This window comes from Nicotiana tomentosiformis, chromosome 7 (assembly GCF_000390325.3).
Source record: "Nicotiana tomentosiformis chromosome 7, ASM39032v3, whole genome shotgun sequence".
Classification (NCBI taxonomy): domain Eukaryota; kingdom Viridiplantae; phylum Streptophyta; class Magnoliopsida; order Solanales; family Solanaceae; genus Nicotiana; species Nicotiana tomentosiformis.
The window spans coordinates 113,462,170-113,534,258 of NC_090818.1; the positions used below are offsets into that span (position 1 = coordinate 113,462,170).

The following is a 72,089-nucleotide window of genomic DNA, read 5'->3' on the forward strand; positions in this document are numbered from 1 at the left end:
AACAAGAAGTATTTGCGTCAACGACAAGTGCAAAAAAGGACGCGTGTACAGAACCAAATGGATGTTGGTGATACCGTTTATGCCCGTAAATGTGGCATATGTTCGCAAACAGGACACGACCATCACAAATGTCCTTTAGCTGGTTTGTGTAGCGGTGGTAATACAACTCCTGGTGGAAGTTCATCCAATGTGCCAAATTATCAAGGGTATACGTAGTATTTTATTTCTGTAATTTGTTATTATAATGTATGTACATGTTCATCTTGCAGAATGTATGAAATAAAATTATGTTTCTATTGCTGTTAAGTCTTATTGATATTTAGCATTAATACTTCAGTATAACAATTTAACATACACCCCAAGAAAGAAAAAACAATTGTCATTCACCATTATCGTCGCTGTCTGGCACTATTTCATTGTCACTGTCTTCATCTTCTTCGTCAACATCGTGTACACACCCTTCAGGACCGAGGGCATCGTAATTTAGACCCTAATTGACACATATTTTTCATATTTCATCGCTATCATCAATAAGAACACTTGCTTGATTTCTACAACAATATGGGACTCCAATGTCTAACGTCTGTGGTAGAAACTTAGATAGTCCCTCCCAGTCGACAACTGTTGGGAAAATAGGATAATCATCGTCTCTATGCAATTTTTTATTTTTTAATAAATCCTAGTACTGATCCTCCATTCCTCCTAGTAAGTTAAGATCATCCATTACATGATGAACAGGTAGTGCATTTTCCATCTCTAGAATCTCCTTCATCAAATGCCGAATCACTTCTAGTTCATCTTTGTGTGTGTTTGTTAGGAAAGTTGCAGACAGTGCTTGTGGCACAACAAGCCCATGCCAGCGACATAGTACTTCATAATCACATCGTTTTGAATAAAAGGGAACCCACTGTAGTTTTTTTCCCCAAATTCGCATATCTTCAGGCTTTGTAGAATGCGCTTCGCCCTCAATAATAGGCCCCACAACTTTGAGATCAGTGTGTATATTAATAGGCTTATTTTCCAAGGGATGCAGAACACCATACCACTTGTCATCAACCAAGTCAGTATAGCAACCTAGCATATTTTTTTTAAGTTAGGGATCGATAGTGTTAAGACATGTGGATGTATTGAACTACCTTCACCCTTCTGCCTTTTTTTGAACCACTTATTAAATGTTAGTAGCATTTTTAAATGGATGTTGTAATGTTTCTTCAAATGGTCTTTGAATACAGATGTCTTGGTCCAGTTTAATAAGATTTCTTATACCCTAAAGAATTATTATCACGTGCAGCATAGCGCGACACCACTATGCGTTATGTGTATTGTCTTGTCGAGCTAAAAAATATGTCGCTCTAGAAAAGCTGTCTTGTACCCTAAAGAATCATTATCATGCGTACCATAGTGCGGTACCAATATGCGTTATGTGTATTGTCTTTTCAAGCTGAAAAAGCTGTTGTTCTGGAAAAACTGTCTTATACCCTAAAGAATCATTATCACGCGCAGCATAGCGCGACACCATTATGCGTTATGTGTTTTATATTGCCTATAAAAACCTAGGGCATTTTAGTTATTATTTGCGCTTAACCAAAACAAATAGAAAAACTTTCCATAAATTTTTCATTTTTCTTGCATTAAGAAATGTTTGGACGCAATGACGTATCAAGGTATTATTGTGGCAAACATGCGATTTTGAAGCCATGTTGGTCAAATAGTAATGTGGGCTGCATACGCTGGATATGTCAACAACTTGTAAGTTATTATTTTGGAAAAAATATTTGTTAATATTTTTTATATAAAATGTTAACTAATAGTGTTGTGTTATAATCCCCATTGGTAGGACGAAAATCAATGTAGATTTGAAGAATGGTATGATGAACCCATTAACCAGGAATACTACATATCATGCTTGCAGTATGTTTGGAATATGACCGGTGAATACGAACTCCAGATCTTTAAACTACAACGACAACTTGCGGCAGTGCAAGAGAAACTAAAAGAGGCGGAAGAAGAAAAAAAATAGGTTGGAAGAGAAATTTAAGTAGTTGAAGCAGAGAATAATGGGAAATAGTGACTAATCAAACACATGGATGTGTTGAGTGTAGTATTTTATCTTTATGTTTTCCGTGTTATGTATTTTCATTAGTTATACCGAATTTAAATTATGTTAAGTTGCTATATTTGTTTTTGTGTTGTAGTATTAAACTAATAAATAACCCGAGAAATAAGAACACATGCGCATATAATATAAACCATAAATAATGTTGCTATTACACACTGAATGTCATATGTACAGATAATAAAAAATGTCAATGTGTCCCACAGCATGTATGCTTTAAAGCATTGGTTGGCCTGAGGCACATCCCATCCTACCCGACTACACTATCAGGATCATCCTCATCACGTCGCCTCTTTATCGGAGGATGCGCTGCAGCATGATCGTCAGTAAGGCTGGCAGGCTCGGTAGAAGGGGGTCATCGGTCCAGCAGTAACCTGCAGAATAATAAGATATTTTAGTATATGAAATATATATTAGTAATATACGTGTTAGCTAAAAAAATTTAAATTATCTTACCATGGTTTCGGCGGGAGCCTGAATATAATCATCAGTCTCAAGCATGTCAGTATTGCACAAAGTGGCCTCCATGACGGGCGAGGATGATGCCTTAAAAAAATGCTTTAGATATTTATGACTAATCAATGAGATAAAAACAAATATAAATAATAGTAATACAAACTAACCAAATCCTGTGAAAGATCCGCAGCATCCATCGATGATGAGCCATAACTCAGTCGGCGCCTACTATCCACATCTCGGGTCGGACGATCATCAACAACTGTCGATGGCTCTGGAGGACCAGAAAAATACTGATCCCATTCTTGTCGCGTAATGGCCGTGCCTACAATCAACAATGGAGATGACAGGGTCACCTGCGAAGTCCCTGGAGTAAGCTGAAGACTGAATGACGGCATATCTCTTGGAGCATGGTCTGGCTCATGGTGGTCACCCGGCTGATCAACTCCAACATCCTCAACAGGTGCCTCAACGCCCCCTTGCTGGGGACTACGTCCTCGCCGACCCCCATGACCTCATGGGACACCCCTACCTCTCTGTGCACGTCGACCACGTTCAGGTTCCACTGGTGGCCCACAATGGTACTGCTCTGGCGGAACATAATCAGACTCGTATCCTAAGTGCTCATCATCTTGGGCTCGCCACAATGTCCGGGAAACCAGATCTGTAACATGTCGGCCATACTCGTGCAAAACGGCCACTCCTTCGCCGGTATGTTATTGCATATGCAGTCCCAACTGGTAGAACAGATGTAGGCCAATAGCATGCACAACATGTAAAATATTAATTATGGAATGCTAGGTTAACGTTATAAGTAAGTATACCAAATAACATTCCAGTGCCTCCCGGTGTATGGAACGTACCGATCGCCAATGCGATGAACGGGATTCCCGATGTAAAGTTGGGTAATGCTGCGGTACCAGCCCATATACTCATGCTCACCATCCGTATGGTCAGGTGGAGGTGGTGGCAGAATCAGGTCATGCTGCTGGTCCCAAATATCGATCTGCGCCTCTATCCATGCCACATATATCTGGTCAACCCTGGAACGATCATCCCACTGGTAATGTGTCCTATGCCAAGCGGGCGGTGGAGGTACAAGCTGCGGTCGACCAAACTGGCGAAAGACTCGCTCGGTGGTAGGATGCTCGATAATATCGAGATACATCAACAGGACGAAAGAGCTCCACATAATTCGGCTGGTCGAGCAATAATCAGGCAAACCAACTATTAGCTCGTTGCTGTATGGCCTCCAAATGAACTATTAAGTAAAAAGAGGAACCATGAGTATACGCAACACATATAAAGCGAGGCCATGTAAACTTAAGTATACATTTACCCGCGCCCTCCATCAAATCCAACAAATCCCTGTAATAGGGGAGATTATGTCGAGCCTCGTACTCGCGTTCGTATCCCCGCCTATCAACCCAGTTCCTAGCTAAAGAGAGAAATGGTAGAGGTGGTGCATACAGAGCGAAGGGTGGTAAAGGTGGCTGCAACTGCAGGAACCACTCCCAGGCCCAAACCTAATATACAATGTGGACATAAAATTTAAGGTATATTTTTACTATGTATGTTATAGTCATGAAAATAATTGACTATGTTTTCACCTGAAGTAGCGGCAAAAATCCGGCAACGTCTCGCTGGGTGCCCATGCTCACCCGACACATCTGCCTATACAAGTAACCAAGAACAGCTGCACCCCAGTTGTAATCATGTAAATCATCTAGTCGCTCAAGATGATGAAGAAATCTCAAGCTGACTAGGTTTTCCGAAGTGTTCGGGAACAATACCCCTCCAAACATAAGCAGCATTGTAACACCCCAAATTTTTACTAAAATTTGCATTTTCGATTGAGCATATTTATAATAAGGAGATATTTTTACTTCGCACTTCCTAAACGTGAAATTGACAATACATGAAAATTCCTTACTCTAGGTTGTGTTAATATTGACAAAGAAGTTCCATGGTGTTGCTATGTGTAACACCTAATATTATTTTGATGAATTATTGTTAAATACATTATAATTAAGTTTTTGGGCTGCCACCCTTTTGTATTTATTTAAGGATATATAGTAGTTGGGCAGCCATTTTTATTTCATATTTATCCAAAATTCTTAAAGATAACTTTGATTGACTTAGTCTTCCATAAACTCCCCCATTTTCATTCTTTCAAGAAAAAGAAAACCCCTGCCATCTATCCTTCTTATCACCTGAAAACTTCATGAAAATCACCATAAATTTTCACTAAACCAACCAGCAAAATTCGTTCTCGGTGAAGCTCAAGTTGCTCCTCTCTTTTGTGGTAAGTTACTAAACTTGTTTTACACTAGATATCTATTAGTGTTTTCTTCATATCTTTTTTATAGAGCTCCGTTTTAAGTGATATAAGACTTTATGGAAAGCTATTTCATAGATCTATAACTCTTATAAAGGAACTAAAACCTGGTTAGTCTTTTATTTACCCGAAAATAGGTAATGAAGTACAGGGCAGGTGTTGCCCAGATTTTCTATTTTACAAACCCTCCTTGTACTACTGTCAGTAAGTTTAGCATAAAGTTTTGTAAAAATTTGATATGGGGGTGATTCAAGATGTTCTGAAATGCTAAGACACATATCTACAACTGTAAAGAAGACCACACAGTGTAGTTTATCCTTTTTCATCTTCAAATCTGAGTCATAACACGAGACAGTGATACTGTCCAGAATTTCCGTTTCAAATATTTTGGGTAATTTTCACCAATATTATGTTTAGTTTGACATGTTAAATCATTGAACTTATATAGATATTTTATTATGTATTTAAGGTATATATATCCTTGTAAAAGCTAAGGGGAAGTGTTTGAGGAAGTGGACGGATTTGGTTTGTCTAGGGCGTAGACGATTCGAATGTCCTCAAGTTGTGGTTTAACTATTTTGTAGTAAAACACCAAGGTTTGTGTATAAACTTTGTACTCTTTTTACTTGCTGGAATATTTTGAAATAACCTGATATTTTATTTTTCTTCTCTTCAATTAATAGCATTGTATTCGTGTTATATCAAGTATTGCAAGATATTTACTAAATCGCCCACTCGTATGGATTGTTGATCATTTTGCATTCTTATTGGGACTTTGTCCTTCTTGTGGCAGTGACTTTGTCACTCATCTTGGCATGCCTCATGATTTGGATATTTTTTCATCTTGACTTTGGATTTGTAGTTCGTCTTAAATTATGGAACTTGTCCGTGTTAAGTACGAACTAGGAAGCCATTTTTAATATGGTTCTTGATTCTCTTGACTATTGGGTTTTGACCCTACTTGATTTTGGGCTTTGGTCTATCTTGATATTTGATTTTTCTTAGTGTGATGGCATGACGTACATATTGGGCGAAAAATGGATATTTGACAAGCTTTCTTGGATTGATAGTATACGCTTTCTCAACTCTTGAATCTTGAACATTATTATTGATAATTGGAAATACTTCAAGGGTTGATATTTGATACTTTAGATATATTTGTTCACTTGTTTGAAATTATGTTTCATTTGAGCTACCTATGACTAAAAATGGGAATTGAAAAATTTAATGGCTCCAAGCCTAAAGTTTATACGCCACTAAGCTTTGTTGTTTTCTATTGTAGGTAATGTATAGGATGAAATTTGAAGATGGCCTTATGGAGTAGTCTTTTTGGGAGAACTTATGGAGATCACATTTGCATATGCACCATGGTTTTGTATAGTTTTGGGACTTGTACATGATATATATATCACACTAATGTATGTTATTTGGAGGCTTGGATATTAAGACCAAAATCTTGTAACTTGAATTTGGTAACTTATTTTGCTATTTTAAGGTATGTTAATAACTCAAGTCTTGTAATATGTTGAATTTACACTTTGTCTTATATATATGTACAAAGGAAAAAACTAATTTTCCTTTTTATACCCGATAGTTTGAAATTTATGTACAATACAAACTTGCAGTGATGTTGATTATTCAAGATGGGTTATATCACCTTATGTTGATATTTTGACATTGTATTTCATTTTTAAAAATAAAATAAAATTATGAAGTGTATTTTCAAAAAATAAAAATAAAAAAATATTGCACTTTGGACCTCATCGCATGGGCCTATTTCCACTACTAAATTATTCTGAATGTTTTTTTTAATTAATGTCTTCTTAATGTTGTAAGTAGTAAATTAGATTTATTTCGTAAGTAGCACCCTCCCAAAGGGGTTTCTACAAGTTTTGGTATCAGAGCCTAGGTTTTTTATTTTAGGGTTTTTGTTGTGATCGTACCTAGTATTTTTCCTTATTTTCTTTCTTGAAAATGACTTGGAGATTATAAATTTTTGCATACTTGTTTAATGTAATTTGATGTATTACTTGTGCATATGCAACATGTACATGTCCCTAATGCAGTGTGATCTTATCTTTTATAGGAATTTAATATGGCCTCTTCTTCGAATAGAGTTATTGAATCCGTTGATGAAAGTCAGGCCCATTATAGTATTTCACCTCACCTCCAAGAAGGATATGAGGTACCCTTACCTAACCTAAATCATCATCGTGTTAGTGAAAATGAAGTGGACAATAATCCAAAAGCAATGGGTCATAGTATTCCTATTATGACTCCTCTATTTCAGCAGATGGTTGAGTTCTTTCGTCACTTGGCTGGGACAATGTCAGAACCTAGTGAAATAAATTTTGAGAAGATGAGGAAAATGGGTGGAGTTGAATTTGAAGGCACTACTGATCCCATGGTAGCTGAATAATGGCTCGAGCGCATGGAGAGGGTCTTTGAACAACTAGAGTGTACTAATGCTGCCAAATTTAAGTATGTTATCTCTCTTTTACAAAAAGATGTCTATGATTGGTGGGTAAGTGTACCAAATGCAAAAGCAAAACCTCTGGTGCTTACTTGGGATGACTTTGTGAAAGCATTTCGTGCGAAATATGTCCCCCCTGTCTACTGTGATGCAAAGAAAAAAGAGTTTCTGAATTTAAGACAAGGGAGTATGTCTATTGCAGAGTATCAACAAGCATTTCTCAGCTTTCTCGCTATGTTGGAAGTATTATTGATGGTGAAAGAGACAAGTGCATAAGATTTGAAGAAGGTTTAAATGGTTGCATTCGAAAATATGTGGCAATCTTGCAACTTGAGTATTTTTTCCAGCTAATTTCAGCTGCTCTTACTTGGGAAAGAATTGACAAGGAAGAAGCTAGTAGGAGAGAAAACAAGTTTAGGAAGGGTAATTCAGATTATGGCGGTCCATCCAAGAAGGGAAAGTTTGACTATTCCAAGACTGAAAGTGCACAGAAGTCATCATATCATAATTAGAATAAGCCAAATTTATCTACTGCTAGTACTCCAAGATATGGCCAAGGCAAAACTTATACACCTACTTGTGCACAATGCAGAAAGAATCACTATGGTGCCTGCAGAAGAGCTTCCGGTGCTTGTTTTAATTGTGGAAGTATGGATCAAAAAGTGAAGGATTGTCCTAATCCTAATCCTCTTTCTTATACGCATACATAGGGTTCAGTTCAAAAGCCTATCACTACTCATTCACAAGCTAATAGCGGTGCAAGACCTAGAAATATGCAAACGGCAGATTTGGGTAGAGAAAATCAGGCTAGTGGGTCGAGATATACTGCACGAGTCTATGCTATGAGACAGAAGAATGACCAAGATGCCTCGGACATGGTTGTTGGTAAATTTTACTTATTTGGCATATCTGTTGTTACATTATTTGATCCTGGATCTTCGCACTCTTATGTTTGCTCATCACTTGCATTTCCTGATGCTGTTAAATCTGTGAGACTTGACTTTGATGTGCTGGTCACGAGTCCATTAGGTCATCAGGCTGTTGTTAACAGGATTTACCGAGATTGTCCATTCGTGATTCAAAATCTGGTCTTCCCTGCAGACTTGCTTGAAATGCCCTTCCAAGACAATGATGTTATTGTTGGTATAGATTGGATCCATAGGCACCATGCATTGGTTGATTATCGGTTGAAGCAAGTGACTTTTAGAACTCCTGCATACTCACACATAGTAGTTCAAGGAGAAAGATCATTGACAACTAATATTATTTTTGCGGTCTTGGCAAGGAAGATGATTTGTCAAGGTTGTGATGCCTATCTTGCTCATATAGTCGATACACGATTGGGAAGTCCAAGTCTTAAGGACATACCAACTGTGTGCGACTTTCCTGTTGTATTTCCTGATGATCTTCCCGGGTTGCCTCCAGAAAGGGAGATTGAATTTCCTATAGAGCTTGTCCCTGGAACTACTCCTATTTCTATCGCTCCTTATAGAATGGCTCCAGCTGAATTAAAAGAGTTGAAGGCTCAATTGCAAGAACTTCTTGAAAAAGGTTTTATCCGTACCAGTATTTTGCCTTGGGGAGCTCCTGTTTTATTTGTGAAAAAGAAAGATGTCACTCTTAGGCTTTGCATTGATTACCGACAACTGAACAAGGTAACAATCAAGAACAAATACCCACTACCTAGAATCGATGACTTGTTTGACCAACTGAAGGGTACCAGCTTGTTCTTAAAAATTGACTTGAGGTCTGGATATTATCAGTTGTGCGTGAGAGAGCAAGATGTTCCTAAAATTGCTTTTAGGACCAGGTATGGCCATTATGAATTTTTGGTAATGCCATTTGGTTTGACAAATGCTCCTGCTGCATTTATGGATCTAATGAACCGTGTATTCAAGCCTTATCTTGATCAATTTGTGGTGGTATTTATTGATGACATTTTAGTCTATTCCAAGAATAGAGAAGATCATGATAAGCATCTCCGTATTGTCATGCAAATTCTAAAAGAGATGCAACTCTACGCAAAGCTTTCCAAATGTGAATTTTGGCTGAGTGAAGTGGCATTTTTGGGGCATATTGTATCAACTGAAGGTGTGAAGGTTGATCCTAGTAAGATTCAAGCTATTGTTGATTGGAAACCTCCTAAAACTCCAACTGAGATCAGAAGTTTCTTGGGTTTAGCAGGATATTATAGGAGGTTCGTGAAAGGCTTCTCTATTATAGCTTCTCCTTTGACCAAACTTTTGGGGAAAGACGCCAAATTTGTGTGGGATGACAAGTGTCAAGAGAGTTTTGAAAAGCTCAAATCCTTGTTGAAACAAGCTCCAATACTTTCTTTGCCAACTAAAGGGAAAGATTATGTGGTATACAATGATGCATCTCACCGTGGCTTGGTTTGTGTTTTGATGCAAGAAGGGAAAGTAATTGCTTATGCCTCTCGAAAATTGAAATCGCATGAGTTGAATTATCCCGCTCACGATCATGAACTTGCTGCCATTGTTTTTGCCTTAAAATTTTGGAGGCATTACTTGTACGGGGAGAAATGTCACATATTTACTGATCACAAGAGTTTGAAGTACTTGGGTACACAAAAAGAGTTAAACTTGAGACAACGTAGATGGCTTGAACTCATCAAAGATTATGATAGCACGATTGATTATCATCATGGTAAAGCTAATGTGGTTGCAAATGCGTTGAGTCGCAATTCCCTTGCAAGTTTAACTCTAAGTCCTTTGCCCTTGCTTCTTGAATTAAGAGCCATGAATGCTTGTCTTTTATTTAATTCTAATGGTTCTATCATTGCTAATTTGAAAGTCAAGCCAGTCTTACTTGAGCAGGTCCAAGAAGCGCAGAAGTTAGATGAGAAGCTTGTGAAACGGGTTGAAGAAGTCCAAAATGGAAAAGAATCAGATTTTACATTGAAGAAAGATGATACCTTATTTTATAAAAATAGGTTGTGTATTCCTAATGATGATGAATTGAGGAAGCAAATCTTGATTGAAGCACATAGTTTGCCTTATGCAATCCATCCTGGAGGTACTAAAATGTACCGGACCATCAAGGAGCACTACTGGTGGAGTGGTATGAAGAAAGACATTGCAAAGTTCATTTATAAATGCTTGGTATGTCAACAAATAAAAGCTGAACATCAAATCCCAACTGATCTACTACAACCATTGTCAATACCTGAGTGGAAATGGGAAAGGATAACGATGGACTTTGTTTCTAGACTTCCACGCACTCAAAGGAATCATGATGAAATTTGGGTCATTGTAGATAGACTAACTAAGAGTGCTCATTTCTTGGAAATCAGAATGGACTACTCACAGGAACATTTGGCAGAATTATACATTAATGAGATTGTGAGGTTGCATGGAATCCCTGTTTCTATTGTGTCTGATAGAGATCCAAGGTTTACATCCAGATTTTGGTCTAGCTTGCAAGAAGCTTTAAGTTCTAGGTTGAATTTTAGTACTGCTTTCCATCCACAAACAGATGGCCAGTCTGAGAGGGTAATACAAATCTTGGAGGATATGCTTCGAGCTTGCATTATTGAGTTTGAGGGTAGTTGGGACAAACACTTATCCCTGATAGAATTTGCTTACAATAATAGCTACCAATCAAGTATAGGCATGCCTCCTTATGAAGCTTTGTATGGGAGAAAATGAAAAACGCTTCTTTGTTGGAACGAGGTTGGTGAAAGAAAATTGGTGGGTGTTGAGTTTGTTCAACAAACTGAAGATAAGGTAAAAATCATCAACGATCGCTTAAAAATTGCCTCAGACAGACAAAAGTCTTATGCTGACGTGAAATTGAGTATAAAGTGGGTGATAAGGTATTTTTAAAGGTTTCTCCATGGAAGAAGATTATGAGATTTGGCCAAAAAAGTTAAACTTAGTCCACGATTTATTGGACCTTATGAAGTGCTTGAGAGAGTTGGCCCAGTTGCTTATAAACTAGCTCTTCCACTAGAGTTAGACAAGATCCACAACGTCTTCCATGTTTCTATGCTTAGAAGATACTGCTCAGATCCATCTCATGTTCTTTCTATTGAATCTATTGAGGTCAATCCTGATTTGACGCATGGAGAAGAACCAATCCAAATCTTAGCGCGTGACTTAAAGAAGCTTAGAAACAAGAGCATCCCCTTAGTGAAAGTTCTTTGGAAAAATCATTCTGGTGAAGAAGTTGCCTGGGAGCGAGAAAAGGATATGCGAGTTCAATATACACATTTGTTTAGGGACTAGTACCAGGTAAATTTCGGGACAAAATTTATTTAAGGGGGAGAGAGTTGTAACACCCCAAATTTTACTAATATTTGCATTTCCGATTGAGCATATTTATAATGAGGAGATATTTTTACTTCGCACTTTCTAAACGTGAAATTGACAATACATGAAAATTCCTTACTCTAGGTTGTGTTAATATTGACAAAGAAGTTATATGGTATTGCTATGTGTAACACTTAATATTATTTTGATGAATTGTTGTTAAATACATTATAATTAAGTTTTTGGGTTGCCACCCTTTTGTATTTATCTAAGGATATTTAGTAGTTTGGCAACCATTTTTATTTCATATTTATCCAAAATTCTTAAAGATAACTTTAATTGACTTAGTCTTCCATAAACTCTCCATTTTCATTCTTTCAAGAAAAAGAAAACCCCTACCCTCTCTACTTCTTATCACCTGAAAACTTCATGAAAATCACCATAAATTTCCACTAAACCAACCAGCAAAATTCGTTCTTGGTGAAGCTCAAGTTGCTCCTCTCTTTTGTGGTAAATTACTAAACGCATTTTTACACTAGACAACTATTAGTGTTTTCTTCATATCGTTTTGTATAGATCTCTGTTTTAAGTGATCTAAAACTTTTTGTTTGTCTTTTATTTACCCGAAAATAGGTGATGAAGTACAGGGCAGGTATTGCCCAGATTTTCTATTTTACAAACCCTCCTTGTACTACTGTTAGTAAGTTTAGCATAACGTTTTGTACAAAATTGATATGGGGTGATTCAAGATGTTCTGAAATTCTAAGACACATATCTATAACTGTAAAGAAGACCACACAGTGTAGTTTTTCCTTTTTCATCTTCAAATCCGAGTCATAACACGAGACAATGATACTGTCCAGAATTTTTGTTTCAAACATTTTTGGGTAATTTTCACCAATATCATGTTTAGTTTGACATGTTAAATCATTAAACTTGTATAGATATTTTATTATGTATTTAAGGTATATATATCCTTGTAAAAGCTAAGGGGAAGTGTTTGAGGAAGTGGACGAATTTGGTTTGTCTAGGGCGTAGACGATTCGAACGTCCTCAAGTTGTGGTTTAACTATTTTATGGTAAAACACCAAGGTTTGTGTATAAACTTTGTACTCTTTTTACTTGCTGGAATATTTTGAAATAACCTGATATTTTATTTTTCTTCTCTTCAATTAATAGCATTGTATTCGTGTTATATCAAGTATTGCAAGATATTTACTAAATCACCCACTCGTACGGATTGTTTGATTATTTTGCATTCTTGTTGGGACTTTGTCCTTCTTTTGGCAATGACTTTGTCGCTCATCTTGGCATGCCTCATGATTTGGATCTTTTGCCATCTTGACTTTGGATTTGTAGTTCGTCTTAAATTATGGAACTTGTCCGTGTTAAGTACGAACTAGGAAGCCATTTTTAATATGGTTCTTGATTCTCTCGACTATTGGGTTTTGATCCTACTTGATTTTGGGCTTTGGTCCATCTTGATATTTGATTTTGCTTAGTGTGATGGCATGACGTACATATTGGGCAAAAAATGGATATTTGACAAGCTTTCTTGGATTGATAGTATACGCTTTCTCAACTCTTGAATCTTGAACATTGTTATTAATAATTGGAAACACTTCAAGGGTTGATATTTGATACTTTTGATATATTTGTTCACTTGTTTTAAATTATATTTCATTTGAGCTACCTATGACTGAAAATGGGAATTGGAGAAGTTAATGATTCCAAGCCCAAAGTTTATACGCCACTAAGTTTTGTTGTTTTCTATTGTAGGTAATGTACAAGATGAAATTTGAAGACGGCCTTATGAAGTAGTCTTTTTGGGAGCACTTATGGAGATCACATTTGCATATGCACCATGATTTTGTATAGTTTTGGGACTTGTACATGATATATATGACACACTTATGTATTTTATTTGGAGGCTTGGATATTAAGACCAAAATCTTGTAACTTGAATTTGGTAACTTATTTTGCTATTTTAAGGTGTGGTAATAACTCAAGTCTTGTAATATGTTAAATTTACACTTTATCTTATATATATGTACTAAGGGGAAAACTAGTTTTCCTTTTTATACCCGATAGTTTAAAATTTATGTACAATATAAACTTGCAGTGATGTTGAATATTCAAGAAGGGTTATATCACCTTATGTTGATATTTTGACATTGTATTTGATTTTTAAAAATAAAATAAAATTATGAAGAGTATTTTCAAAAAAAAATAAAAAAATATTACACTTTGGATCTCATCACATGGGCTTATTTCCGGTACTAAATTATTCTGAATATTTTTTTTAAATTAATGTCTTCTTAATGTTAGTAAATTAGATTTGTTTCGTACGTAGCACCCTCCCAAAGGGGTTGCTACAAGCATCAATAACCTCGTGTACTGGTTAATATGAAGATCCAGTGTATTTTTCGTAATGTCCGCATGCATCGCCTCCAGATGCATTCGGACGGGCGTCAACTGCAGACGACTAGCCCCAACCAATGCAGCCTCATCCACTTGCTGGAAACCGGTGAGTCGCTGCAACATCTCTAGGTACTGCAATCCCGTATAATATCTAATAGCATGCGGTAAAGCTACAGGATGTCCATCAACCGGCAACCCATACAGAACCTCCACGTCCTGAAGCGTGATAGTAGCCTCGCAAATGGGTAAATGAAATGTGTGCGTCTCCGGTCGCCACCGCTCTATCAAAGCCGTGATTAACGATCAATCCAGCTGCAACCGGACGATATCAATAATCCTATAGAAACCCGTATCCTGAAGGCTTCTGACTATACAGGGATGGAGATGGTGGGCCCTAAGAAAGTCCCACATATCGTCTACTCTTCTAGCACGGAACGTCTAGGCCAATAACTGCCCCTCCCATATGTACGAAGAACTATGCTTGGCCTATAGCAACAGTAGCTCTAGCGAGGCAGGTCCGGGATGCACAGGCGGAACCTCCATGACGACTACTGTAAATTGAACAATATTAATTAAAGTATTTTTCTTTTTCATTGCTTAACATCTTTAAATATATTGCAATACCTTTAATATTAAAATTTATTCGATATTTTTACTATATTGTTAATTAGGTTGATACATTTTTTATATTATAATTTTATATTTTATATGTTACTTTAATATTTTATATGTAATTTACTATTTTATATGTTTGTTTATTATTTAATATGTTTGTTTCTTATTTTATATGTTAGTTTATTATTTTATATGTTAGTTTTATTATTTTATATGTTTGTTTGTTACTCGCCTATTTTTGACTATAATAAAATTAAATAATTAATTTTCATAACTATACAAGATTTAATTATTAAATATTCATATAACAATACTTAGTTTGAGTCCAAATGAACTACATTTTGGTTCGGGCTCGATATTTGAGGCCCAGTAGTACCAAGGTATCCAATGTTCTTGTGTTCATGATGAGAAAATTTTTCCGATTTATCACTCAACAGGTCTGTTATTTTATATGTTAGTTTATTATTGTATATGTTAGTTTATTATTTTATATGTTAGTTTTATTATTTTATATGTTTGTTTGTTACTCACCTATTTTTTACTATAATAAAATTAAATAATTAATTTTCATAACTATATATGATTTAATTATTAAATATTCATATAACAATACTTAGTTTGACAAATATTGTTGTTTTCTCATGTTAGTTTCTTACGTTTGTTGACTAGAATTAGAGAGAGTTTGTGTTTGAACTATCAGTTTTTTTGAGATATTTTTGGGTTTAACAGATACTTAAATGATTAATTTCAATAACTACAAAGATACTACGCTAAAGGGCACTATATTTTACTACGTTAAAAGGGCACTACATTATAAATACGAGCACTACATTAGGGCATAAGATACCACTACAGGGAACTAAAGTAATAATTTATCTATTTTACTAGTCTTTTAGCAAATAAATAATCTAAACCGGATAAAAATAATAAATTAATTTAATCAAAAAATAATCACGAAAAAATATATACCACAGTAAAAAGTAACTAATTAATATTTTTTAACTACTAATAACAATTTCTCTATTTTACTAATTGTTTTAGCACACTAATAATATAGTCCGGATAAAAAATAATAATTTAATTAAATCGCAAAATAATCACGAAATAACATAGAGCACATTAAAAATAACTAATAGGCATTTTTTATACATGAGTTTTAACAAAAACTAAGTCGGAATACCTCGATTTAAAGATTTTGGAAAGTTGAAGATTTGGTGATTTGGAGCCGAAACAAGCAACTCACTACGAGATAACGCCTTAAATACGATGTGGGACCGAGAATCGATACTTTTTGTGGGACCGGTGGGCTCCACTCGAGTTTTTTGGGTTAAAAATTGGGAGGACCGTTGTTTGGTGTATTTTGGGGGGGGGGGGGGGGGGGGGACGTTTCTGGTTTGGTGGGGAAGGAGATTGGACGCGTTTTTATGTAGGTATAGCGCATTATATTAAGACGCTATACTATAGCATCTTAATATAAGGAGTTATACCTTCCCGTTCATTTTACGTTCAAATATAGCGTCTTATATTAGGGCGCTATACTTAACTAGGCAAACGGCCGTTAAGGTATAGCGCCTTAAGCTTGGGCGTTATATATATTTTTTGGTTTCTAGATTTGTTTTTCCACACATTTTGGTTCTTTGAGTCCGAAAGAACCCCATTTTGATTCCGGGCTCCCTCCAATATAGCTATATTTCAGTAGGTAATTCTGACACATAAGATAACTTGCCTTAGTCACTATGTCCAAATCCAAAAAGAGTAAAAATTGGAAACACTTTCTTTTCCTACCATCTTTTATTTTCTTAAAAAAGAACTAGGATATATCAGAAGAAGAAATGAATCTCAATTTAGTAGTGTAATAAGTACCAATACTAAATCTGGCTTAGGAATTAAGAACTTGGTGCACTCAAAGCGGTTTTACTTTCTTATGCAGCAGAAAAAAAGTGTATTTAATTATTTCTTGCTTGGTTTAAATGCAAAATGATGGAGGATCCATTAACTTCGAATATAAATTAACAAAGACCATATATATATATATATATATATGTTCGCTCCTTTTGGCTTATGTTAAGTGCATTAATGGCGGATAAAATAAAGCAATTTTCATAATATAAGGACGAATTTGAACATTATTCCTTTTTAAAAATAGTGTTTTGCATGAGGGGACAAAAACAGTGCCAATCTCCGAACTTCACGTGCTGCAAATTTGCTCCCATGCAATAGAAAAAGTATAAAAGGACTTTTACTTGCAGTACTAAAATGCAAAAGCAAGTCAAAATTTTAAATTTATGAGTTTTAAATGCTAAGACATATAATGAGTTCGAGGTAAATTATTTATACATATTAAATAAAACGATGAATAAAATTAAGTGATTTCCGTAGTAGGGGGATAAATTTGGTTTTTTCTATATCTATGAACTTACATGCTGCAAAATTCGGTCACATGAAATAGAAATGGATTTCTACTTGCAGTAAGAAACATGGATTGAGGTAAAGTATGAACTATGAAGAATGGATTCGAATGAAATAACTTTTGCTTATACTTTATATTTGGATTAGAAATTAATTAAATAAATAAAAATATTTAATTACGAGCCCACTAAAAACAACGAGCTATTAATTCACAATAAATTTAGAATTTATAAACTTCAAATAATGATGCCGCAGAGAATAAAAAAATGCCAGACCCAGTGTGAAATATTCTTAGATCTGATTATTTCAACGAAATAGCTTCAAATTTGATTAAATTGTATGTACGTCATCTGTTAAGAGAATATATTTTCCGTTTATTTATTCTAAGTCAGAAACACACCTCAGCACGTGTCGGACTGATTTTTTCTTTTAATAAACCAAATGTCTGAAAATATTTTGTTCATGAAAGTTGGATTCAAAAGTTTTTCCTACTTACCAATTAAATTATATGAAGCTTCTCATATAAAATGTATAAACCATTACAAACGAACATTTCATATTAATTATTTTAATCAACAACATCATTATATTAAGCGCAGAAAACATGTAGAAAATGGATGATATATTCTAGAACAATGAATATGCATGAAAACCAAGAAGTTACACCCCGGGATCTAACCTAACGATATAGGCCAATGAGCTGGTGAAAACTATGAACAACCAATGTTCAAATAGAATTATCTCCATAATTTATGCTAGTAAAAGATAAAAAAACTGACTTATACCATTGTTATACTAAAATATACCAACTGTTGTGGATCTAAAATATTACGCACCGTTCACAAAAATTCAGTAACTTTTACCAAATTATTAGACTATAAATTCAGTTATTATTGTACATTAATTTGAGATTGCAAAAAAAAAAATCCATTTACTTCAAATTTTAAATTCGCTTATGAATTAATGTATTGGTCGAGTTAGTGGCATACTAAAGAATGACGTCGTAGACAATAAAATATTGTAAAATGTTAGTTGGTGCTAAGGCAATAATTGTAGCCCTATCTTTTACTTCATATCTTCTTCCCTTTGTGGAAAACACCACGACCATATTGGCAACAATTGCAGTCAGACGCTACTTCCACTCCCTCGTTTCCTTTTCCTTTTTTTCTCTTCTTTCTACTTTACCTCAAGACCTAAGCTTTTATCCTGAAAACCACGTCTTTCTTTTGCCCTTTAATAAACAATTGCTTTGTATTGTATAACTCAAAGTCCCAAAGCTACCACATAGTTTTACAATAATTCTATCTTTGTGTATGTGGAGATTGGAGAATCATCAAAAGAAGCCTCTACTTTCTTTCAAGTTTGACCATCTTTTCAGCATAACAGTAGTATATATATATATATATATAAACTTTCAACGATTAGCTCATAGCCCAAATTCTTGTGCTCCAATCCATGTCAATCAATATAAAGTTCACAATAATGTCAAAAACAGATTTAAGTGGTTAATTTTAATGAACATATCTTAGTCGATGTTAGGAACTCACATTTTTCAAGTGGGACGTAAGAGAGCACTTTGGTACATATTCTTTTCATAAAGAAGATTCTCCTAGGTACCCCTACATTCTATACATAAATATAATTTTACAATTCTATATTCCTAATTCCACAATTCTCCCCCCACCCCCAACAAACCAAAAGGAGACGTTACCAACACAACATGTAACATGCAATATGGAAAAGGTTGGCAATTTGGCACGTAAACACTTAGCCTTTTTTTACTTTTTGATGCATAAGATTTTTTAATGCAAAAGATGTTGGCAATGTGGTTAATCATACCATATTGATATTTATTTATGATGTAAAATCATTGGTTAGATCAAGCAGAATACTAAATTAAAAAGACTAATGACCTGTGAAAATTCAATTGAACCACTGGTAGCTTTAAGTACACAATATGTTGATATTTTTGTACAACATCAATACGATCAAGATTTAACCACATTGCTAATTTAAAAAGACTAATAACATGTGAACATTTAATGGAATCAGTTCTAACTTTATGTACACTATGCTTTACGAAATCAATATGGTCTGATCAATCACATCACTAATTTAAAAAGACTAATGGTCTGTGAACATCTAATGGAACCATTTGTAACTTCAAGTACACAATATGTTAATATATTTTTAAATAAAATCAACACCGTCAAGAATCAGGATCAATCGCATTACTATTTTGGAAAGACTAATGGCTAGTGAATATTTTGATGGAATCAATTGCAACTTCAAGTACACAATTGTGTTGATATTTTTTTATATGAAATCAAAACGGTATGATCAATCACATTACTAATCTAGAAGACTAATGACATGTGAACATTTAATGGAACAATTGTAGCTTTAACTACACAAGGATGACGTACCTCATAATATTCGTGTGCCTAAACTAAGCACTACAAAGTTTTTGCCCTGAGCTAGCTATCAAACTTTAAAATGCTTAAAATCCACAAGATAGAGGAATTTTTGACAAGTTTGGTGCACTACCAATGGGAGAGCACCTAAAGAACAGAATAACAGAAAAATGTAAAAAAGAAATGTAGGATACTCCACTGCATATCCGATGGTCAGGCACAAAACTACGATACCTACATACATCACTCAGGGAAATTTCTAAAACATAGATTCTCATTGAATTAACCAGCGCGCAAAAACTTATGTACTTCTAATTTACATACATCTGTTAACAAAATGTACAACCAAACGAAAGATATAATATACAGCCATAATTTCTCTGCCAAGAATTATTACCAAGGATCACGGCGATAACAGAGTCATCAACTATAAGAGGCGAATAGCAAAAGGAGAAATACAGTCTCTTTGAACCGGCCAAGTGTTCACTTTGGTTGTCAATCTGTCATATGCATAAACATAGATGTTTTTGCAAGGAATTAGTATCCATGAATATGAGCATTGATGGGGAACAAGTATTATCTCAAAGAATAACGATACATTTTTTGAATATTCCAAAATATTAAGATATATCAGATTATATTAAACCAATTCAAGAACATTTGAGCTCATCAAAAGCAGACAACTAACAGAAAGTAGCAACAAATAAAAGGGGACTCAGTCCTGGTTTACTTTTCCTAGAAGCAAGTGATGAGTAGGTCCAGGTGACTAGGCCATTTCATCTAAAAAGTGGAAGGCTTTATGAGTAATTAATTAACAAATTCTGCACACAGATGAAATCCAACAGATTTTGTCCCCATCTGCTGATCAGAAAATGGGTAGAGAACGAAAATTGTGTGAAAGGATTTGTCTATATATACAGAAAAGCAGCAGTTACTTGTGCACACTTGTGACCTTACAATAGTAGTGCTCTCAAAGAGGTTGAGTTTGTGCAAGTAAACAATGAAGGCAGTACGTGAATTATTCATTAGATCAAAACCCTTTATCGCTGTCATTTTTCTCCAATTTGGGCTAGCAGGCATGGATATCCTCACCAAAATGGCATTGAATGAAGGGATGAGCAACTATGTATTTGTTGTGTACCGCCATGCAGTAGCCACTCTGGCTATTGCTCCTTTTGCAATGATTCTAGACAAGTATGTCTCTCTCTCTCTTCCTCCCTCCCAATGTTCAATGACGTGTTTGCAACCTCAATTCTAGTCTAGTTACCAGTAGGACAAAGACATACAAAAAAAGTGTCTTCTTCTTATTTCCATAATTCAAGCGAGAATAAATGACAAGCTAAATGTTTCTTAACAGGAAAATAAGACCAAAGATGACTCTCTCAATATTTACTAAGTTGGTACTTCTTAGCATACTGGAGTAAGTCTCCAACACTCAAATTTATTTTTTCCCATGGACTCAGTATCTAACATAAACATGTTTCTCTTGACCAATAGGCCAGTCATAGACCAGAATCTCTACTCTATTGGCCTGAAATACACAACAGCAACTTTTGCAGCTGCAATGTGCAACATACTTCCCGCCATTACTTTTATAATGGCATGGATATTCAGGTAAATTATATGCTTTTTTCATTCTATAGATATAGAACCCGTTTGGATTGGCTTAAAATAAGTGGCTTTTAAGTTAAGTGCTTAAAAGCATTTAATAAATGCTGGAACTTGTTTTATAAATAAGCAGTTACGTGATTGGATAAAAGTGCTGAAACTGAAAAAAAGCTGATGAAGTGTTTGGTAAAGAAGTGCTCAAACGGATGATTGTTACATTTTTGTCTTGTGTGTTTGCTATTTTTTTCTGGGTTGGTAAATGGGAAGAAAGATGAGCTATTGAGCCAATTATTTGTAAAAACTTTCCTCTTTCTCATTCCAATAAATCGACCTTTTCTTTAAACTAATAAACCGACCACCCAAAAATAAAAAATTTAAAAACAGATCGCAACTAATTCATCTGCCCTTTAATTTTTTACCCACTTAGATTGATAAAAGTTATTCGAATATGTAAAAGTGTTTTACTGAAAAATATGAGGGGTGCGTAAAGAAAGAAATGAAAGGAAAAGAAAAGGAGGGGAAAATAATGAATGAAAGTGTAAAGAAAGAAATGAAAGGAAAAGAGAGGAAAGTTACGGAAGAAGACGAAGAAGAAAGCAGAGGCTGCTGTAACAAGAATGGAGAAAAGAAAAAGATAGTATGTTGTAGGGTTTTCTACTGAGGGGTAATTTCGGGATTAAGAAAAATTATAAGGGATAAAAATGTAATATACTTGGTCAAAGCAATATGGCTTTTAAGCCAATTTTGAAAAAGTTGGGTTTTCCAACTTATTGGTTTTGGCTTTTTTTAAGCAGATTTTAACTTTTTTAAGCTCTTTTTTTTGGTTGCCAAACATTTCCACAAATTAAAAAGTGCCCATCCAAACAGGCTCATAATCACACATATGAACACCAGCAAAGATAAACTAACAAGGAAAACCCAACATGGATTCTCCAAAACAACCAAATGACGATGTTAACTGTGTTTGCACATAATTTCTTTATCCTAGGCTTGAGAGGGTGAAGCTTACAAGCATTCGCAGCCAAGCCAAAATAATTGGGACTATCGCCACAGTTGCAGGAGCCATGATCATGACGCTGGTACGAGGTCCAGTCATTGAACTATTTTGGACAAAAGGAAATTCCAGTCATGAATCTCAAAGTGGTGGGTTAAATCTAAGCCATGCTATCAAAGGTTCCCTCTTGATAACAATTGGGTGCTTCAGTTGGGCAGCATTTATGATTTTGCAGGTAACGATAGAACTTAGTTAGAGATAAGTTATTAGGAAATAAGCAGACATATCTGACTCTAGTACGATATGCATAGGCAATCACACTGCGGACCTACCCTGCAGAGCTCTCACTCACTGCTTGGATATGCTTGTTGGGAACAGCTGAGGGAGCTATAGTAGCGATGGTAATGGAGAGAGGAAAAGCTGCAGTGTGGGCCATAAAATGGGACACTAAGTTTCTTGCAGCTGTATACAGTGTAAGTCAAACTTATGAGCAAGAGTAGATTAAATTTTCTTAGAACACAAGCATACAAGAAAAATTAAAAGTATCCATTCTTTAAATGTTTATCCATCCTATGTACCATATTGTCCAATTCTGTACCATATTGTTTATCCATTGTATGCACCATATTGCCCCGTTCTGTACTACTCTATGTGACAGAACTTGTTAACTAGACGTTCTACAGCTTATGCACATCATGTTTCTGCCAGCAGTATCTCTGTATTTTTACAGTATCAGCTTGATACTGTTTTTAATAAAATCTTCATCTTATAAAAAAAAACAATATGTTTCTAACTACTGTAGCATGAAACTTTACTTCTGCAACATGAGAGAAATGAGAAAACAAATGTAGACGCATAGCTTTTCCAATCACTCATGAAGTTAAGCCTGCCAAAAGCTTCTCACTTTCCATGTCACAATACAGGGAATATTCTGTTCAGGACTCGCGTATTACATCCAAGGAGTCATAATGAAAGATAGGGGCCCTGTTTTTGTCACAGCTTTCAATCCATTAAGCATGGTTATTGTAGCTATACTGAGTTCATTCATTCTACGTGAACAAATGAACCTGGGAAGGTAATTCTTAATTTCTTATAACACCTAAAGCTCTTATAAGTTACGACCAACACAAAACTAATGTAATACTTTCTACAGGGTACTTGGTGCTGTTGTGATCGTTTTAGGCCTTTACATTGTCCTGTGGGGTAAAAGCAAGGATCAAAAATCTCCATCAACCGATGAACAAGCAATACCAACACAGGAAACAACACATGAAAACAAAATTGACAAGGAAAATTTAAGTCAGACAATTATCCACATCAGTCCATCAAGAGGAACAACTGTTACCAAAGATGAAAGAATATAATGATTTTCTCTTCGGGGCTATATCTTCCAAATTCCAAAAGGAAATCGGGCTACAGAGTAACCTCTTTATCTAAGAAATGAGCTCTTCTTCAGCTTCATCTAAGAATTAATAGTTATTAGTTAAAGATGGTTTATGTATGAAAAGGAGTTTCTTTCTGGCATAAGGCAAGGAAAAAGAATCTCAAGTCATGTGCCCAAAATTTGGGCCAGTTAAACAACCATTTTTTGCAAACTTCTGTCAGAACTATAGAATGACCAAACTATGTTAAGCCAACAGGCTTTTTCTTATGGTTTGTTAAACAGATATTAACAGCAATAATCATGCCCAGATATGAAAATAAGGTGGATCCTGAACTTAAGATCTAAAATACCGAAGTTCTATCTTTAAATATTTCCTCTGGTAAAGATCAGTGTCTAAAAGACTTGGACCAGCCAGTCTTAGCAGTTATTCCATTGTATGGGTAAGGCCAATTTGGACAAATTGACATTACGCTACATTTCAAATACTACTCAATAACCAATCACACACCTACCATTGATGGCCATAGATGTCTTCCCCCCAAAAGAGAGAAAAACAATGGAACTAAACGAAGGGCACTAAAGGCCTTTAGAGGGATATATAGTGCATCAAAATCAGAAGCATAAAACTAATAGCACCATTGCTTGATTACTATAGTGACAAGAGTAGGTTGCTCTAATGGTAAGCACCCTCCACTTCCAACCAAGAGGTTGTGAGTTTGAGTCCCCCCAAGAGCAAGGTGGGGAGTTCTTGGAGGGAAGGAGCCGATGGTCTATCGGAAACAGCCTCTCTACCCCAGGGTAGGGGTAAGGTCTGCGTACACATTACCCTCCCCAGACCCCACTAGTGGGATTATACTGGGTTGTTGTTGTTGTTGTTGCTTGATTACTATAGTATGAGAAACCTTGTGCATATTCTTCCATATGTCTTCTATGTTAACCATCTGTGCAAGGGCTAGTTACAGACCTCTTCTTGATAAGCAGGGCTTGTTACAAACTAAATGGTGACTGTGTAATTGAAACCCGGGTCGGGTCGGGGGGTGAATATGAATGTAGGGCAACCCATATTACTGAACCAGAGATGTGGGACAATGGAGTCTGAAACATGCTCAATTTAGGGTCCTCACCAATTTTTGACCAGTCTTCGGCCTTCCAACGATATCAAAAAGCGAGTCATGAACCTAAAACTAATTATCTCACATGTTTAACGGGACAAAACTATCTCATCCCTTCCAGACATCACAATTTGTTACGGGAATGAAGAGCATGCCGGGATGATGAATTATTTAAAAATCAAAACCATATCAAGCATACTCAAAGGCATACTATTGACGCTTGCTTGAAACAAATACTGCAATTTGAAGATTGAAACTTACACCATTAAGCACTTTGAGCCACAAAATTTTCAAGTACTAAAGTCTCGGTTTTATCAATATAAAAATGAGGTATCTATTGCTCATAAATGTATGTGACAAACTTCCATGTTTGGACGTCTCAAACGATTGACACGTTTCTAATAAGAACTAAAACATTCTTCCATACCGATGTTCACCAAATAAAGATTCAAATTAATGAGCTAATGTACTCTAATCTTTAATGTCACATTTCTTCCTATAAACTAACTTTTCGACTTGTACCAAAACAACTACTTTGCTTCAATCCAAACTAGTTGGGATCAACTATATGATCCTCAATACTCATTTCGCTTCATTTGAAAACTTTTCAACTACTTTAATATTTTCTTTAGTTACTTCCAATAAGTTTGATATACACATCAAACTAACATTTTAAAATCCACGTCAAGGAGACCATGTCAAATAAATGGGACGAGTGAGTATCATTTGTATCTGTGAAGTGAAAAGGTGTTTGATCTTTGTCTTCAATGTGTAGAGGCACTCATCTAAATTCTTATGTTCCACATTTATACTTATCCTAATCTCATCACCAGCTTATCTTTTTTAGTTGGCCCTAGCTTATTTGATTCTTTCAGCCAAGTTCAAAAAGTATTGCCATCTCTAAGAGATCTTATTACAATAATTGACGGTTTTACATTGTCTTAGCCTAAACATGACATCCATTCAGAAGCGTACTACAGTTTTAACAATTGAGTACTCCCTCTGTCCCGTTTTATGTGGTACACTTTCTTTTTTAGTTTGTTCCAAAAGGAATGCCAATTCAATATTTAGAAATAATTTATCTTTAAACTTTTCATTTGTAAATTATAGCTACACAAATGTTTATGGCTTGTTTTAGACCAGAAGTTTCAAAAATCTTTTTTTTAAAACTCTGCTAGTCAGACACTGCCACATAAATTGGGAAGGAACGAGTATTATTTTCTTATAAGGGCAGTTTTAAAAATTATTTTAAACATTTCTAAAATAATTGTAATTTTAAACATGTCTCTAGCAGTAAGAGCACATTCAAAATTTTATTTTCTTTGTTTCTCTCTCTGGATAGCGTTTTTTATTTTGATGAAAAGGTAGAAAGAGGAACATCCTTCCATATAAGAGATCCAATAGTGAGACACAATCAGATTACAGGAGCCTTCCTACACCATAGAAAGAGATTTTTCAAACACCTAGATTAGAATTTTTTTCTTTTCTAAGACAAGTATTATTTTCTTATTTTTCTTGCTTTTAAAATATGGTTAGGATGAAGGGAAAAGAAATGTTGAGGCATATGGAAAAACATGAATCCAAAACATAGGCAGAGATCACGGTTCACTGAATAGTGGCAAATTTGTCCATTTTTCAATTAAGAAACTAAAATCATAAGAACTATCTCATCCATTATCAATGTCTTTAATCACTTTCACCACATAGTCGAATTTGTATTTTAAAATTTGCATTCTTAAGGGTCACCACATAGTCGAATTTGTCTCTAATCACTTTCACCAACATATTGTATATCTCTTTTCAACATACTGTATATCTCTAATGACTTCACCACTTAAAATTATATCAAAATCTTGTACCAGTATGTTTCCTTTGCAGTCACCACCTTGGAACCACTCCCAACTTTGCCCATGTAAATTTAAAGCTTCTGTGGACATGATAAATTAATTTGACTTAATAAACAAATTTGGTGAATAATCACTTTGAGATCTTTAAATTGGTTAGGCGGGGAATGCCAGTGGATCAGCCATATTAGCACCATCCTACATCCAAGTAAAAAAGAAACAGATCTAGATTTTGTAGGCTAAATGGTTGGCACGTTATTCCTATTTCAAAATAAATAAGAGAACTACTACTCACTTCTAAATATATATCCATACGAGTGGCATCATGAACATTGGTATCTTCCTATATGAGTTAACAGGATAATTACAGTCTATGGGCACAAGATGACAATTGACAATTAAATCATCAATTGGCTGAATATATTTTCAGGAAGTTATACATCGTCAGGCAAACTTAATGTAGAAAACAAAATCATAAATTATGCATATGGACGTTGTGAAGGACTAGTATCATGAATTCGTTCAGGATTTTTCCCAGAGTACCAAAAAACCGCTCTAGATCAACCATGGTTTATAGGGTCGCGAAGTATTAAAGAGCACATATTTATATGATATTGTAGGCAGAGATGCAGGCACGTCTTTTGCATAATACCTTGCATATGGATTCCTCTTTATGACAGTCGCCTGACCTCATCCTTCCCATATATACGCTGAAGTTCACGTGTCGCAGCTAGAAAAGATTCTGAAGACAGGAAAAAGGCATTAAATTGTATAACCAATGCTAACTTAATAAAAAAATAAACATTCTAGAATATGAACCAGCTCAGTTCATTGATTTAAGGCACCTTTCCAGATGCGAAATGATTTTTGGTTAATAGACGATCCAGTAATTGTCTGAATAACTTCAAATAATAAATCCTGAGGTGTGTTCCTGAGCTCCTGAACAATCCCATAGATTGTCTTCCCATTTTCAAAGTATATATGATTATTAGGGTGTTTTGTCTTACAACCAGCATGGCGCTCAAACTCATAAGCATTAATTGCCTACACATAGAAGTTACACCACATTTAATCAGTAAATTGTACAGCAAGTTAGTCCTGCAATAACGAAAATTGGCACCAAATGTACCTTAGAAAAGTTACATGACTGACAGCTACAGAGGTAACCAGAACCTTTTATAATACCACGGAGCTCCTTCTACCATGAAAAGGAAGAATAATGTCATATACTGAGTATCACAGTTTCAAAGATAAGACTCATAAAAAGTAAAGTTTACCTCTCTAGACCAAGCTATATACTTGACAGATACTCCATCCAACATACCAGTTGAGAGCAAGCTTCTCACATTTGAAGGGAAGCTGTTCGAAGGAGGCTTTTTAGCTGCTTTCTGCTCCTCCTTTTTAGAAATAACTTCCTTATTGCCAGCCATTTGAGTAGCACTTGTAACTGTATCGGCATTTGACTCAACCAATCGCTTTCCAGTCATAATATCCGATTGTTGGCCTGAAGACTGACTCATTAATAAGTCATAACTGCAAATCAGCCTTCCAGAAGAATTTATATCGTCATCATCATTGAATCCACCAAAAGATATGATATTGCTTTCTCCCCTGCCAAAAGATTGGCTCATTGACAAATTATTGTTTTCAACTTTGCTATAGGTCTGATTCACTGATATTGTATTGTCATTGACTCTGCTGTAGCAGTGGCTCATGGGTGGATTGGTGTCAGCGACCTTACTAAGAGTTTGGCAAATTGAAGTAATATTGCTATCATCATTACTGAATGACTGACCCATTGATATAGCAGTATTATTGTCCTTGAATGAGTGACTCGCTGATATAGTGCTATCATCCTCTCTGCTAAAACTTTGACTCAGCATAGTAATATTGCTTTCATCTTTACAGAAAGGGTGACTCACTGATAGTGAGTTGCTCTCCACTTTGTTAAAAGGTTGACCCATAGATATGAAGTTGTTATCCTCCCTATTAAAGGCGTCACCTAATGACATCATATGATCATCACCTCCGTTAAAAGAGAGCCCCATAGCTATGCAACTATCCTCAGCCTTAGTAAAAGCATGATCTGTTGACATTGCATTGCTGATCACTCTGGTGTAGGTATCACCCATTGACACAGGCATGAAATTCTCAGCCTCCTTCACCTGGTTGACTTTGACCTTTCTGATACCACCATAGTTAAGACCTGATCTAGGATCCTCCATTGAATGGGATATGGATAAACCAAATGAGGAATCACTTCCAAATGAATCTTCCATCACCTTTCTAGCCAAATTAATGTTTCCAATGCCAACGGATGGAACACTTCTGTCATCAAAGTTGACCGATCTTGCACTTTCATCATCAAAGTGCCTTTCTGCATATTGGCCTGGAACTGAGTGGAAACCAGAAGTGTTCATCCACGGAGCAATATTGGAACTTAAAAGTCCAGCGAACGAACTATGATTAGGTACTTCAGTGGCTTGCTTCTTGTTGGGAAGCAATTCAGGCTCGACACCATCCATGAACCATTGATGGGAACGTTTAGGCTCAAGCGTGGAGGAGTTATCATAAGCCATTTCATATGGAATCTCTTTTCCACTCAGAACTGCAAGATCTGCAAGGAGTACAACAAAAAGATCTGAGGAAAACATTCTTATTGAAAATATAATCTAGTTACCAAAGAGGAAATGCAAGGTTATTCAATAGTGAATTATACCCATTCCCAACTTTCCTTTTCCGACGCAGCTTCTATTTGAGATCAAGGATATAAGACAGAACATTTAGCAAAAACTTATGAAATTAACTTGACAATTAAAAACTTTAAGGAACCTAAAACTTAATTCAGAGATGTGTTGAATCAATAATAAATCTTAAAAACAGTCCAATACTACTAGGCTACTAGCTTATCAAGTATCTACCTCTCCAAGCTTGAGACGAGTTGTAAACCATAATACTAGCTTATGGAACTACCTCTCCAAGTTTGAGACAATTGCAAACTGTAGTACTAGCTTGTAGGGTATCAACAATACAATGACAGAGTCAACAACTGCTTGAGACAAGTTGTAAACTGTAATAATGGCTTATCAAGTATCTACTCTCCAAGTTTGATATTTTGAATCAATCTCCTTCTCCCTAAAATGATACTCTGTTCATCAGTTGTACGAGATTACAATTCCAAGAATTTGGTATAATGTTTGGGAAATCTTAACATAGTGCTTAAAATTCAAGCCCTGCCCCCTAAAAGATCTTAGTTCTAGTTCATGAAAGCATAATGACCAACCTAAGCTTATCTAAGAGGAATGAACTACGAACATTAAGAATTTTTTGATAAAGAAACAATATGATTTACCACATCTACAGTTGATCTAATCTGATGATACTTCCTGAGACCAATTTGATTAATATTTTCATAGTCAAGCAAGTACGTGGAGAAGGGATAATGACCTAAGTTGCTCCACAAAGACTAGACTCCCCCCCCCCCTCTTTTGTGCTATTGCCTGATATTCATTTTGACCTAAATTGACATCAAATTCCGATTATGAATTGTAGTTGATTCGGAAGTGAGGATGAAAGACAAATTGGATAAATAAAAATTGTTGTTTATTTATCTTCACATTACAAAAACTTATTATTGACAAGCAAACGCAGTATCATTATCCCTAAAATGCACAATTGTGTCGAAGAATGTGTCCTATAATTTAAATAACTAAAAAGGTGTTCCATAAAATAGACGAACGAACATCATAAACTAGAGTGGAAAACAAAGCAGACCGCAATTGACCTATGAGACCACTTCACTGTGGGTTCATTTCCTAGCAATTTGATTCCTCCTAGTTCCTCCTAATAGCAAAATACCTTGTGCATTGATTCTTATTTAACATGCAACACAAATAGAAATTCACAATGCATGAAATTTATTTTTATGACCGAGAAATCCGTCTGAGAAGAACCCTTAGGACCTACCGCAACCTTCTAAAACGGGGATAATGGGCCGCCCCTCCACCCTTCTCCACTTAAATACCAGGCTTAGTTTGCATGGCGCAGGGCTCAAATATGTGACCAAAGTCACGACTTCCTCAACCTTGGCAACTGAACTAAGCCCCGAGGACCAAAAGACTGAATTTTATCATTGGCAAAACCAATTTATGTACTCTCCTCTCTGCACGAGCTTCTCACAGTAACAAATAAGCACCTTTCACATAGTCAAACCACTCATTGCAACTGCAACAACGTTAAAAGAACCAAAAATTACAGTCATTCACTTAGCTAAAATTCATTAAACTCTAATTTGTAACAAATGCTCATACAATTTTGCATCAATTTCTCTGAAACCAAACAAAATTCTAACATTTTCAATTCAATGCACTTCAGTTCACTAAACGTTCACATAAATGGAACCCTAACCCTAGCACTCCGGCATGCAGTGGCGAAATATACAGATATAAGCATTACATACATAGGTATACGATCGGAGTATTTTCAGTGCACCGGCTCCAATGAAGTCTGATCGGAAAAATTTGAACGGGATTTCACCGGCGAGTGTACGGAAGAATATAACCGGCGAGATCTATAAAAGGTGAAGGGAGTAGAAATATATACGATGGTGGGATGCACGATTGAGGATGACGGGTAAGAGATCTGGACCGTTTACGTTTGACTTTTGTCTGAATGTACGGTTTAGATTTGAGAGATTCAGAAGATGGAGTGTTGTATTAAGGAGATGAGCAACAAGGAATAATTGCCCCTGAACTGGACCTGGAGGGATACGTGGCATTCGAAAGGGTGGGCCTGATATATGAAATAACGTACCCACACTATGATTTGTCTTTTAAGAAGACTTCAACTAAAGAGAAAAAAGTTTGAATTTTTGACCCAAACAAGTTTTGGGGTAAATCTAATTCTATTCTTATTGTGTTCTTTTGGAATTTGGACATATATAGTTCTTAAGTTTATAAAAAGTAAGCATTTTTAGTCCAATTAATGAAATTTTAAATCGAAGTATATTTAATATACCAACTCCGATCGAAAAATTAAAATGAAATTTAATCACCGAGGATACAAGAGAAGCTAATCGGTAAGGTCTATAAAAGGTGAAAGGAGAAGAAACATATATATTGGCGAATACACGATTGAGGATGATTGTTGAGAAATCTAAACCATATCGACTTTATCCAAATGTACAATATACACTTGAGAGAATGAGAAGAGGGAGAATGTTGTATTGGGATTTTAAAAAATAGACAAATAACCACTTTATAGGTCGTTATACACGATCTATAGTGATAGCAAAAAGATTTCGTTGATATAGAGAGCAAGGGGAAAAAGGTCTAAAAAAGAACTTTTTTTCTAAAATTCCCTTTTTCTTCTATGTTTAATGATACATAGTAAAGTTATGAACTCAAGCTAGTAAAAAAAAAGATTGAGGTCCTGAGCGATTTGATATTTATCCCATTTGCCGCGCTAATTAAATTTTGCTAATGGTTCCAAACTATTCAACATTTAGGGTGTGTTTGGTATGAAGGAAAATAATTTTCATGAAAAATATTTTTCTAAAAAATATTTTCATGGAAAATGAGTGATTTTGTGATTTATTTTCCCTTGTTTGGTTGGTGAGTGAAAAACTTTTTTCGAAAAATATTTTCTAGTGTTGGTTAGAGAGTAGAAAATAATTTTTAGAAAAATATTTTTCCATATTTCCTGTGCTCCCCTCCTTCCTCCCCCACCCTCGCAAAAAAAAATCAAAAATTTAATTATTCTTCTAAAAAATCATACAAACCCATAGGAACTAATGTGCTGCTTTATTTTTTTACACAAAAATAATGTTGAAATTTATGTTCCATAACAAAAAAAGAAAATGCTCTTTTTTGGTTGAAAAAGAAAGTATTATTTCTATAAAATGAAAACAAAGTACTCATTTTGTTGAAATGAAAGAAAATACTCTTTTTTTACATCATAAAAAGAATATACTCATTTTGTTTAAATGAAAAGAAAATACTCTTTTTGTTGAAATAAAATATTTTTACTAATCTTTTTGTTGAAATGAAAGAAAATATTTTTTACTACATCATTTTGATGAAATGAAAGAAACTACTTTTTTTACATGATGAAAAGAAAATGCTCTTTTGTTAAAATGAAAGAAAATACATTTTACTACTCTTTTTTGTTGAAATGAAGGAAAATATTTTACTACATCATTTTTTTTGAAATGAAAGAAAATACTTTTTTTACATCATGAAAATAAAGTACATTTTTGTCAAAATGAAAAAAATATATTTTATATCATGAAAAGAAAATGCTCATTTGTTGAAATGAAAAAAAAATATTTTATTTATAACATGAAAAGAAAGTACTATCAATAATATTTATATTTATAGTGGGGTGGGGTAGAGGGCGAAGGGTGGGGCGAGGGGGTGGGATTGGGGTATGGGGTTGGGTTGGTGGGGATGGGGTATAGAGTGGAGAAGGTTGAAAAAGAATTTTGGAAAATGTTTTCCCTTATCTTGATAAGGAAAATATTTTCCTCCAATTGGAGAAAAAGGAGTTCACGAGAAAAATATTTTCCAAAATATTTAAGCCAACCAAACATTGAAAAATTGAAAAATATTTTACTTCATACCAAATACACCCTTAGTCAGATTTTAATTTAAAAATAAATTTTAGATAAAAATACCCTTAGTTAAAATACGAAAAGCTTCCAACATAATGTCGTGTAATTTTGAACTTTTATAAGTGATTGTACTAGAGTTCAAAAACTTCATACATGTGAAGATGTAGTGGAAGCATCTGTAATGTCTCTCTCGGCACACGTTTAGCCAAGGTAGGCTAACTTGCACCAGCGATGGCGAAAAGGCGAAAACAACCAACAACGGTGAGTTCAACTGTAACTCCGGCGACCATAGGACTTCAAGCGTTCACTCCATTAATATTTGGTAGCTTCCTTCCTACTCGATTCCAACCAATTCGAGAGGAAATTGAAACAACTGCTGAGGAGGAATGTAACAGTGAAAAGCAATGGAACAATACATATCTAGCTGAGGAGAAGGAAAATCAGAAATGCAAGGGCCAAATGCCAATAATTCCACGAAGATTATAGTTCTCAGAGGCAGGATCTTTAGCGCAACCTTCCCCAAACCTAGAACAACATGCAGCAATAGCAAATGAAGGAAACGAACTGAAGCAACATGCAAAGGAGCTTAGACAATAAAATCGCAATTCTCAGATGGGCATGAGACTAGACTATGTACCACCAAGTCATCGAGATGGTAATATTGTTGTACAAATTGTAGAAGAAAATGTTCGAGAATTGAATGACCATTGGGCGACTGCCTTAATTGGTTATGTTCTAGGTAATACTCCATATGAGAAATCTATGGAGGCTTATATTGCTTTAGTTTGGGATTTTGTATCGAAACCTCAAATTTTGTATCACGGTGATGGCTACTATATTTTTAGATTCTCAACAATTGAAGATAGAGATCTAGTAATGCAAGCAGGACCATACTCGTACCACAACAAACCATTCATACTGCAAAACTGGGAAAGAGAATTTCATTTTGACCCTAAATGCATTACAATTATTCCTTTGTGAGTACATTTCCCAAGCTTACCTGTTGGGTATTGGACTGCAGATGCATATAGCAAAGTGGCTAGTGCTATTAGAACCCCTATGTATACTAACAGATACACATCTGACCTTAACAAAATATCATATACAAGGGTCTTAGTGAAGGTAGATATCACTAAGCCAATGCTGGAGAGTATAGAGATTGATACTCCATCAGGAACTATTCAGCAAGAAATTATGTATGAATGGAAGCCAAAGTTTTGCAGTGAATATATCCACTTTGGCCATGATAATTTTGAGTGTTGGAGAAATAAGCAGCAAAACAATGAAGAGGCTGAATTTAAAGCTCCAAAAAGAAGGAATAAAGTTAGAAAGAAGAAAATAGTACATGAGTGGAAGCCAAAAGAACAGCAAGAGCAAGATGGGAAAATAGATGGGAAAGTAGAAGAGAATCAGCAAGAAGAGGCAAGAAAGGGTAAACAAAAAGCAGTAGTTGAAGATGCTCCTACACAAGTGACCAGTAGAAATGAAGATTGCAGAATTCAGCATATCCACAGGGTTGCAGCAGTACAACAGTCTCAAAATGAAGAGGGCATCACTACAAATAGGTTTAAAATTTTGGAAGAGTGTGTGCCAAGCACTTCAAAAGTAGATGAGACTGGGATTGATCCTGCCCTCAAACCCCCATGATTGTGTGCACTTAGAACATTAGAGGGCTGAACAAGCTCTATAAACAGAAAGAGTTAAGACTCTTTCTGCAAAAGAATAAAATAGATATCCTTGGGTGTCTAGAAACTAGAGTAAAGGAAAGAAAGGCAAAAAATATAGTGAACAAGGTAGCTAGAGATTGGGGCTACTGTTGCAACTACACTAAAGCTATGAATGGAAGGATTTGTCTTTTATGGAAAACACACCTGACAGTTAAGGTACTCCAAATACATGAACAATTCATTCATTGCTTAGTGGAATCTCAAGCAACAAATTTCCAAATTATGTTGACAGCAGTATATACTAGGAATAAGGTGCAGGAAAGGACAAGTCTATGGCATGAATTGCAGATACTAGGTGATCAGATTCAAATACCATGACTTATCAGTGGGGATTTCAACTATGTGTTAACCACTGATGACAGAATAGGACAACCAGTAACAACTAGTGAGGTGCAGGACTTCAACCAGTGTATTGATAATATGCAACTGACCCCAATAAGAACAAAGGGGTGCCTCTTCACCTGGTGCAACAAACAACATGCTAGTGATATAGTATACAGTAAAATTGATTGGGCTTTTGGAAACTTCAGTTGGACTCAAACATATGGAAATCTAGAAGCAGATTTTCTAGAACGTGGAGTATCTGATCATTCCCCAATTGTAGTTCAATTATGGAAGAGAAGAAATATCTACCAAAAGCCATTCAAGTTATACATGGTGACAATGGACCACAAAGACTTTACTCCTATGGTGAATAGAGTATGGCAACAACAGGAAAGGCAGGATCCTATGACACTCATATGGATGAAGCTAAAAAGATTAAAAGATGAGGCTAAGGGTCTGAACAAGACTATGGCAAGCTATGAACAAAGACTAATTCAAATAAGGCAGAGTTTGGAATGTGTTCAAGTAGCTCTGGTCATTGATCCCTTTAATCAATTGTTGATTGAGCAGGAGAAGCAGAATATGAGTGATTTGGAGAAATGGAGTACAATAGAAGAAAGAATCTTGAGGCAGGAATCTAGAGCAACATGGATTGATTATGGTGACTCCAACTCTAAATACTTCTATGCACAACTGAAAATAAGGGCCAGCAAGAACAATATTAATTCAGTATACAATGACATGGGAATGAAAATCACTGATCCAAAGGCTGTGAAAAAGGAGTTTACTGATTTCTTTACACAGCTAATGGGAAAGGCTAATGGATTAATGCCATGCCCTAATACTAGTATCATAAAGGCAGGCAACTGCCTCACATTACAGCATCAACACGAATTGATAATGGATATAACTCATGTAGATATTGATGAAGCAATTAGGGATATGCCAAAGGATAAATCCCCTTGAGTGGATGGTTTTCCTATATAATTCTTCACTAAGCAATGGGAGAATATGAAGTAGGATATATATGAGGCAGTGTCATATTGCTTTCACACATGGAGAATGATGTCAGCATAGAATTGTACTGCTATTACACTGATTCCTAAGGTCCCAGCTCCATCTAAAGTGAAAGATTACATGACTATAGCATGTTGCACTACATTGTATAAGGTTATTGCTAAGATACTAACTAGAAGAATGAAGAGGGTGATAGAGGTGATCATAGGGAAGTCACAGTCTGCATTTATTGAAGGAAGGAGCATCATTGATAACATCATATTTAGCCATGAGCTGTTCAAAGGCTATAATAGGAAGGTTTATCACCTAAACGTGTGCTAAAAGTGGACATTAGAAAGGCCTATGATTCATTGGATTGGCAGTTCTTTAGGTGTATGCTAACTGACCTTGGGTTCCCTCAGAAGTTCATCCATTGGGTAATGGAATGTGTTTCTACTGTGTCCTTTACCAAACCATTCTAGGCCAAGAGAGGGATTAAGCAAGGAGACCCCATGTCTCCCTACCTATTTGTCATTGCAATAGAGTACTTACAAATATAGATGAATCAACTACCTGCCACAAAGGAATTCAAATATCATCCAAGATGCAAAAAGATGGGAGTGACTCATATTTGTTTTGCTGACGGCTTACTTATGTTTTGCAGGGCAGACATAAACTCAATAACCAAAATACAGGAAACCTTTCAAAGATTTTCTGCTGCATCTGACCTTCAGGCAAATGTAGACAAAAGTTCCATGTACATTGCTGGAGTACACCAGGACATCAAAGCCTCATTGCTTAGCCTGACAGGATATACAGAGGAATAAATTCCTTTCAAGTACCTGGGAGTTCCCTTGTCTGCCAAGAAGTTAAACATTCACCAATATTTGCCATTGGTGGAGAAGATCACTGAAAGAGTTAGTTGTTGGTCAGCAAGGATGTTATCATATTCAAGAAGAGTACAACTCATTAAGTCTCTACTATTTGGCATGCAGACTTATTGGGCTCAAATATTCATACTGCCTAAGAAGATTATGAAGATGATTGAAACAATTTGCAGAACATTCCTTTGGATTGGCTCAAGTACTACATCTAGGAAAGCACTAATAGCTTGGGACAAAGTCTGCCAACCAAAAGCAACTGGGGGATTAAACATTATCAACATGAGGCTATGGAAAAAGCAGCAATCCTGAAACAACTATGGGCACTGACAAAGAAAAAGAATGCATTATGGATAAAATGGACTCATTGCTATTAAATAAAACAGAAGGAAGTTGACACAATGGACACACCTAAGACAACATCTTGGGTGGTCAGGAAGATCATAGAAGCAAAGAAAGATTTATTATAGGTGAGCACAATGCAGACCAACCTTAATGCAACATTAACAAATATGGAGAAATAAGGCAGATTTCAAATTCAGAAAGACTATATTCAGATGCTATCCCAATTTCCAAAGGTTGGCTGGAAGAGTATACATATGCATCCACAGATTCATCCAAGGTTTAAGTTTCATTTATGGCTGGCAATTCATCAAAGGCTAGCCAATGTGGATAGATTACAAAAGTTTGAGATTCAAGTACCAATGAAATGTGCCTTTTGTGCTAGGAGCATAGAAATATTTAGTCACCTATTTTTCGAGTGCTCATGTACCAATACAGTATGGGATAGAATACTCAAATGGCTGAGATTTACAAGGAGAGTAGGCAGTTGGCAGACCGAGATAGAATGGATAAGCAACACATCTAAAAGGAAACTGGAATGGCAACTATAACTATTTCAGCTTTTGCCATGGTAGTTTACTGTATTTGGCAAGAAAGAAATTCCCTCAGATTTAACAAAGGCAGATATGAGGCAGGTGGGATATGCAGAGAGATTGCCATACACATGCATATTCAAGGAAGATCAAATAGCAAATGGCAACCAACTTTACAAGGATTGAATAAGAATCCGTAGAATAGTTGTAATTTGCTTGAAAGTGTAATTAGTATAGCTAATTGTAAATGTAATTAAGAGGCTGGTGGTCAGCATCAACCTGGTTTTATAAAGATAATTTTTGATGAAATGGAAAGTCTATTTTAATAAATAAATAAAAAAAACTTCCTACACGTAAAACTCCAACATAATATGTTGAAGTTTCGAAGTTTTAGAAGTGAAAGTCTAATACAAAATTCGTAAATCTCTACAGGTGAAACTTCAACATACTATGCTGGAGTTACGGACCTTTTTTTATTTTTATTTTTATGTATACGGTTATGGCTCATCTAGTTAGTTACAAAGATATACTTTTGACGTATATCTTCGAAACTCATAAATATTAATGAAACAAACAGCAATAGAATAAGGTTAAAATTGCATTAGAAAATGACAAGACTATTATGAACTGCTCAACATAGCAATTTCTTTTTAACGTTGAACCACTAGTAGATGAGTATACCACCAAATTGTAGGCAGCGCCTATATGACTAACACTCAAATAAAGGTCCATGTATAAGAATTGGTCAAAAACAATATCATTCTTCAAACAGCAAGACAAAACACACTTCAGATTTTGGTCTTAAATTCAAGAACCTTGTGCTGGAGTTCCACACAAATGAAGTTTTCAAATTTTAATATTATGCTGGAGTTTTACTTGTAAAAGTTTGGAACTCGAACATGTTGTACTGACTTTATTTATATTTTTGCTAGTGGAATAATGTTTTTGCCCAAATAATTTTATCTTCGAATTAAAATATAATTATTTTTTAACTACATATCAAAAGGTAGTTAAATATTAAAAAATGGTTTTAAAACGTCTAACACCTTCTTGCGTTGTATTGTTGAAAATTTATTTCTCATAGCTGGTGTTTTATTTTCTCTGTTATTCTTGCTCGGGGATTTGCAGTCGTACCCTATATTTGTTCCACCTTTTAACCTGTACCCTATTTTTAAAATTATTAATTTGGTAGCCTGCTGATAAAAAAATCCGTAATAATATGACAATTACACCCGTGACAAAAGATATAAAACTTGCATCACGCATTAATCGCATGATCTGAAACCTCATTCGTGAAAAAAGACTCACCAGCTTTATCAAAAAAATCAGAAACTTATCCAGATTCATCTTTAGAATCACACTTGCATGAAGTTGTTTAACCTTGTGTAATGACCTAATCGGTTATTTTAACTTTAAAATCTTTTTCCCCTAAATAAAACTCTCCGTATGTGATTTTATTAATTTATGACTTGCGGGGACGGTTGGTTCGGAATTTGAAAGTGTTCGGGTTGAAATCGGAACACTTGGTTCCTTAGTTTGACTTTAAAAGGCCAAGTTTGACTTCGGCCAACATTTTGAGGAAACGATCCCGGAATCGGGATTTGACAGTTCCAATAGGTTCATATGATGATTTTGGACATCGGCGTATGTTCGAATCGGATTTTGGACAATGCGGGAGCGTTTTGGCGCTTAATAGTGAAAACTAGCTATTAAGAGGTTTAAGGTTCTTGAAATTTGGTTTGGGATAGGTTTTGGGGAAATTGAGGTCCGTTTGGAATTCCTTGCATGAGAATAGCTTTGTATGGTGATTTAAGACTTGCACGCAAATTTTGGTATCATTCTGAGTAGTATAAGTATATTTCGGTGCGTTTAGAGTAAGTTTGAAGAATTTAAAAATTCTAAGTTTAATCAATTTGGTTTGAGGTATGATTCTTAGTTTTGATGTTGTTTTACACGTCACGAGGGTTCGAACGAGTCCGTTTTATGATTTCAAACTTGTTAGTATGTTCGAGCGAGGCCCCTGGGGCCTCGGGAGTTAATCGGACGAGGCTCAGACCAATTTTGGGCTTGGGAGAAAAAGCTGAATATTTCTGCTTCTGGTACGATCGCACCTGCGCTTGGATAGTCGCAGGTGAGACCATCGTAGATGCAACTTTTGCTCGGAGAAGCGGAAAGGAGAGGGCAGGCCATCGACCGCAGATGCAAAATTTTGGGCGCACCTGCGAACGCGCAGGTACGAGACAAGGCGCGCAAATGCGAAGTTTGGCCAGGCGAGGAAACTCGCACCTGCGAGGCATTTCCGCATGTGCGGAGTCGCAGGCGCGGCTAGCATTCCACAGGTGCAAAAATTGCAGAAGGCACAACCTTCATTTAAGTCCGGAGTTGCGTATTTTTAGCCCATTTGCTTCATGTTTTAGGCGATTGTGGAGAATTTTGAGAGGGAATTTCAACTAGCAACTTGAAGGTAAGTTGGTTCTACACACTTTGAGTTAAATACATAGATTATGGGTAGATTATAACCGGTAAATCTTGGAAATCAAGGGTTTAGATGAAAAACCTAGATTTTTATAAAAATGAGATTTTAACCATGAAAATGGTTATGAAATTGGATGGAAATTGTATATTTGAGTTCTTGAGATTATGGGTAACGTTTTCCTCAGAAAAGTTCCGGAATCTGGGCACGTGGGCCCGGGGTGAATTTTAGAAAATTTTCCATTTCGGATAGGGTAATTTATATAATAGTCTAATTTCGAATTATTGAACATGTATTAATTATTTTATATAACTTTTGGATAGTTTTGGATTTTTCGGCATCGAATTGATGTTTTCACAGGACATTTTGTTCTGGAAGTGGACTTTGAGACAAGGTAAGTCTCTTGTCTAACCTTGTAAGAGGGAATTTACTCCATAGGTAATTTAAATTAATAATTATTGCTAATTGTGGGTGCTACGTACGCACGAGATGATGAGAGTCCATGCGTAGCTACTATTTATGCTAAAGTTCGGCTAGTTTAGGACTCAAATCATGAATTACATGTGATAATTGTATCCTTTATTTAATTAAAGTATTGGAACTATCTTGTGAATTGTTAAAGAAAATAGTAAAAGATTGAAATCTCATATACTTAATTTTTTGTATAAACTAATTAATTATTAAAAGAAATTGTACATCCTCTCGTAATAATCTTATAATATATATACTCTCATTCCGGAGGTACATAAGAAATGGTCCTCCTTTCTTGTGGAGCGGGCCGAACGCCTCGGCAGTATAGATGCATCTATGGATCGCGCCGCACGTCCCTCGGCACTATACGTGACACTCTGAATCGGCCCGTACGATCTCGGCAGACATCGTGCCTAATAATAATTATTACACGATACTTTGCTATTTATGACAGCTTGTGAAGTTAATTAATAAATTGGAAATTGTCGCATTTGAAGGAATTTAATTATTTCTATTGGTTAAAGAAATTATCAGTTCGTGAGAGGGCAGTCCAGCAGGCTCCCATATCCAGCACCACCGCCTCCTCGGGGTGCTCCAGTGCGACCTTATTTCAGTGCTATGCTAGAGAGTTCTTATCGCCCACCAATTATTCAGGGTTTTACCAGTGGGTATTCAGGTCACCAGGGCCATACTTTTAGTCAGCAGCCCATCGCACCGAAAAATTGTTCGAGTGCGGGGATTACAGTCACATGCGGAGATTCTTCCCCAGGCTTCGGGATAGACCAGTGCAGCAGAGTCAGCAGCCTATGATTACCGCACCAGTTGCTCCACCAGTCATCCGACCAGCAAGAGGTGGGGCACAGGTGGGTAGGGGTCGTCCTAGAGGTAGAGGACAGCCAGGCGGAGGCCAACCAGTTGGCACTCTAGCTCGGTTCTATGCTTTTCCGGCCAGACCTTATGCAAAGGCCTTAGATGTAGTGGTTAGAGTTATTATTTCTGTTTGCGGCAAATATGCCTCCGTATTATTTGATCCACGATCTACGTATACATATGTGTCATCTCTATTTGCTCATTTCCTGGGTGTTTCTCGAGAGTCCTTGAGTACTCCTATTTATGTGTCTACTCCTGTGGGCGATTCTGTTGTTGTGGCTCAGATCTATCGGTCCTGTGTTGTTACATTCTGTGGTTATGAGACTAGAGCAGATCTTCTGCTGCTTGGTATGATCGATTTCGAGATTATCCTGGGCATGGAATGGTTATCCCCATATCATGCAGTCCGAAATTGCCATGCTAAGACTGTTACCTTGGCAATGGCATAATTTCCTAGGTTGGAGGGGAAATGTTCATTTGTTAGCGCATCTAATCGGGTTATTTCTTTTATAAAAGCTTGACATATGGTCGAGAAGGGTTGTTTGGCTTATCTAGCCTATGTTCGGGATACTACTGTAGAAACTCCGACTATTGATTCAGTGCCTGTAGTTCAGGAGTTCTCCGATGTATTTCCTTCAGATCTTCCAGGCATGCCACCAGATCGTGATATTGATTTTTGTATTGACTTGGCTCTAGATACCCAGACTATATCTATCTCACCGTATCGCATGGCTCCGAAAAAATTGAAGGAATTGAAAGAACAACTTGAAGAGTTACTAGCCAAAGGGTTCGTCAGACCGAGTGTATCACCTTGGGGTGCACCGGTATTATTCGTGAAGAAGAAGGATGGAACGATGCGAATGTGTATTTATTATCGCCAATTGAACAAAGTCACTATTAAGAACAAGTACCTGTTGCCGCGTATTGATGATCTATTTGACCAGTTGCAGGGTGCTAGGGTGTTTTCTAAGATTGACTTGAGGTCGGGGTACCATCAGTTGAAGATTCGGGATTCGGATGTTCCGAAGACTGCTTTCCGGACTAGATATGGTCATTATGAATTTTTAGTGATGTCCTTCGGTTTAACTAACGCCCCGGCGATGTTTATGGATTTGATGAACATGGTATTCAGGCCATATATTGATTCGTTTGTCATTGTCTTCATTGATGATATTTTGATCTACTCGCGCATTAAGTAGGATCACGGGCAGCGTAAGAGAGTGGAGCTTCAGACGCTGCGGGAACAAAAGCTATATGTTAAGTTCTCTAAATATGAGTTATGACTAGATTCTATAGCATTTTTTGGGCATATTGTATCGGGCGAGGACATTAAAGTTGATCCCAAAAAGATTGAGGCAGTTCAACATTGGCACCGTCCCACTTCGGCGATTGAGATCAGGAGTTTCCTAGGTTTAGCAGGTTATTATCGTCGATTCGTGGACGGCTTTTCATCTATTGCAGAACCTTTAACCAAATTAACCCAGAAGTGTGCTCCGTTTCGATGTTCCGATGATTGTGAGGTGAGCTTTGAGAAGCTCAAGACATCATTGACTATAGCACCAGTGTTAGTGTTGCCTTCCGGTTCAGGAATGTATATAATGTATTGTGATGCTTCACGCGTTAGTTTGGGTTGTGTATTAATGCAGGAGGGGAGAGTTATTGCATATGCTTCACGTCAGCTGAAACCCCACTAGAAGAATTACCCGGTACATGATCTGGAGTTAGCTGCAATTGTTCACGCTCTTAAGATTTGGAGGCATTATCTTTATGGGGTGGTCTCTTGTGAAGTTTACACTGATCATCACAGTTTGCAGCATTTGTTCAAGCAGAGAGGCCTAAATTTAAGGCAACGCAGATGTCTTGAGTTGTTAAAAGATTATGATATTACTATCCTGTATCATCCGGGCAAGGTAAATATGGTTGCAGATGCCTTGAGTAGAAAGGCAGAGAGTATGGGTAGTTTGACTTTCATTTCAGCAAAGGAGAGACCATTAGCTTTGGATATTCAGTCCTTGGCTAACAGACTTGTGAGGCTGGATATTTCAGAGCCCAGCCGAGTTCTTGTATGTGTTATGGCCCAATCTTCACTATTTGAGCAGATCAAGGCTCGTCAGTATGATGATCCACACTAAATGATTCTTCGAGAAACGGTACTACAAGGTAGTTCCAAGGAAGTTACTATTGGCGTGGATGGTGTTCTGCGACTCCAGGATCGTCTATGTGTTACTAAGGTGGATGGATTGAGGGAAAGGATCCTAGAGGAGGAACACAGTTCCCAGTATTCTATTCATCTAGGTGCTATGAAGATGTATCGTGACCCGAGGCAGCATTATTGGTGGTGGCGAATGAAAAAGGACATAGTTGAGTATGTAGCTAGGTGTCTAAATTGCCAGCAAGTTAAATATGAGCACCAGAGGCCAGGTGGCCTACTTCAACATATGACTATACCGGAGTGGAAATGGGAACGCATTACTATGGACTTTGAAGTTGGTTTGCCGCAGACCTTGCGGAAGTTTGATGCAATTTGGGTCATTATCGACAGGTTAACCAAGTCGGCACACTTCATTCCGATTGTGACTACGTATACTTCAAAGAGGTTGGCCAAGATTTATATTCAGGAGATAGTTTGGTTGCACGGTGTGACAATTTCCATCATATCAGATAGAGGCCCTCAGTTTACTTCTCATTTCTGGAGAGCAGTACAAAGTGAATTGCGGACCCGTGTAGAGCTCAGTACAGCCTTTTATCCGCAGATCGACGGGCAGTCGGAGCGGACAATTCAGATTTTGGAGGATATGATCAGGGCATGTGTGATTGAATTTGGAGGACAGTGGGATCGCTTCTTGCCTTTGGTCGAGTTTGCTTATAACAACAGTTACAAATCTAGTATCGAGATGGCTCTGTTTGAGACTTTATATGGTTGGCGATGTCGTTCGCCTATCGGGGTAGTTTGAGCCCAGTAAGGCTAAGTTATATGGTACTGATTTGGTGAAGGATGCCTTAGCAAAGGTAAAGTTGATTCAAGAGCGACTTCATACAGCACAGTCCAGACAGAAAAGTTACGCAGATCAGAAAGCGCATGATTTATCATTTATGGTGGGTGAAAAAGTTCTCTTGAAGGTTTCGCCGATGAAGGGAATCATGAGATTTGGGAAAAGGGCAAGTTGAGCCCAAGGTTTATAGGCCCATTTGAGGTGCTGAGACGCATTTGGGAGGTTGCTTACGAGCTTATTTTGCCTCCTAGTCTATTGGGAGTTCATCCGATTTGCCATATATCTATGCTCCGGAGATATCATGCCGACATGTCACATGTGTTAGACTCCAGTACAGTTCAGCTAGATAAAAGCTTGGGTTATAAAGAGGAGCCAGTTGCAATTATTGATCGACAGATTCGCCAGTTGAGGTCCAAGAAGGTTTCTGCAGTAAAAGTCCAGTGGAGGGGTCAACCAGTCGAGGACGCGACTTGGGAGGCCGAGTAAGACATGCGGAGCAGATATCCACACTTATTCAGCACTCCGGATATAATTCTAAACCCGTTCGAGGACGAACGTTTGTTTAAGATGTGGAGAATGTAATGACCCAACCGGTCATTTTGACTTTTATAACCCTGTTCCCCTAAATAAAGCTCCCTGTATATAATTTTACTAATTTATTACGTGCGGGGACAGTTGGTTCGGAATTTGGAAGTGTTCTTGTTGAAATCGGAACAATTGGTTCCTTGGCTTGGCATTAAAAGGTCAAGTTTGACTTTGGTCAATATTTTGAGGAAACGACTCCGGTATCGGGATTTGACGGTTCCAATAGGTTCGTATGATAATTTCAGACTTGGGCGTATGTTCGAATCAGGTTTTGGACAATCCAGGATCATTTTGGCGCTTAATAGTGAAAACTAGCTATTTAAAGGTTTAAGGTTCTTGAAATTTGATTTGGGATAGGTTTTCGAGAAATTGAGGTCAGTTTGGAATTTCGAGCCTAGGAATAGCTCTGTATGGTGATTTAAGACTTGCACACAAATTTTGGTGTCATTCCGAGTAGTATAAGTATATTTTGGCGCGTTCGGAGTAAGTTTGATGAATTTAAAAATTCTCTGTTGAATCAATTTGGTTTGAGGTATGATTCTTAGTTTTGATATTATTTTACATGTCCTGAGGGTTCGTACGAGTCTATTTTATGATTTCAAACTTGTTGGTATGTTCAGGCGGGGCCCCGAGGGCCTCATGAGTTAATCGGACGAGGCTCGGACTAATTTTGGACTTGGGAGGAAAAGCTGAATCTTTCTGCTTCTGGTACGATCGCACCTGCGCTTGGATAGTCGCAAGTGCGACCATCGTAGATGCGACTTTTTCTCGGAGAAGCGGAAAGGAGAGGGCAGGCCATCGACCGGAGATGCAGAATTTTGGGCGCACCTGCGAACGCGCAGGTGCGAGGCAAGGTGCGCAGATGCGAAGTTTGGCCAGGCGAGGAAACTCGCACCTGCGAGGCTTTTCCGCAGGTGTGGAGTCGCAGACGCGGCTAGCACTCCGCAGGTGCAAAAATCGCAGAAGGCACAACCTTCATTTAAGTCCGGAGTTGTGTAGTTTTGGGAGATTGTGGACAATTTTGAGAGGGAATTTCAACTAGCAACTTGAAGGTAAGTTGGTTCTACACACTTTGAATTAAATACATAGAATATGGGTAAATTATAACCGGTAAATCTTGGAAATCAAGGGTTTAGATGAAAAACCTAGATTTTTATAAAAATGAGATTTTAACCACGAAAATGGTTATGGAATTGGATGGAAATTGTATATTTGAGTTCTTGAGATTATGGGTAACGTTTTCCTCCGAAAATTTTCGGAATCCGGTCACGTGGGTGTGATGACCCAAACGGTCATCTTTAAATTTAATAATTAATTATGTGTTTTAAGACCTCAAAAAGCACTATTTATCATTCCTCGACTTGTGTGCGCAGTCCGTAAAATTTTTCGAAAAGTTTTCAGGTGAAAAATGAATTAAAATGTGAATTAAAGGTTTAAAACTCAACTGAGTTGACTTTGGTCAATATTTTGTGAATACGGACTCGGATCAGTGTTTTAACATTTCCGGTATTTCCGTATCGTGATTTGAGACTTGGGAGTTTGCCCATAATCAAATTCCGAGGTCCTTAGTCCGAGATACGAAATTTTGATGAAAAGAATTAAAAGTTTATGTTCAAATAGTGACTGGATGTCGAATTATGTGCAAACGACCCCGGAATAGAGTTTTGATGATTCCAACAGCTCCGTATGGTGATTTTGGACTTAAGAGCATGATTGAAATTTTACTTGGAAGTCCGTAGTGAAATTAGGCTTGAAATGGCTAAAATAGAAATTTAAAGTTTGGAAGTTTGACCGGGGAGTTGACTTTTTGATATCGGGGTCGGAATCCAGTTCTGAAAATTTTTACAGCTCCGTTATGTCATTTATGACTTGGGTGCAAAATTTGAGGTCAATCGGACTTGATTTGATAGGTTTCGTCATCGAATGTAGAAGTTGGAAATTTTAAGTTTCATTAAACTTGAATTGGAGCATGATTCGTGATTATAGCGTTGTTTGATGTGATTTGAGGTTTCAAATAAGTTCGTATGATGTTTTTGGACTTATTGGTTTATTGGGTTGAGGTCCCGAGGGCCTCAGGTGAGTTTCGGATGGTTAACGAATCAAAAACAGGACTTAGCTGCTGCAATTTTTCTGCTGGAAATGCTGTTAAAATCGAGCTCCCTAACAAAATCGAGCTCCCTGTAAAAATCGAGCTCCCTGCCAAATCGAGCTCCCTGACAAATCGAGGTCCCTGACAAAATCGAGGTCCCTAACAAAATCGAGCTACCTGACAAATCGAGCTCCTTGAAAAAATCGAGCTCCCTAACAAAATCGAGCTCCCTGACAAATCTGTAAGTTATAAAAACAGGGGACTTCGTCCCATTTGTCTTTTTGACAAATTGGAGCTTGAGGAGAGGCGATTTTGATATATTTTCAAGGAAAAATATTTGGGTAAGTGATTCTAACTTGGATTTGGTCAATATACATGAACATATCATTGTTTTCGCCATTTAATTAGTGTTTTGAGATTGAAATTTGGGAAATTTTAGAAAACTAATAGAAACGAATTTTTGAGATTTCGGTGTCGATCCGGAGTCGGATTTGAGTGAAACTTGTATGGTTGGACTCGTAATTGAATGGGTTGTCGGATTTTGTAAGTTTTGCCGGATGCCGAGATGTGGGCCCCATGGGCAATTTTTGAGCTAATTTCGGATTTCATTGAAAAATATAATATTTTCTTATGAAATTGATTTCTATAATTTTTGTTGACTGTATCGAATTAATTATAACTAGATACGAGTTGACCGGAGTTGGAAAATCGAGGAAAAATCATAATACTTGGTTAAATTGGAGCAAGTCGAGGTAAGTGACTTGTCTAACCTTGTGTGGGAGAATTTTCCCCTAGAATTGATATTGATGTGATTATTGAAATATATTGAAAGTCGTGTACACGAGGTGACGAGTGTGTACACGGGCTAAATGTGAAAGATTATATTTTTAAATTGTGTAGATCACTGTTGCGCATTTATTAAATTATTTTATCTTGTTATATTCTTCATCATTGGTCTGAGATATATACTTTAAATTGTTTGACCTTTTCCTACTAATTGTTATACCTGTTTAGTTGAAACTTGATTTCTTTTACTCTGTGCATTATTTGAATGGTGATTTTATTTAAATTAAATATTATTAAAATGAAGTATTTGACATTTTAAAATTTGATATTGAATGCAACGTATTAAAGATTTTTAAATATTATTTTTCTGAATTATTTATTCTTGAATATTTTTGTAAGATTTTTTGTACTCATCGTGATGGAGCCGTGAGCTCTTTATTGTGGAAAAATATTATTGATGATTTATTTTGGCATGAGCCGTGAGCTCTTTATTATGGAAAAATATTGTTGTTGAATTATTTTGACAAGATAAATTATTTGAGTATTTGAGGTGTAAATTGTGATATATTGTGATATTGATACGCATGCGGTGGTATAAGGTCTGGGTATTGAAACGCATGCGGTGAGATAAGGGTGGCTTGATACGCGTGGCTAGTACGGAAAACTATTAGAAGTCATGCGGTGTGATAAGGATGGCTAAAACGTGGGATGCTATTTCGGAAAAAATATTTTCTTTAAAATAAATTGTGAAGGCTCCCGCGGTGAGATAAAGAAATGTGATATTGTAAATTTATTTATGATTTGGGACTACGAAGCGGTACCTCGGGAGTGCCCTTGTTGATATTTATTTATAGCCGCAGTTGCCTTGATTATTTATTGTAATTTTCTTAATGTTGAAAGGAAATTCTGTTTTGTTTCCACGAGATATCATTTTCCATTATTTTGCGTAATTAAATGGTAATATACTATTTGATTCATTTCCAATGTCATTTTATTTTACTATATTGTTAAACATTTTACCATGTCATTATTATATTCCAATATAGCCTCACCTGACCTCGTCACTACTCTACCGAGGTTAGGCTTGGCACTTACTGGGTACCGCTGTGGTGTACTCATACTACGCTTCTGCACATCTTTTTGTGCAGATTTAGGTACATCTTACTAGCCTAGACGTCAGTGAGTTACCTGCGCACGGAGACTTCGAGGTATATCTACCAGCGTCCGCAGACTACGGAGTCCCCTTCTATTATTTTATGTTGCTTCCTTATATTTTATTTTGACCTTGATATATAGAGACATTGAGAATAAATTTTTAGAAGCTTGTGATTTATTTCTACCGGGTTTTAGGAGTTGAAATTATTTGAATTGTAGTTTATTTCTTTCAGATATTTATTATTATTCCGCATTGTTAGGCTTACCTAGTTTTAGAGATTAGGTGCCATCACGACATTCTACAGAGAAAATTTGGGGTCGTGACAAGTTGGTATCACAGCACTAGGTTCATAGGTGTTATGAGTCACAAGCAGGTTTAGTAGAGTCTTGCGGATCGGTACGGAGACGTTTGTACTTATCTTCGAGAGGCTATGGAACTGTTAGGAAATATTCACTTCTTTGATTCCTTATCGTGCGCCTTGTTGATTTCAAAGTTCTAAACAATTATCTTTTTATTCTCTCACAGATGATGAGGACACGCACAACTGGATCTGATGATCAGACACCCGCGCCCCTGTTGGAGCCGCAAGAGGTCGAGGTAGGGTCAGAGGCCGAGCCAGAGGCCGAGGAAGACCACGTGGTACAACCAGAACACCTTCACAAGTTCCTGCACCAGAGCCACCAGTAGCTCCAATTTGAGAGCAGGCACCTGAGACGCCTGTTACTACTCCTGCACTCCAGGAGACTCTTGCCCAATTTTTGAGCATGTTTGGCACTTTAGCTCAGGTAGGATTAATTCCACTTGCTCCTGCCACGTCACAGGCCGGGGGAGGAGCACAGACTCCCACCGCCCGTACTCCAGAGCCACATGCCCAAGTTGACCATGCCCCAGAGGTTATACCAGTGCAGCCAGTTGTGCCAGTTCGGCCTGAGATTAGGACAACAGTTTCAGAGGAGGAGCAGCTCAGGCTCGAAAGGTACAAGAAGTACCACCCTCCCACTTTCAATGGTTTAGCTTCAGAGGATGCTCAAGGTTTTCCGGGATGAATTTTAGGAATTTTTCTATTTCAGATAGGGTAATTTATATAATAGTCTGATTTCGAATTATTGAACATGTATTAATTATTTTATATAACTTTTGGATAGTTTCGAATTTTTCGGCATCGAATTGAGGTTTTCACGTGACATTTTGATCGGGAAGTGAACTTTGAGACAAGGTAAGTCTCTTGCCTAACCTTGTAAGGGGGAATCTATCCCATATGTGATTTAAACTAATAATTATTGCTAATTGTGGGGGCTACATACGCACGAGGTGACGAGATTCCGTGCGTAGCTATAATTTATGCTAAAGTTCGGCTAGTTTAGGACTCAAATCATGAATTACGTGTGATAATTGTATCCTCTATTTAATAAAGTATTGGAACTATCTTGTGAATTGTTAGAGAAAATAGAAAAAGATTGAAATCTCATATACTTAAATTTTTGTATTAATTAATTAATTATTAAAAGAAATTGTACATCCTCTCATATTAATCTTATAATATATATACTCTTATTCTAGAGGTACATAAGAAAATGTCTTCCTTTCTTGTGGAGCGGGCTGAACGCCTTGGTAGTATATATGCATCTATGGATCGCGTCGCACGACCCTCAGCAGTGTACACGACACTCTGGATCAGGTCGTACTATCTCGGCAGACATCGTGCCTAATAATAATAATTACACGATACTTTGCTATTTATGGCAGCTTGTGAAGTTAATTAATAAATTGAAAATTGTCGCATTTGAAGGAATTTAATTATTTCTGCTGGTTAAAGGAATTATTGTTAATCTTATAAATCATGTTGACTTGAATAATTCTATTTTTATTTTATTTATTATTATTGACCCTTAGTGAGTGTTAAAATCGAGCTCTCGTCACTACCTCTTCGAGATTAGGCTTGATACTTACTGGGTACACGTTGTTTACGTACTCATGCTACACTTGCTGCACTTTTTGTGCAGGACCTGAGACCAGTGCTATAGTTGAACCTACCGGAGTGCATCCACGATACCCCGAGACGTAGTGGTGAGCTATCTTTCTGAGTTATCCTGCAACAACTAGTGCCTCTCCTTGATTTTGTATTCTATCTTTTTATTTCAGACAATATTTAGAAATTTTGTATATTCTACTAGATGCTCATACACTTGTGACACCAGGTCTTGGCACATACTAGTAGAATTTTTTTTTGGATTTAATTATTTTCTTGGTTATTTTAATCTTCTAGATCTTTTCATATTGTCTTAATTCTTGTAAGTAAGAAGAGTTTAATTACTCAGTTAATTTTAAAAAGAGTTGAATATGTGTTTAAATTATTAGTTGGCTTGCCTAACTGTAGTGTTGGGCCATCACGACCTATAGGTAAAATTGGGTCGTGACACCTTGAAGCTAAAACTTCATGCTAATGTAGCATGAAGTTGTTTCATGTTGAAACTAAAACTTTATGCTAATATAGCATGGAGCTGTTTCACGTTGAAGCTAAAACTTCATGCCAATGCATGCTGAAGTTATTTATCCTGCAGTCTACAGTTTTGTCATGAGTTTTATCCGAAACTTCAGTCTAAACATACTGAAGTTATTTAGTTCATTTACTAAAACTTCAGACTAAACATGCTTAAGTTTTTTAGTTCATTTGCTAAAATTTCAGACTAAACATGCTTAAATTTTTGTCTTGCAGTATGTAATTTTCTAATAAGTTTTTGCTAATGCATACTGAAGTTATTCAGTTCATTTGCTAAAATTTCACACTAAACATGCTTAAGTTTTTTTAGTTCATTTGCTACAACTTCAGATTAAACATGCTTAAGTTTTTTAGTTCATTTGCTAAAATTTCAGACTAAACATGCTTAAGTTTTTTTGTTCATTTGTTAAAACTTCAGACTAAACATGCTTAAGATTGTTTGTTTATTTGCTAAAACTTCAGACTAAACATGCTTAAGTTTTTGTCTTGCAGTATGCAATTTTCTAATGAGTTTTTGCTAAAGCATGCTGATGTTATTTAGTTAATTTGCTAAAACTTCACACCAAAGTATGCTGAAGTTTTGTCTTGCAGTCTACAGTTTTGTCATGAGTTTTATCCGAAACTTCAGTCTAAACAAGCTAAAAATTTTTAGTTCATTTGCTAAAACTTCAGACTAAACATGCTTAAATTTTTGTCCTGTAGTATGTAATTTTCTGATGATTTTTTCTAATGCATGCTGAAGTTATTTAGTTCATTTGCTAAAATTTCATACCAAAACATGTTGAAATTTTGTCCTGCAGTGTACCTTTTATTAAACAAGAGCAAAATCATCTTTTTAAAACGCTTTAACAAAAAAAATGGGTACGAATGTAGACGAAAAAACAAAACGGGTATAAGTTAAAAAGGGGCAACTAAATAGGACGACCCATGCAATTTTTATAAAATTATATGAAAATTAAGTTTAAAAATAATCTTATCGCTCACTTAAGTTTTCTCTTCTTGTCCTTTATTTTTGTTTCGACCAAAAAAATGTAAAAGAAAAGGTTTATTATTTTCAGTTTCTTGGGTAATAGTAAGAGTTTTTACTTAAGACTTATTCATTCTTAAGTACCCCCGTACATGACATATATCCTTTCAACACTTATAGTGGGTTTTAAGCATAAGAATTACATCCAATAATTTTGAAAACGGGTGGTCGTGAACGTTTGACCCCTCACTTTGAGCAAACTTTCAAAGTTAAAAATATGAAGTCTTGCCCATGGGCTAAAAATTGTTAAACTTGAAGATTTGCCGCATGAAACAAGCGGAGTCAAAAGTTCAAAACCACCCCTCTTGAGGCCATTCTCGTAAATCACCCCACTTTTTAGAGGCACGTGTGGGGAAATTTTTATTTATTTACCTCTTATAGTGTTTGATGGCATGATTTATTACTGCAAGTATAAAAAATTGCTGATAGATAATAACTGGCCAAGCCGCCAAGGTATCAAGAAGTTGCATTTCTTGAAAAATAAGGGAAGCATAATGTAGTGGTTGCCCTTGGGGTTTTGGTTGGTGCCTGGCGCGAACCTAACACCAAAGTTATATTCCTTTCAAATTCTTTCGTTTTTACTTCTATTTGCATGCAAACTTGTCAAATCACTTCAAATTGACCCCTACACATATAAACAACATTATTAAACTCGAGTCATAAATATTCGCACTAAAATTAACAAGATCGAGACACAATGCAAGGCAAATTACATGCAAAAATATGTATTTTTAGCCTAATATCAACAGTCTAGGACTGAAGTCTATGTAAAGCAAGTGGGACTATCAAAAAATAAAATTTTAATTGTATATCATATTGTGATTTATCGATTATTCAATTTATCGTTTTATGAATGCAAATATGGCCAATATATGGAATCAATGGCCTTATATTAAACTTTCAAAAATTAAATATTCCTATTTTCAACTGGATACCAAAAATCTTCTTGAAGTGGTACATGAATATGGAAATCATACCTTAAGAGGTAATGCTGGGTGATTGTATGTCAATGAAAGTCCTATCACATTAATCTTACGTTCTACGTTATCACAACTAACACTAAGTATATCAAACCAAAATAACAACAAATATAACAGAAGAAAGTATGTGTTAGAAAGGAGAGAACGGCCAAAACAAACATGGTGTTCAAGACTCTTTTTTAGGAAAGTTCCTAACTTAAAGTAAACTGTAATATATGAATCTTCCTAACTTTTACAGTTTATTTATATTCCACCTCATTTGCCTCATAATCACATTTTGCCTCAACAAACAAATCAACCCCTTTTACCAACTTTTCAATTGACATAGTCAATTTGACAGCAGAAACGTTATTTGATCTACGTACTCTGTTCTTCCCGCTTTGGTTATTTCTGTTTTTTGTGAGACCGAGTAAGTACTTCGTTGCTCAGGCTAATTTCATAGAGTAGTTTCTTTTAAATAAAATTCTTTTGTTACTAAAAAAGAAGGCATTAGAAACTTTGGTTAACTCTTCAATCCAGTGTCTTTCACATCAGTGCCAATCACATTAAAAAAATATACAATAATGAGACAAAAGAATCCACAAAATTGATATGTAAAAGATAGAGAATGACAATTTTTAAGAACAGAATAGTATTACCATCAGTTTGTTTTTTCTTGCCTGTAAAACGACGGGCCTCTTATTGCTTCTTCTTCTAAGCAAAACATGCCGATTGCTTGTTTTTTGAAGGAAAAAATAAAATAAGACTGAAATTGCTAAGCTAGCGTTTGGACATAGATTTGGTTGAAGTTTGTGTTAAAAAATATTTTTTGAAGGTGAAGTTGTATTTGGATATGCATTTTATTTGAAAAAAAACTAAAGTTTTGTGAGTGAAACGAAGTTTTTCACCCAAAAACTGGTTTAGAGCAGTTTTTGGGAACTTAAAAAAAATCAAATATTTTTTTAAAAAACTGATCATATTCCATGAACAAACATTGTTCTCGAATAAATTTTCAAAACAAGCCGTCAAGATATATGGCCAAAGATCCTAAAAGAAGTGACTACTAGAATATGCAGCAAAGGAAATTTTAGTAGTCATTTTCTTAGCAATTTCAGTCTTTACTTTGTTTTCTTTCGTTTCTTCTCTTTAAAAAACCAACAATTGATATAAGAGTTAATTGTGGTTTTACAGAATTAGTTCATACTTACACATGTACCAAGAAAAAATTCACTCACTTAGGTCTCTTAGTTAGATGGCTCTGATTCCAGTAATTGATTTTTTCAAGAGAAAAAAAAGGAATAAAAAGTAAGACTAAAATTGCTAAGAGAAGTGACTACTGGAATATGATGCAAAGGAAATTCTACATACTTCTTTTGTGACTTATAGACATTTATAGCATCAAATTCCTAACTGAAAATAGAAAAATATGCTATTGATTTATTGAACAATCAAATTACAAAAAAAGAGAATAACTCCTAAGACTAGGAATTACAATACTAAAAATCTGCTAAAATTGCACTAGAAATTTGCTTTGTTGTTTCAGTTTCTAAAGCAAACTAGTAGGGATAAGCCCGGGCCCAACTTAAACAACCTATATGTAAATAGCACGGGCTAGCCAGTTTTCGGGCTGATAATTAAAAAATAGCCAGCGTTTACAAAGTCATTGAAAAATAGCCATTATTTTCCTGTAACACGGACCGGTCCAGCATAATATACTGGAGATTGGTGCACCTGTGTATGAACTTCCAGCATATTATGCTGGATCTCCAACACGCGGAAAGTTGCAGCATAATATACTGGAGATTGGAGCACCTGTGTATGAACTTCCAGCATATTATGCTGGACCGGTATATTATACTGGAACTTCAGTATATTATGCTGGAGTTCCTGTATATTATACTGAAACTCCAGTATATTATGCTGGAATATTTTTTCGATTTTGAACAGTGTTTTCGTTCAGATTTATCTTTACATGAAAAGTGGGTAAATTTCGATTACTTTTGAAATTGTGACTATTTTTCAATTATCACTTCTAAATCTGACTATTTTTGAATTTCTCCGTACCTATATTGTTTCCTTATACATTGTGTTACTTCTGATTCTCACCGTAACATTTCGACTTTCTCTTGTGAGAGGTCTCACTAATTTTTCAAATTCTTTGTCATGATTTTTTGTAAGTACCAAATAGAAATATAAAAAATACTACTATTGTAAATAAATGTACAGTGACAGTATCGCAAGGACCCAAAAGCAAATCGCACAAAGTGTTTTATCCTTTGACTTTTAAATTTTAGTTTTCAATATCATATAAGTTCGTCAAAAAGTAGATCGAGCTGAGCGTGTTGTGAACTAAATCATCAGAAAGAAAAGACCCTGTGTCCAGAAAGTGCGAGCCTAGTTGATCCGCACTGAGTTAAAAGGAGTATTCATGAAAATATTTATGATCATTTTTATTTCAAAAATGAGTTGATAACAGTATTGCTGAAGCAGAATCAAGTGAAACTTTATTAAAATATTAGTAGATGAATAGCATAACTTATGTAAATACAAGTATTGATAACGAGCGATGGAGCATACCAATTTATATTTGATAACTTTAGTGAACTTGGTAAAACTATATCTCAAAAAGGCTGCCCAAGATTAAGTACATGCCACCTCTATTAATATTTGCAAATGTAAGCCATTTCTTCTCAAAAAAAGTATGTAATTGTATCTCGCAAAGAACTCGTCGTATAGAGAACACATACTAACAGGAAAACTCTATCAATATGAGAAGACTATCCATAAGTATGTTAGTCAACATATTCAAAGACACTTTTTTTTTTCCTAAATCAAGTTACAATCAGAGGACTCTTAGTTAGGTCTCTTAGTTTACTGGAAAATTATACTTTTAACTCCTTTATTTCACCTTTCACCATTCCTTCTTATTTGTACAAGACCTTTTAGTTGGCGAGTTTGTATCTTTGTGTCAAAGGAATAAGCTTTACTAACTGAACTTTTTCAATGCAGTCAAATTCGTCAAGTGACTTATCAAAAACTCTTCTTATGTGTCAAAACAACAGCAACAACTAGTTTGAGTGTGAACTCCTTGACGGTTTTATATGAGTGTGAACTTCAGCTAACAAATGGAGCAACTATAAAATATCCTACATAACTGATATGTCTTCTTACGCAGAAAATTTACTTGCCAAATGAAAACATCAAGGCCATTTAACAATTGTCGTCTAATATTTTTTTACAATACAAATGGAAAGAATGCGGGTAAGAAATAACATCTTCTGTATCTTATGCCACCGCAACAGTATCTGAAAATAAAAACACCAACTAACTTTAGTTATGGCCACTAAGAACCACTAAGCTTGGAAAGTAGGTAAGGAACCCAAATTCGATGTTTCAAAATTTCGCTCTGCAATAATAGCTGCCACAATACTTTTTGCAGTCCTGCAAATAACCTATTTATACAAAATAGTTTACACAAGCTAGTTACCTAAGATACTATGAGAAGGAAATTCAAAACATTGTTAAGAAATGGAGAGTATGTTGTCCAGATAAAGCCACATGTGCTCAAGAAATTTATCGAGTCAGTCCAGCTTCAGCAACATATAAAGATAATAATTATGTATACATAACTAAGCAACTCTAAAGATGCAGGTTAAACATATAACTGAATACATACACGGTCATTATCCGGACAGTAAACCCAACCAGTAATTTCAGGAAGTAATTGCTGCAAGCTTTGAGAATCTTGCTCGACCAATGGATGAATAACAGGTCCTGATAGAGTAAATGAAAACTATTAATTGTTTTCAAAGGTGTTGATTGTGTAAAATAGAAAACATTATCTCTTCCAATGATAAAAGTGCAGAAGTGAGACATGAAATATATCAATGAGCAATAAGGAGACATAAGTTAAATATGAGCAAAGTTCTACCGTTTCAACAACATGGCTACTAACTGACATATATTAAAGTACTCAACCTTTCATACCTTTAAGATAGTAATTAGAAATAGTAGTTTGGTCGTGAGTGTTTATTTTAATTTGAGCAATTCATAGACACTCTTGTTTATACCCAACCAGAAGGGCTAACTAAACAACTCGGATTATCCAAATCTTTACTTTGGGACAAATAATGAAAAAAAATCAAAGCTCTATAATTTACAGGTTATACATTAAAGACTATAGTCTAATTATCAGTTTATTGAAGTTCAGTGAAGTCAAACTTATAAACCTTCAAACAATAGAGTCGTAGTAAAAGATCCAACACGATAGATCAGCAAACTAACTTTTTTAACTATGCGCTTACCTTGAAAGAGCAAAACGGAGCAGTGAAGAACATCATCGAAGTCGTGAAGATGAACAAACAGTTTTGATCTTTATGCTCTGTGTTTCATAGAAACTCAGCTTATAGAATCACAACAAAATACGTAAAAAGAACTTTTGAAACCAATGAGCTTGAGTTTTATACCATGCAAAGGATTATACGTTATTGGCACCTACTAAACCCAAACCAATAACAAGAAGAATAAGTTTTAGTCAAGATAAAAATGAACCATCAAATAGAGTGCGTATTTTATGACCAACTGGTTCTGGAATATATGAAAAAAATAATAAATTTAGCTAAATAAGAACTACAAGATTTATTCATATTAGGTTCCTATAACCATAAGTAAGTATAGCTGCAATTAAACAAATTACAAGATGACATTGAAGTGGGTAAGCAGACATGTCCAATTGGTCCACTCTACTCTCAGGTGCTATCGTTCGTCAAGTAAGAAAAATTTAAGTTTATGTTGTCTCCATTATAGGATGTGGAAAGGCATTCAAGAAGGAAACCTGCAGAGGGCTACCAAGATACAAAGTTCTATACTACATGGATTAATACATCCTTAGACACATGCAGCCAGCTTTAACCCAAACTTCATTCATATTCCAAGACGAAACTTTGTCAAGTTCTCAGTTTCGAGAAGTAACAAATCCAAAGAGTATTGGCATGTGCAAATTAATATTGTGTGTAAATTTATAATTAGTATCTCTAAAGCTAACACAATGAACATTACCTTTTTCAACTAAGAACACTTTCTGAATGATCTAGGACATGCCTTTGACACATTTAAATAATGTTGCTTCATTACAATTTTGTATTGGCATCTCTAAAGCGTTGAAAGAAGTACAGAATCACACTTAATCGCAATCTGAATGCCAAAATAATGAAAGTATAATTTCTTAAACTATTATTCTTGCCTAATATTCTCTCGGCGCAGCATATTTTTTCGATTGTGCTGTAATATCTTACATTTTGTAAGCCTGAGCTAATATCAAAGTAACAGACACAACATAGCTGGGGAAAATTTTTTTAAACCCATGTAATTACGTTGACAGAGCAAAAGTGCAGCTGACGGATGATGGCGTTACCAGTGTTGCAAGGAGATGACCAAATCGCTCAATTTTTCAAAGAAATCCAGTAACAGATGTAACCTTCGATTAATCTTTTTTGATAATCTCAGTAGAAGTCAAAATTTAAATTTTGGCAAAAAAATGTGCGAAAATCAAAGAGAAGAAAGTAGCAAAACCCAAAGAAAAACATAGAGGAAACAAAGCAAATCAAAAGGATTTACATTGGTAGAAGAAGCTTGAGCGGCGAAGAACTATGCGTCAAAAAATGAGGAGAAAGAAAATTGTTCTTTAAACTCGGTAACGGTGATTGCCACGGCCTAGGTAGAAAATGACCAACTGAGTTTACTTCTGATCTGAATAGTTAACAATAAATAAGGACATAATAGACAATTTAAAGCAAATAGCATATCAAATGACCAGACTGTCCTCGTCATAAGCAGGCGTGTTGACGGAGAGCTTAAATCTTATGAATGCCATATCATTTAATTATACTATTATTAAAAGAGTTGTAATAATATAATGACAAAAATTAGCTGTGTTGCCCATTTTTTAGATCGGCTGTTAAAGTTTGACCATATTTTAAATTGTATTGTCAAAGTAGTCGCTTATTAATGGGAAAATAAAATTTTGGGTAAAAATACCCCTATCTAAAATACAGAACAAATTTCAGTAACAATTACTGAACTTGAACTTTGAATATTTATAAGTTCAAAATCTAGCAACTGTTCCTAGAGTTTGAATTAGCAAACAGTAGTTCTCAATTGTTGAAGTATATTGTGAATTCAAAAACCTTGAATTGTTGCTGGATTTTCAACTAGTAAATATTCAAAAACTAATAATTTTTTTGAATTTTGCATTAAAAGGCAAAAAATTACTGAAGTATAACGTGAATTCAAAAATCATTAATCGTTACTGGATTTTCTTGTTTTTGCACTAGTAAAGATTCAAAAATCAGTAATTTTTCCTGGATTTTGCATTAATAAGGGTTAAAAAATTAATATGTTTTCCTAGATTTTATATTTAATGGTTAAAAATTACTGAAGTATAATGAGAATTCAAAAATGATAAATTTTTATTAGATTTTTCTATTTTGCAATAGTAAAGGTTCAAAAACCAAGAATCATTCATAGAATTTAGATGTTGTATCTATAAAGGCTCACAGTTTTTGGATTTTGGAAATTCCATCATAATTTACAGGGATTTCAGTTGTCAAAGTTTCGAACTCCATTATTGATTACGGGAGTTCTATTTCGTATTCTAGTTGGGGGCAAAGACATCAATTTAATCGAATCGGTGGCTACTTTGCTATTCCAATTTAAATATGACTAAGTTCTAATAACCGATCTAAAAAATGGCTATTTACCAAGATCGTCCGGGTATAATAAATAACATCTAAAGAATCAATACGTGTGTTGGGGCATCTTGAATTATTCACTAGTATATAGAATGTTGTTGTGTCTAGTGTTTTATAAGGTGTTTTGCGAGCAAGCCATGGGGCAAATCATCGAAAACGCACTGAGGCGTACTGGCGGGACATAAGTACCATAGGGCGTAAACCCCAACATTCCGGACGTTCGCCTAGGCGTAAGTCCCAATGTTTTGGGCGTTCATTTGGGGCATACTCCCCGAGAACTTTTCCAATTTTAAGCTAAAATTACTTAATAATTTTTTTAACTTAAATATTCAAAAGTTAACTCTATTAAATTTTAAAACTACAAATCTCAAAAGCTAAAGGTATTGTTTATCATAATTTTATAATTTAATACAGAGTAACAAATACACTTTGCACCTTTATTTACAAAGTACAAACTACAAAGCAAATAGTTTTGTCCTCCAATTTTTACTCAGCTTTCATACTTGCATTTTTCTTTTTTATGCTTCATTTTCTTCTCGTATTTTTTTTTGGTATTCTTTATTATTATTTTCAAGTTAGTTTTTGGTTTCAGAATTCATCTGATCGCTTTAGTTTAGATATTTATTTGATGACTCTATTTTGGCTATTTTTATTATATAATGAGTATTTGTGATTTGTTGTCTAGTTTTAGGTTTTTAAACAATAACTTAATATTATTGTTATTTTTATTCTTTGAACTATTAGGAACTAGAATATTATTTTCATAACTCTAAGTATATTTTATCATATAGGTATAATGCATCACTACATTTTTTTTACATTTTTCAAGAAAAATATATTCTTTCGTACGTTTCACGCACGTGTTAGCATGTTTATAGTGTGTGTGTGTGTCTATATATATATATATATATATATTTATTTATTTATTCTTTGAATTTTTATAATTTTAATATCTTTTTTATTTATATGTGTATTTTATTAATTTAAAAAATATTAAAAGTTGAAATACCCATGGTGCTTGCGCCCCACCATAAGGCTTTCGCCTCGCTCGTTGATAGATAAATGTCTCGCCTCTGTCACGCCTTTTTAAACACTGATTGTATCTAATAAAAGTAAATATCCTGTCGTGTGCCGTTTGCCCTTTTTAACTTTCATGAGTAAGCTTTATTGCATTTAACCCAAACTATAAATATTATGGTACCGTGCACTTTTGGTTTCTAGGACGGCCATAACATAATTGCGTCGATAGTGAGTAACAATTGATGAAAGCTTTTAATCTTCCCGCTTACAAATATCAGATACAAAAATATAATTTGTGAATTAGGTTTTTGTATTAATATGTGTCATGAATTATCATAATGTTGATACTTGATAGTATTCTCGTATTGCTTCTTGAAGGTTCAAGCTTATGTTGTCACTCAATTTTACGTATTCCTTTCTCAATTTTTTTTAAAGTTGTTGCATAGTTTGTTTACCCGTAAAACATTACAGTTAAATTTATACGTAGTTTATAGACAAGTAAATTAATTTGATCCTGAAATAATAGATGAATTAGATAAAAATGTAATACTTAGGCTTGAGATCGAGATGAAATATCAGAAATAGTAATTCCGGGAGCAAGGCTTCCGGGCACAACAACGATGATATCAAAGAACAAAAAGATAAAATTGTATTAATCTTTGAAGAGAGTGTAGCGTATGTTTGCTAGAAAATTCGTCTCCCTTACAATGATAATATAGCGCACTATTTATAGTTGTACTTAGGGAACAAGGTCATAGGATCAAGCCCTCTTTAATGTCAATTATGAGGGTCATTGAAAAACGTATAACGGCAGGCAATGAATGTTATATTCCTTGTCACAGACCGTGTACTTAATGCTATAGAATATTCCCCATTTAATGCTACCGGGTGACAGACATTTATTTCATCTCTGTGAGTATTACTCTCTCTGGTAACAGATGGGATCATCGCCTTCGGGTTTAATTGTCTTCTGTCTTTGGCACCACGCATCACTTCCTTATTCGATCATTTATTATAAATATATTTTACCCTATACAGATAGTCCCCCTGCTTTCCGGTGGCGTAACTTTATGTTACATGGAAATTGGTAGGAAACAACTCTTTTGGCGGGAAATACACTGACCCTCTCTGAAAAGTTTTTTGACGGTTGATTAGACGCACGTCTCTCCGCATTTAATGTCCCGAACTCATACCATCCCATGATTTAGCATCAATTTTGCTGGTTATCGAGATAATTATGGCCACTATTTTAGCAGCCTATTTCTTCACTTATACACATCAAACTTCTTCATTCATACCTCATAAGTCTTCAAATTCTCTTTATTTAACTCGTAATCTGTCTCCGACCTTTCTTTAATTTTCTTCATAAGAAAAAAGCTTTTCCGTCTTTTCTAACATAGAATGACTTCTTCTTCTAAAATCCTTAGTTCCTCAAAGAATAAATGCGAAGTAAGTTATATAGAAGAAATCGACTGCCATAGTTTTCATCCTCATTATTGGATATGCGTAAATACTATGATATATTAGAAATATAAACTCCCATTTTAATCCGTTTTCATTACACTAATTTATTTATCAACAAAGGAAGAGGTAAAATGCTATCAGATACTTTCTTAAGAACTATGTATAAGGTGAAATATGTTTACAATAAATAATCGAATAAGGAAGTGATGCATGGAGCCGAACATAGAAGATAATTGAATTCGAAGGCGACGATCCCATTGGTTATCGGAGAGAGTAATACTTACAAAGATGAAATAAATGACTGCCACTCGATAACATTAAATGAGTAATATTCTATAGTATTAAGTACACGGTCAGTTACAAGGAATATAAAATTCATTGCTTGCTATTATACGTTCTTCAATGACCCTCATAATTGACCTTAAAGAGGGCTTGATCCTAGGACCTTGTTCCCTAAGTACAACTATAAATAGTGAGCTCTATTATTATTGTAAGGGGGATGAATTTTCTCTCAAACATACACTACATTCTATTAAAATCTTAATACAATTTATCTTTTTGTTCTTTGATATCATTGTTGTTGTGCCCGGAAGCCTTGCTCCCGGAATTACTATTTCTACTATTTCATCTCAATCTCAAAACTAAATATTACATTTTTATCTAATTCATCTATTATTTTCGGGATCAAATTAATTTACTTGTCTATAAACCACATATAAATTCAACTGTACCATTTTACGGGTGAACAGTTTGGCGCCCACCATAGGGGTTAGACAGTTGTGTAATTAAGTTGGTCCTTGCCTCTGTTACTAATGTGTTTTATTATCTGTTCTTAGTAAAAAATCATAAAAAATGACAGATAATGGTGTTAACAACAAACACAATCTTGAGATACCAGCGAGGGGAACGAGGCCACATCGGTCCACGGAAGGCGATACCCGCGACATATTCGAGAAGCGAATTCTAATGATGCTGAAGAAGAGCACAGCATCGAAGCGGTAAGAGTCATGTAAGAGCAACAAGAGGCCATTCTAGGCCATCTACACGGCAGGATAAGTAATGACAGAACTAAAGCATGCGCTATCGGGTGCTTCCAATAACGCGAATGGTCGAGATCCAGCTCCTCCTGGTGCTCCCACAAATCAAACAATGCAAAGGGTTGGGAACAACACATCAAGCGGCGAGGATGGCTTCGATGGGGTCGGCAGGGGGGGGGGAGGGGTTCCGATCATAACAACGAGATAGATCCCTTCAAAAATGAACTCATACAATTTATGAGGGAAGTGAACGCTCCTATGGACAAATCCTGGGTACAATCAAATTAAGATGAACCTGGAGGATCAGGAAAAAATCTCGTTCATAATGAACTTCGGCACATATTTCTATAATCTGATGCCCTTCGGGCTAAAGAACGTCGGAGCCATTTATCAGCGACTCTTAAATAAGATGTTTGAAAAAAATATATGGAAAACCATAGAAGTTTATATAGACGATATACTTGTTAAGTCTTTGAACGCAGGTGATCATCTTAAACACTTGCACGAAACTTTTGACATCCTAAGGAAGCATAACATGAAGCTTAACCCTGAGAAGTGTGTGTTGGAGGTCACCTCCGGCAAGTTCCTAGGATTTCTGGTGTCACAAAGGGGGATTGAGGTTAACCCTGATAAAATCAAAACCATTGAAGATATTCCAGACCAGCTATCAAGCATAAAAGGGGTCCAAGGCTCATAGGAAGATTGGCTGCTTTGAGCAGGTTTATAGCTCGGTCTTCAGAGAAATGCCACTATTTTTTCGCGCTACTTAAAAAGAAGAACAATTTCAAATGGACTCCGGAATGCCAGCAGGCTTTGAGGGATTTGAAAAGGTACTTGTCAAGTCCTCCACTACTATCGAAACCGGAGGAAGGCAAAAAATTGTTAATCTACCTAGCAGTTTCGGAGGTAGCGGTAAGCGCCGTTTTAGTCCGTGAAGACGAAGGTACGCAATCTCCCGTTTACTATGTTAGTAGAATTTTAACGGTAGCAGAAACTCGCTACCCACATTTGGAGGAGTTGTCCTTAGCTCTCGTAGTCGCCGCTCGGAAGCTAAGGCCTTACTTCCAATGTCACCCAATAACAGTGGTGACCACCTTTCCCCTACGTAATATACTTCATATGCCCGAACTCTCGGGTAGGCTGGCCAAATGGGTCGTCGAAATAAGTTAATTTGATATAGAATATAAACCTAGGATTGCGATTAAGTCACAAGTTTTGGCCAACTTTATGGCCTATTTCAGTCTGGGATTGCTGTCTCTGGTAGCCAAAAATATTATGATGGTTCCAGAATCGACATCAGGAGTTTGGACCCTATTTATGGATGGAGATCCCAACATAAAGAGGTCTGGACTTGGCATAGTACTAATCACGCCTTCGAGAGAAACCCTAAGGGAGTCCATAAGAATGGTCCCATTGACTAACTACGAAGTAGAGAATGAAGTTTTAATTGCAGGACTCAAATTGGCCCGAGGACTAGATTCTGAGGTCATAGAGATCAAATGCGACTCCCAACTGGTGGTAAAACAGGTCTACGGGATCTTCGAATCCAAAGAGGAGCACATGCAACAATACGTAGTGAAGGTTCAGGCTCTGCTTGCTCGATTCCGGGAGTAGTCAATTACGCATATCACGAGGGAAGAAAACATGAAAGTAGACGCATTAGCTAACCTTGACTCATGAATGAAGGTATCGGATTCCGGCACGGTAGTACAGCTTATGCACTTAGTTCTAGACGTAGATAGCTACTACGAGGTAAACACGTCTAATTTGGTCTAGGACTGGAGGAATGAGATCATTGATTATCTCGAGCACAGAAAGTTTCATGAAGACCCTAAGGCATCTCGGGCGCTGCGCGCAAAAGCAACACGATTTAGCTTCAAAGGAGGCCAATTATACAGGAAATCTTTCCAAGGCCCGATGCTTGGGAGCCTTCAAAGTGAACTATGTTATACGAGAAGTCCACGAAGGGATCTGTGGAAATTATTTGGACGAAGATTCCGTGGTGCTAAAGTTGGTAAGGGCAGGATACTACTGGCCCCGAATGGAACACGACGCCAAAGATTCTGTTCAAAAATGCGATAAGTGTCAACGCTACGCACCGCTTGTACATCAACCAGCTGAATTATTGCACTCAGTTTTGTCTCCATGGATGTTCATGAAGTGGGGAATGGATATCATCAGACCACTGCCTCTGGCCCCTGGTAAGGTAAGTTTCATTTTGATTTTAACTGACTATTTTTCTAAGTGGATTGAAGCAGGTCCTTATCAAAAGATCGGCGAACGCGAAGTGAAAGATTTTGTGTGGGAATATATAATTTGTAGATTGGGGATACCAAAAGAGATAGCCTGCGACAACGAGCCGCAGTTTATAGGCACAAATGGTCAAGAAGAATCAACAAACAAACTGATTATTCAGAATCTCAAAAAGTGGTTGGAAGCAGCTAAAGGCAGATGGCCCGAAGAACTGTCATGAGTACTATGGGCATACCGAACAACGGCCAAATCGAGCATAGGAGAAACTCCTTTCTCTCTTGTATATGGAGTAGAAGCCCCGATCCCAGTAGAAGTAGGGGAAACTACCCCGAGATACTTTCAGGCAAATGAAGAAGCAAACAACGAAGCAACATTGCCAATTTGGAATTGCTCGATGAACGCAGGGACTTGGCGCATATAAGGATGGCAGCTTAAAAGCAAAGAATAGAAAGATATTACAACCGAAGATCCAACCTCCATTATTTCAAAGTGGGAGATTTGGTTTTAAGAAAAGTAACTCAAAACACCCGGAAACTCAATGTAGGAAGCTAGGTCCAACTTGGGAAGGCCCTTACCGAATTTCAGCTGTTACTAGAAAAGGTTCATATGAGTTGGAGAATCAAGGTGGAAAAAAGTTGCCAAGCAACTAGAATGTGGCACATCTAAAGAGATACTATTGCTGATAAACCTTCCCTTTATTGAAAGTATGTGCTGCACTCTTTTTCCCTTCGTCCAGTTTTTTTCCCAATTGAGTTTTTCTGGAAAGATTTTTAATGAGGCAGCAACAGAAAGCTTACTCGTAGGAAGTTTCGACAACAGCAATAAGACCTTCTAATAACAAGGCACACAAGCGAAGAACCACGTGGATGGTTAGATAATATTTTGTTCGATAGCTAAATTCCAACTGGGAAGTTAAGTTTGCTATCGAACAAAGGTTACCCGGTCGTTCACAAGTACAAGCCAATAGGGGATTGTTATATAGTCTTTGGCTTAATAGCATAAATTCCTAAGGGTAAGTGAAGTTTGTTATCGGACTGAAGATTATCTAGCAATTCATTAGTGGAATCCTTGAAGGTGCAAAACTTTCAGTGTTCAAATTCGCATTCTCCGCATTCGAACAATGGGGAAATGATATGAGGATACGACAATAATGACTGCCACATCGACCGGATTACAAAAACCGAAAACATAGTTGTATTATTGAGACCGGAGATTTACAAAAACCGGAAACATAGTTGTATTATCGAGACCGGAGATTGCGCGGCTAGCCTCGTAGAAAAAGTTGTATAAATTAGCCACAAGAAATGGCAATATTTCTTTAGCACAACGGGTGTTTATGTACTTTTGAAATTTGAAGGAATAAAGTAAAGTCCTTTTATTTCTATCTTGTTTTTTGTCTGAACGATGAATTGATTTTGTCATTTAAAAGTTAAATAAGTACTTCAAATGCTTGTGTCGTAATGAACAGGAGACGTCCTCTTCAAGAGCACCATAAACATAATAGGGCCCTTTCTTATGAAAACTCTCACGTTAAATGGTTAACTTCGGAAGAACTTATGCCCGGAATCCAAATGCTTTTGGAGGAAAATACACCTAAAGCCTTGCACAAAAAGACGCAAAAAGTAAACTTGCGCAAATACTTAAACGAAAAAAGATGCAAGAAGCAAACTTATGCGAATACTCAATCAAAAAAGACGCAAAGATTAAACTTGCATAATGTTAAATGAAAGCGCAGAAAGAAAAATTCATGCAATAACTAAGCGAAAAGTGTTTGTATTTACAACGAATGTGCCAAATAGCACAAGTAAAAAAGTTGGAAAAAGAAATCAAAAGCTAAGTTGATGCATCTCCGGAACCTGGAGAAAGAGAAGCATTCGCGCCCCCAGGAGAATGAGGTAGATCCATTGCCGATTCGATATCTTGGCCTTCATCATTTTGTCCCTCGATATCGTCACCTTCTGGTTCCTCTTCAGTTTTCAAAAACTCAGAACCGTAACCAGAAGAATCTGTAGCATCAGTCCTGACAGGAAGACCCCTTTTTGTAGATAACTCCAGCTCAAAGGCCTTAGCGATTTTGGCGTCAAAGTCTATGACACCCGTTTTGGCCTCTTCCAAGATTTTTCTCCTCATTCTATACAAAGAAAGTGTTTTCTCAAGAATGAGGGAAGCCGCTCAGCTCTGAAGTTCTTCTTTAAGTTGGTCAACCTTGGCGGAAAGATTTTCCCGCACGGATCTAACAGACTGGTGGCTGACATCGAGATCGCGAACCGTAGAGCTAAAAAGTCTATTGTGCTCAATGGTCCTCTTATGATTTTTCTCATATTGTGCATACTTTATTCCGGCAGCAACAAGCTCTTTGGTTTTGGAGTTTAAGGCCACCTACAAATTATTTTATCTTTCAACGGAGGCAACCTCATGATCAGATGCAGCAATAACGGCACCAAGGACTTCAGCCCATTTGGCCCTAGACTCTTCAAATTGAACCCTCAATGGGGCGATCTCTTGGCTAAGGGTCTCTACTTCTTGCTCACTTTGCTACAAATGAGCCTCCAACACAACAGCTTTGGCTTCCAGCTCAGAGAGGCAAGTAACAGTTTGGTCCCGCTCGAGCAAAAGTTGATCCCACTCGGAGGTAAGTTCCTCCTTTACCCGAATCAACCTTTGGAGGCCCTTGGAAGCAAGAAAATTGGCATGCGAAACAAGAAAGGCGAACTTAAAATACTAATAAATCAAAGATAGAAGAAATGACAAAGAAAATGAAGAGTATACCGCTACGTCGTTGTGCATAGCATTGTTCACCAAGCACTCAAGAGAGAGAGCCTGTATCTTTTCCCAATCTTTTTCTGATGCCAAAGGCTTCAGATAGTTAGCAAGCTCCACCGGCTGGGACATCATATTACACCTGGTAGAGACCGAGAGAGTAACGCTCCTCCTTCTTTGAGAATCTTCTAAGGGGGCAGCATAATTTTGCCCTAAATTCCCCATGAACTAGGAACTAGGGGAGAGAAACATCCTCTTCTCAGATAGATGCGCTAGTGGAGATGATGTAGCAGTTGCTGGTGGAAAAGTCGGTGATGAAGGAGATGAAGCTGATGGCATTGAAGGATGAAGTGGTTGCGGCAATCACATCATTGGGTGTTGGTTACTCGTCAACCGAAGACGGCAGGGACTCGGTACTCAACCTCATAGTACAAGGCGCAGCGACTGAGATCCAAAAATCGGAGTTGGCATTTTCCACCATCTCAAACTCCCCTAGAGCGTCGAGGCATTGTCCTCGGTTAGTGTAACTAACTCAACAAGTTGAGCAGTTTGTTGAGCTGAGGAAGGTCGTCGTCTTCTGTGTAGAGAAGCCCCCTCCTCGATGGATTCTCCATCATCGTCAATCATCACGGTATCTATGGCCGGCTCGGGCAGGGGGCTCGCCACCACAACTTCCGGAGATGACTCGGGGGAGACATTATTCACCCTCTTATACTTTTCCCCGGTCGCGGGAAAATGCCTTATTTTTGTTTGCTAGTTCTTCGGCCGGGAACTCTGTGAAGAAGCACTCGCACCAGAAGCAGGCCTGTCTGTGTAAAAGCCTCCTGCAGTAGTCTCATTGCATCAACAGGATTAGCCAACAATTTCCTTATGTGAAAAGGTAAAATCAAGATGAGTTTGACTTACCATGATTTTTGGCCTTCCATACGTATTTCAGGGACAACTTTTCCCACGTGGGGGTTTCGGGCGTAGTAACACCCAAAATTTTCTGGACCCATTGGTCCAAGCCCTCAACCCTAGGGGGAACCCACCGAGTCTATGAAACAGGTAAAGGAAGAAGAGTCAATAATAGTGAGGAATGATCGTTAACATAAGAAGAAACAAACGATGGACTTACGAGTGTGATTCCATAATTGTGGGAAAGCCGGAGCAGAGGCCTGAATGATGTCCTTAGTGGCGACTGAAACGAACCATTCTATCCACCCATGATCGTTATCATCATTCATGTTAGATAACAGTGCATGCTGGCCACACTTGATGAAATTAATCATTCTCCCGCGGATGCTTTTGAGGGAATAGAGGTTCATCACTCGAGCTAAGAATAGCTCTTATCCTGTCTCCTGACACAGGAGCCGAAGACAAGTAATTGTCCTCCACACGGAAGGGCTTATGTGCCAAGCACACTTGATAGCAGAGGCAGGACTCCACAACGATGGAGTCAAGCTTTCCGCTCAAAGATAACACTCCCAAAGTGAAAGGATACGTGTAAAAATATGTAAAACCCTTTTTGGATAAAGTTATACGCTCCGCCTGGTTAGGAGCGATTATATCCAAATCTTGACAATGGCAGTCTTCCTTTACAGCAGGAAAACTGGTAGGAAGGATAGAAGAAGGGTAAACGCTAACAGCCCACTTACGAGGGTGAACAGAAGCGTACTTCTCTTCAATATCTTTGGTGGTAATCAGATTCTTTTGGGACGATGGTACTCACCGTAGGGGGAGCAACATCATCAAATGGAAACACCAAACTTCAAAAGGAAAGTACTTCTTATTGTGTAACTATTAAAACACAAATGGAAAATAAGGAAGACTTTTTAAGGTGGAAAGAAAGATAAAAACTTACTACAATAGTATGACGACATCAAATCATATTAGTTTATCATGATTAAGAGTATCATGATTAAGAGCACGTTTGGTCAAACTGTCCAAAACTGCTCATTTTGAAAAGTGTCTTTTAAAAAGTACTTTTATAAAATAGTTTATGTTTGACCAATTTATTTGAGTAGTGCTGTTTGCAAGCTCATTGTTTTTGACGAAAAGTTTCAAAAAGTACTTTAAGTATCAAATTATGAAAAAGGACAGTAAAGTAGGGTGTTTATCGGGTAGATTATTACGCTTAACAGTTCGGCTTAACGGTCACCGGATTATAAATGTAGTAATCCCCTAGCTATCCAATAAGACAACGAGCGGATTGATATTAAATTACCGATTATCGGACGGTTTATAGGGTAAATCAAATAAAAACAAATTGAACCCTAGTTATAACAACCCAGCCTGTCATTTTGAGAGTGCCCTGAACCCCTATTAACTGCTTTCCCCATATCTATTTTTGCTATTGTAACTTGCCGGGATGATTGGTTTTGAGTTTCGGAGTATTTTGGAACACTTAGTCCCTAAACGAGAGCTTAAGTCTTAGACTTTGGACCATAGTCGGAACTGTGTGAAGACGATTCCGGAATAGAATTCCGTCGATTCCATTACCTCCGTTGGTGATTTTGGGACTAGGGGCGTGTTCAGAATGTATTTTGGGGGCCCATAGCTCATTTAGGCTTGAAATGGCGAATGTCGAAATTTTGAAGTTTTGGACTGGTAGTGAATATTTTGATATCGGGGTCGGAATCCGATTTCGAAAGTTGGAGTAGGTACGTAGTGTTCAATATGACTTTTGTGCAAAATTTGGGGTCAATCGGACGTGGTTTGGTTGGTTTCAACATCGGTTGTCAAATTTGGAAGTTTCAAGTTCTTTAAGTTTGAATCGGAGGATGATTTGTGATTTTAGCATTTGTTTGATGTGGTTTGAGGATTAGACTAAGTTCTTAATTGAGTTATTCCAATATGTGTAGCTATCATGTTTAGTCTAATATAACATATCTACGTGTCTTAATTGTTTATGTGAATTCTGTGCAGCATGCTTAGTGAATTTCCCTGCTTCTTCCCTGACTGGTACTTAGTCTAAATTGTAAGAATTTCGTGATGTAGTTGTATTTCTATCATTTATACTGCATATTTACTTTGGGACTACGGAACGG

At 36.3% G+C, this 72,089-nt stretch overlaps 3 protein-coding genes across 8 annotated transcripts; 2 read left to right on the top strand and 1 right to left on the bottom strand.

The window, feature by feature from the left end:
* Positions 1-19,686: 19,686 nt before the first annotated feature.
* Positions 19,687-31,229, bottom strand: LOC104107404 (uncharacterized). Of its 5 annotated transcripts, XM_009616199.4 has the most exons (7): positions 30,915-31,229; positions 30,422-30,679; positions 27,733-29,072; positions 27,585-27,653; positions 27,301-27,499; positions 27,108-27,197; positions 19,687-20,013 (listed from the first exon to the last, which is right to left on the bottom strand). In XM_009616199.4, the coding sequence occupies exons 3-6, from the start codon at positions 29,032-29,034 to the stop codon at positions 27,127-27,129; spliced, it is 1,641 nt and encodes a 546-aa protein (XP_009614494.1). In that variant the 5' UTR covers positions 29,035-29,072; positions 30,422-30,679; positions 30,915-31,229; the 3' UTR covers positions 19,687-20,013; positions 27,108-27,126. The 5 variants fall into 5 exon arrangements, with proteins under 5 accessions (XP_009614494.1, XP_009614495.1, XP_009614491.1 ...); XM_009616200.4 differs by lacking the exon at positions 30,422-30,679 and having other exon boundaries at positions 27,585-27,650; positions 30,915-31,228; XM_009616196.4 differs by lacking the exon at positions 30,422-30,679 and having other exon boundaries at positions 30,915-31,227.
* Positions 20,213-23,766, top strand: LOC104107406 (WAT1-related protein At2g37460-like). 2 transcript variants are annotated; one of them, XM_009616201.4, is made up of 7 exons: positions 20,223-20,707; positions 20,871-20,933; positions 21,011-21,127; positions 22,110-22,350; positions 22,427-22,588; positions 23,039-23,190; positions 23,269-23,766. In XM_009616201.4, exons 1-7 carry the CDS (start codon positions 20,514-20,516, stop codon positions 23,477-23,479), a joined length of 1,140 nt encoding a protein of 379 aa, XP_009614496.1. In that variant the 5' UTR covers positions 20,223-20,513; the 3' UTR covers positions 23,480-23,766. The 2 variants fall into 2 exon arrangements, with proteins under 2 accessions (XP_009614497.1, XP_009614496.1); XM_009616202.4 differs by lacking the exon at positions 20,871-20,933 and having other exon boundaries at positions 20,213-20,707.
* A 3,983-nt stretch (positions 31,230-35,212) lies between the features above and the next one.
* LOC138896227 (uncharacterized) lies at positions 35,213-36,082 on the top strand. The gene has a single exon (XM_070181014.1). It carries the CDS (start codon positions 35,213-35,215, stop codon positions 36,080-36,082), a length of 870 nt encoding a protein of 289 aa, XP_070037115.1.
* The last annotated feature ends 36,007 nt before the right edge of the window (positions 36,083-72,089 follow it).

Bases quoted from the DNA above. Each gene is read 5' to 3' on its own strand.
- LOC104107406 (XM_009616201.4), top strand. From the start codon at position 20,514: ATGAAGGCAGTACGTGAATTATTCATTAGATCAAAACCCTTTATCGCT. The intron at 20,708-20,870 runs GTATGTCTCTCT...GTTTCTTAACAG, and splicing joins TTTGCAATGATTCTAGACAA to GAAAATAAGACCAAAGATGA. The intron at 22,351-22,426 runs GTAACGATAGAA...CGATATGCATAG, and splicing joins CAGCATTTATGATTTTGCAG to GCAATCACACTGCGGACCTA.
- LOC104107404 (XM_009616199.4), bottom strand. From the start codon at position 29,034: ATGGCTTATGATAACTCCTCCACGCTTGAGCCTAAACGTTCCCATCAA. The intron at 27,654-27,732 runs GTAAACTTTACT...TTTTCATGGTAG, and splicing joins ATATAGCTTGGTCTAGAGAG to AAGGAGCTCCGTGGTATTAT. The intron at 27,198-27,300 runs GTGCCTTAAATC...TCCTGTCTTCAG, and splicing joins ATCATTTCGCATCTGGAAAG to AATCTTTTCTAGCTGCGACA.
- LOC138896227 (XM_070181014.1), top strand. From the start codon at position 35,213: ATGCAACTGACCCCAATAAGAACAAAGGGGTGCCTCTTCACCTGGTGC.